Source organism: Lissotriton vulgaris, chromosome 6 (genome assembly GCF_964263255.1).
Source record: "Lissotriton vulgaris chromosome 6, aLisVul1.2, whole genome shotgun sequence".
Lineage (NCBI taxonomy): Eukaryota > Metazoa > Chordata > Amphibia > Caudata > Salamandridae > Lissotriton > Lissotriton vulgaris.
In genome coordinates this window covers 1464970920-1465043008 of record NC_141694.1, presented here as the reverse complement: position 1 = coordinate 1465043008, position 72089 = coordinate 1464970920, and positions in this window count along the sequence as shown.

Below are 72089 nucleotides of genomic sequence, written 5' to 3'. Positions count from 1 at the left end.
CGACAATCTGCACTGCCATACTTTCAATGATTTAGCCTCCTTCAAATAGCGGTAGGTCTTTTAAGCTTAGTGTCACTACATAGGGAGAATTTGTCCCTTCTTTAAGATACTCATATTTTGTCTTTTTTGATAAACTTCACAGACAGAATAACCATGCCCTGAAGAGAATCCGGATAGTAATTCCCAGGATTCGAAACGCGTCGGCTAATGTGAAAAAAGACAATTCATACACCAGCTACCACTGGTGTCATAAGATTCTCGAATTCACTTTTCGCGTCTCTTCTTTCAATTCCTTTCTTTTCTTCTTCATTTTTCTGCTTTGCTTCAATCAAATGTTAAAATATATTGACTATTTAGTGTGATGTATGTTTAAATGTCACTGTCTGTTTTTTCATACACTGTTTCTTTCATACATTGTTTTCATACATAGTGTGTTTGTTAAATTGTGCTTACACTGTCGTGTATTCAAAAGTTTCATATTGGTTTGAACTTATGTTTAACACAAGTCTTGTCTGCATTTAATATGTTTTTTTCGACAAATTAATTATAAATGTCTAATTGAATGGTATAAATAAAAGTACCTTGTTGGAAACGACAGTTTGCGTTTTCAATGGCCCATGAATAGGGGTGTTACTGAGTTGTGGAGAGGCATTCCTTTTTCCGAGTATAAATTAGATCATCTGGATTTTTTCAAATATCTCCAAATTCAGGATTTTATTTGTAAGAATGGGGGTGGGGGACAAACATTTCAAGCAGTTTATATAATGGAGAACCTGCCTAAAAAAACTAATATAAAAATTGGAGAAATCTATGAATTACTAAACGTAAGGTACCCAGACAATCTTGATAAATATACCATAAAATGGCAGGTTAAACTTGGGGTTTCAGCTGAAACGATCTAACATTCCTTTGAATTATATCAATCCTGCCTCATGTCCACAAAACTGCAAGCTCAATATTATAAAACATTTTTTTTATTATATTATACTCCATATAAGATTGCTAAATGGGGGACATGAAAAGGAACATTATGTCCTAGATGCGAGTTATTTGAAGCTGACAGCGTACATATCTTTGCCTCATGTGATGTATTAATGAAACTAGTGAAGGATATACCAGCTTTTTTATCAGAGGTATTAGACCGAAGAATAGAAATATCTTACGATGAAATAATGCTAGGCGTAGCTGATACTAATCAATCTAAATACATGCAAGGGCTGATATTTGTGGCCATGGCGGTTTTTAGCGTCAGCGTGGTTGGATCCAAATTCACCGGTGTTTCAACAATGGAGATCTCGATTGCTGGCTACTTGCAGTTTAGAAGTAGCCATATATAAAAGAAAGGGGCGTAATAAATGCAAAATGGGACTTGCAATATGAGACATTTGTTATTATACTAAAACTGTTATAAATGTCATTATTTGTACATGCAGGGCAGGTCTGAGATAGGGGTGGGGGATGGGTGTTATTGAGTGGGGGGGTGCATTTGTGCAAAAAACATAAAACCTAATAAAGATAGTTTTTTTAAAAAGAGAATTCTTATTGCAGAGATTCCGCCTGAAGTACGGAGGCTCCACGCTACTACGGGTCCTTCACCAAGAGTGGGAGACCCTTTATGAATTAGGACCTGCATGCAGTGGCATCCTCAATGTTCCAAAGATGATATTTGTGCATTTAGATTCATTGGAGAGCAACACCCACCAGTTATCATAACATAATCGTATCTCCATATTTTGTACCGCACATAGGCATTATATCACATATAGAAAAAGACAGTTTTATTAAGACCGAAATAAAATGTGACATATTTGCAGTGGAAACTACTGAAAGAAGGCAAAGGCAACATAGATAGAAACTGGTGATTGAGAGGATGGTGCATACTAATAAGACTAATATTTTCTTGTAGTTTTCATTTAAAAATTACGACAATCTTAAAAAAAATTGTATTTCCTATAATCCAGTAAAATGTGTCACTTTTTGTATGCTATGAAACATCATTACTCATGCCCTGTCATGGTCTGATCATGAACACACCCACAATATCATTGCTGACTGGGTAAATGTTATAATCTATGACATCACTGAAGACATTTCAAATTATATTATTGATGAAATCACTGATGAGAGAATGTAGGAAAACAGTAATGGCATCATTGATGGCATCACATGCAATTATTGATGACATAACTGTTGTTAAAAAATTCTTTGACTTTTATCCTTGCACACCATTCACACAGTCGGTCATTTCGCAAGGGGCATCTGAAAAAACTTAGGAGGGTTTGGGGATACTGCAACATTAAATGTCAGCAACAATCAGTGTATTTTACCCGTGATTCATAAAAATGCTTTAACCGTAATTTTGGATTTTATATCTCAGAATTTTCTCACAGAGGCTTTGGTTTACAAAAATCTCAAATACAACATTTATTTGCATTATTTTTCACTTAGTACTTCACATTAAAAATCCTGTTCCTAAAGAACCCCTGAATGAACTGTCTATGCCTCCCTATCATTAAAATGATTCATAAAAAGTTTTCATACATATATTCATAATCGCCATCTATTTACATTTGGGAACCATCTGTTTATATTAATTTAACTATACATTGTTCATGATGCTAATCAGAACCGACATCATTTCTTTTAATTAGCCTTCCTCATGACGTAGCTCAATTCATCTTTAGACTTACAATTTTTGAAGGCAATAATCCTAGAATGTATCAATAGAAACTGCAATTATACATTATACATCATGTTCTATAAATGTATTTAATTTTTCTTTTATCCAATCAATATATATTGTTCACTTCTAAAAATTACATTATTTACAGATTGTTTCAATCGTTCATAAGATAAATCAATCATTAAGAAATTCACAATTTTGTCTCTAAATCAGTTTAAAAATACACTTGGAATTTAGTTCCAATATTGTCAAAAGACAATGGAATTCTTATAACCAAGGGAGTTTTGGGCTGTAATTCAAAGTATTAATTGAGTAAATATCAATATATCATGTATTTCATTCGTTGCTATCAAATAGGGGGATGTTCTGCAATCTGAAAAGAGATTCAGGTACTTCATGTACGGATTTACCTCCCTTGCATGAGTTAAGAGGCTCTGGATTGGCTGCATGCAAACACGTGCACACATGTGCCCACATATGTGGGTAGAGTGAGTGGGACTACCGTTCAGCTTAACTCAGTATATGTGCACATGTAGTCTACTGAAAAATGAACCCTTCAAAGATTGATGCTGACCTGGTGTAGGCCTTACAAAGGAAGTGGGATTACATAGTGTAAGTTGGTAGTGCTTAACTTGAAAGGGTGTGTGCTTTACTGTGGTATACATTATGGACAAAATCTGCACAGTTTTGCCATGGTCACCCTTAGAAACTACCATGACACAGCAATCCTATGTTAAACGTGGATATTAAACATAGATTCAATGTCTTGACTGCACTCCTTCTGGCACTCAAGGGTTTGTAATATTTTTCTGACACAGCTTCTAATTAGATTCCTAGCTTTTGGTTCACCTGCTGGGACACGTTATTTACTCTGGCATACCAAAACAGTAGCACAAATTGCCAGGGATGCAGCCTCCTCTTAAGAAATAAAAGGATGGAGTGGAATCAGCATGTGATAATTACTTTTTACACGGTACTAGGTCTAAGAAGACTCATCTGAGGAGAACAAAGAGCAGAAGACCAGTGCTGAGGAGGCAAACATAGGAGGGACTTCCCTTTGACGTTTTGGAGGAAAGGACCAGGCAACTCTAGCAGTTAGAGGTATGGTTTCAGGCTCTGCTAGAGGTATTTCAGCATACAATTTTAATTTGCTATCTTTAAGAGGCCCAAAATACTGTACAGGAGAGTTGGGATGAGGTTGGAATGATTATGTGCTATTCCCGGATTCAACACAGGTGCTTTTGTTGTAGAAGACTGCCACTTATAAACCTATGCACAGGAGAGAAAGGGAGACCCCTAAAAAGTACTGGACTCCTGCCTGGTGATTGAATGGGACTCTGTGGATTTTCCTCTCCAGGGAGAGTGTTGTAGTTCATGGATTGTCTGCACTGGTCTGCAGAAGGGACATAAAGCTAATCCTATTCACTACCACAGAGAGACCATAATTTTTTCATTGTACTAGAAATCACAGCAGCCTATACAGAGGGGGGTCGGGAAATGGGAAGAGAGGGAAAACACTGAAATGAAGCTCATTACAATTCCTTTGGAATCTGCATATGGAAGTCTGCAATTAAATTATACCAGAAGATAATAAGGATCTTCTAACATTCAAATCATATACAATCCTTTTACCTCATTATTTCAAGTACCTAGCCCTATAACACAGCCCTTTCTTCTCTAAATGTTAATGCAGTTTTCACACTGAAAAAGTAAGAACAATGCTTTTTATTTATTCCCTTGAAAATCCTCATTGTGTGGTCTTCGCGTAAAACTCTTACGGACCTACTAGAGAGTACAATTCACATAAGTTCAAAATGAGTTCCAGTCTTGTGAATCCAACGAAAAAATATGACATGTACAATGTTGATGATGAAACAGGAGATATGCGAAGTGCAAAATAAGAATGTGCGAAAAAACTAAAATGTGATAGAAAGTGAGGCATGCACAGAATAGGTACAAAAATACAAAGCCTTGAAAAATGTAATTTAGCTGAGTAGCCAGATAGTGCAAAAGTAGGAAGTCAAAAGTTCTAATACAACACACCTCCCACAAGACACTGGTTCTACAATGATCTTCCGAATACTGCCAAACACAAACTCATTTTGGAAGCAATGAGACTCTGACTTCACTCTTCTTTTAAACAATCATGATCCAAGTTGGCCACCGTTTCCGAAATCCTGCTTCTTTTAAGAATGAAGTTGGTGTCATTTTGGGCGCAGTATTTACTGCAATGTACACCAGCTTTCCTCCGAACCCAAATATTCTTATAACTACATGTGATCATGACAGAGTGTGGATGGCATTATTATGCCCTCTAAGGAACAGTAGAGGTAATGGGACTGCTGAGGGACCCTAGATGAGAAATTATCCTGTGAGCCTTCTGAGGGCTTAACCTGTAGAGGGATAAACATCAACAGAAGGCAGCTCCTTAATTTCTGCTATCATACAGGCGCCCTTAAAGTGACTAAGGAGCTTAAGGGACTTAAAGAATGCAGACATGGAGGATATTCTTCCTTGAGAGTTGAATGGTGCTGCTGGATACAAATCTAGGCTGAGGAGAACACCAAACGTTGGATAGAGGACAGGTCAAAAATACAGAAATAAAGTGCAGAATGAGCAAGCTCCTACAGGAATATAATTCAGGAGCCAGTAGGCCAAAAAGCAGCAGCACTGATGACTGGAGCCTGCCACAAGGAGCAAAAGGAGAACACCCCATCACAACAGACCCAATGAGGCCCAAGGAAAACCAAGAAAGAAACCACATCCACCAAAGAAGGCAGGGCTGGCTGGGATGGACAAGTTTGGCATATATATTTCCTGTTCCCCTAAGGACCATCTAATAATACTAATACTTGGATTTGTATAGCACGGCTAAACATCTTTGACGGTCTTTAGGTGTTGTCCATAGGCACAGGGAGATTCCGTGATTTTCCCAGAATTACAGGATATTGAACAAAAGTCGAGACTCGAATCTGCATCCCTAGTTCTGAAGTCTGCATCTCTGGCTGTTACTCCACACCCTGTCCCAGAGCAGAACTAAGGACTGTTAGACCTGACATCATTGGCTTGAGTCTCTCCTCTATTTTTTCCTGTTTGCCTCCTCTGTTTACGATGTTTTTGCTGGTATATCGCTCTGGCCGCTGTGCCACTGCTAATCAGTGCCGCGGCGCAAGTGCTCCCTATGTTAAATTACTGTATTGATTGAATTCCATGTTTGGCTTATTTGGTTTACTGTCAGTCCCTAGTCTAGTGCACGAGGAGTGCCAGGGCTTGTAAATACAAATGCTGCTCATGGGCTTGCAAACAAATTGTTTTTTGTAATTTTCTCCCTGAGTGTACTGGGGTAGCTCAGACGTGGGTCCCAGAGCCTCCACACCACTGGAGTCAAGCTAGCCGGGCTGATGAGAGGTGTTACCTCGAAACCGGTCCGGTCCTCGGATGCTTGATTCCGGTCTGGGAAAGATATGGCTGTGTAGTTCGGACTGGACTGTTCCCATGGGGCACAGGGTCAGAGCTGATTTGCATAAAGCCATTATCTAACCCAGGGTGGTGTGGAGTGCAAAAAACAATGGATTTAGGCCCAGATCATTGTACTGGGGTGAATGTAAGAAATTGATCTACATTCTGTCCATCAAATTGTTTTTTGTAATTTTCTCCCTGAGTGTACTGGGGTAGCTCAGACGTGGGTCCCAGAGCCTCCACACCACTGGAGTCAAGCTAGCCGGGCTGATGAGAGGTGTTACCTCGAAACCGGTCCGGTCCTCGGATGCTTGATTCCGGTCTGGGAAAGATATGGCTGTGTAGTTCGGACTGGACTGTTCCCATGGGGCACAGGGTCAGAGCTGATTTGCATAAAGCCATTATCTAACCCAGGGTGGTGTGGAGTCCTAAAAACGATAGATTTAGGCCCAGATCATTGTACTGGGGTGAATGTAAGACATTGATCTACATTCTGTCCATCAAATTGTTTTTTGTAATTTTCTCCCTGAGTGTACTGGGGTAGCTCAGACGTGGGTCCCAGAGCCTCCACACCACTGGAGTCAAGCTAGCCGGGCTGATGAGAGGTGTTACCTCGAAACCGGTCCGGTCCTCGGATGCTTGATTCCGGTCTGGGAAAGATATGGCTGTGTAGTTCGGACTGGACTGTTCCCATTGGGCACAGGGTTAGAGCTGATTTGCATAAAGCCATTATCTAACCCAGGATGGTGTGGAGTGCAAAAAACGATGGATTTAGGCCCAGATCATTGTACTGGGGTGAATGTAAGACATTGATCTACATTCTGTCCATCAAATTGTTTTTTGTAATTTTCTCCCTGAGTGTACTGGGGTAGCTCAGACGTGGGTCCCAGAGCCTCCACACCTCTGGAGTCAAGCTAGCTGGGCTGATGAGAGGTGTTACCTCGAAACCGGTCCGGTCCTCGGATGCTTGATTCCGGTCTGGGAAAGATATGGCTGTGTAGTTCGGACTGGACTGTTCCCATGGGGCACAGGATCAGAGCTGATTTGCATAAAGCCATTATCTAACCCAGGGTGGTGTGGAGTGCAAAAAACGATGGATTTAGGCCCAGATCATTGTACTGGGGTGAATGTAAGACATTGATCTACATTCTGTCCATCAAATTGTTTTTTGTAATTTTCTCCCTGAGTGTATTGGGGTAGCTCAGACGTGGGTCCCAGAGCCTCCACACCACTGGAGTCAAGCTAGCCGGGCTGATGAGAGGTGTTACCTCGAAACCGGTCCGGTCCTCGGATGCTTGATTCCGGTCTGGGAAAGATATGGCTGTGTAGTTCGGACTGGACTGTTCCCATGGGGCACAGGGTCAGAGCTGATTTGCATAAAGCCATTATCTAACCCAGGGTGGTGTGGAGTGCAAAAAACAATGGATTTAGGCCCAGATCATTGTACTGGGGTGAATGTAAGACATTGATCTACATTCTGTCCATCAAATTGTTTTTTGTAATTTTCTCCCTGAGTGTACTGGGGTAGCTCAGACGTGGGTCCCAGAGCCTCCACACGACTGGAGTCAAGCTAGCCGGGCTGATGAGAGGTGTTACCTCGAAACCGGTCCGGTCCTCGGATGCTTGATTCCGGTCTGGGAAAGATATGGCTGTGTAGTTCGGACTGGACTGTTCCCATGGGGCACAGGGTCAGAGCTGATTTGCATAAAGCCATTATCTAACCCAGGGTGGTGTGGAGTCCAAAAACTGATGGATTTAGGCCCAGATCATTGTACTGGGGTGAATGTAAGACATTGATCTACATTCTGTCCATCAAATTGTTTTTTGTAATTTTCTCCCTGAGTGTACTGGGGTAGCTCAGACGTGGGTCCCAGAGCCTCCACACCACTGGAGTCAAGCTAGCCGGGCTGATGAGAGGTGTTACCTCGAAACCGGTCCGGTCCTCGGATGCTTGATTCCGGTCTGGGAAAGATATGGCTGTGTAGTTCTGACTGGACTGTTCCCATGGGGCACAGGGTCAGAGCTGATTTGCATAAAGCCATTATCTAACCCAGGGTGGTGTGGAGTGCAAAAAACGATGGATTTAGGCCCAGATCATTGTACTGGGGTGAATGTAAGACATTGATCTACATTCTGTCCATCAAATTGTTTTTTGTAGTTTTCTCCCTGAGTGTACTGGGGTAGCTCAGACGTGGGTCCCAGAGCCTCCACACCTCTGGAGTCAAGCTAGCTGGGCTGATGAGAGGTGTTATCTCGAAACCGGTCTGGTCCTCGGATGCTTGATTCCGGTCTGGGAAAGATATGGCTGTGTAGTTCGGACTGGACTGTTCCCATGGGGCACAGGGTCAGAGCTGATTTGCATAAAGCCATTATCTAACCCAGGGTGGTGTGGAGTGCAAAAAACGATGGATTTAGGCCCAGATCATTGTACTGGGGTGAATGTAAGACATTGATCTACATTCTGTCCATCAAATTGTTTTTTGTATTTTTCTCCCTGAGTGTATTCGGGTAGCTCAGACGTGGGTCCCAGAGCCTCCACACCACTGGAGTCAAGCTAGCCGGGCTGATGAGAGGTGTTACCTCGAAACCGGTCCGGTCCTCGGATGCTTGATTCCAGTCTGGGAAAGATATGGCTGTGTAGTGCGGACTGGACTGTTCCCATGGGGCACAGGGTCAGAGCTGATTTGCATAAAGCCATTATCTAACCCAGGGTGGTGTGGAGTGCAAAAAACGATGGATTTAGGCCCAGATCATTGTACTGGGGTGAATGTAAGACATTGATCTACATTCTGTCCATCAAATTGTTTTTTGTAATTTTCTCCCTGAGTGTACTGGGGTAGCTCAGACGTGGGTCCCAGAGCCTCCACACCACTGGAGTCAATCTAGCCGGGCTGATGAGAGGTGTTACCTCGAAACCGGTCCGGTCCTCGGATGCTTGATTCCGGTCTGGGAAAGATATGGCTGTGTAGTTCGGACTGGACTGTTCCCATGGGGCACAGGGTCAGAGCTGATTTGCATAAAGCCATTATCTAACCCAGGGTGGTGTGGAGTGCAAAAAACGATGGATTTAGGCCCAGATCATTGTACTGGGGTGAATGTAAGACATTGATCTACATTCTGTCCATCAAATAGTTTTTTGTAATTTTCTCCCTGAGTGTACTGGGGTAGCTCAGACGTGGGTCCCAGAGCCTCCACACCACTGGAGTCAAGCTAGCCGGGCTGATGAGAGGTGTTACCTCGAAACCGGTCCGATCCTCGGATGCTTGATTCCGGTCTGGGAAAGATATGGCTGTGTAGTTCGGACTGGACTGTTCCCATGGGGCACAGGGTCAGAGCTGATTTGCATAAAGCCATTATCTAACCCAGGGTGGTGTGGAGTGCAAAAAACGATGGATTTAGGCCCAGATCATTGTACTGGGGTGAATGTAAGACATTGATCTACATTCTGTCCATCAAATTGTTTTTTGTAATTTTCTCCCTGAGTGTACTGGGGTAGCTCAGACGTGGGTCCCAGAGCCTCCACACCACTGGAGTCAAGCTAGCCGGGCTGATGAGAGGTGTTACCTCGAAACCGGTCCGATCCTCGGATGCTTGATTCCGGTCTGGGAAAGATATGGCTGTGTAGTTCGGACTGGACTGTTCCCATGGGGCACAGGGTCAGAGCTGATTTGCATAAAGCCATTATCTAACCCAGGGTGGTGTGGAGTGCAAAAAACGATGGATTTAGGCCCAGATCATTGTACTGGGGTGAATGTAAGACATTGATCTACATTCTGTCCATCAAATTGTTTTTTGTAATTTTCTCCCTGAGTGTACTGGGGTAGCTCAGACGTGGGTCCCAGAGCCTCCACACCACTGGAGTCAAGCTAGCCGGGCTGATGAGAGGTGTTACCTCGAAACCGGTCCGGTCCTCGGATGCTTGATTCCGGTCTGGGAAAGATATGGCTGTGTAGTTCGGACTGGACTGTTCCCATGGGGCACAGGGTCAGAGCTGATTTGCATAAAGCCATTATCTAACCCAGGGTGGTGTGGAGTGCAAAAAACGATGGATTTAGGCCCAGATCATTGTACTGGGGTGAATGTAAGACATTGATCTACATTCTGTCCATCAATTTGTTTTTTGTAATTTTCTCCCTGAGTGTACTGGGGTAGCTCAGACGTGGGTCCCAGAGCCTCCACACCACTGGAGTCAAGCTAGCCGGGCTGATGAGAGGTGTTACCTCGAAACCGGTCCGGTCCTCGGATGCTTGATTCCGGTCTGGGAAAGATATGGCTGTGTAGTTCGGACTGGACTGTTCCCATGGGGCACAGGGTCAGAGCTGATTTGCATAAAGCCATTATCTAACCCAGGGTGGTGTGGAGTGCAAAAAACAATGGATTTAGGCCCAGATCATTGTACTGGGGTGAATGTAAGACATTGATCTACATTCTGTCTATCAAATTGTTTTTTGTAATTTTCTCCCTGAGTGTACTGGGGTAGCTCAGACGTCAAGTCAAGTCAAGTCAAGTCATAACATTTATATAGCGCACTACATACCCAGAGGGTTTCAAGGCGCTTAGGAAGGGGAGTAGGATTATTTGTCAAATATCCACGTTTTAAGCTGTTTTCTGAACGCTAGGTGATTCTGGGTGAGGCGAAGGTAAGCGGGGAGTGAGTTCCATGTTTTGGCAGCCAGGTAAGAGAAGGATCTGCCTCCCATGGAGGTCTTGTTGATGCGAGGTACAGTGGCGAAGGCTTGGCTGGAAGAGCGAAGTTGGCGGGAGGGGGAGTAAAAGGACAGTCGAGAGTTGAGGCACTCTGGTCCGATGTCGTAGAGTGATTTGTGTGCGTGGGTAAGCAGTCGGAAAGTAATCCTCTTATTGACGGGTAGCCAGTGGAGGTCTTTAAGGTGACCAGAGATGTGTTCGTTGCGTGGGATGTCTAATATGAGCCTGGCTGAGGCGTTTTGGATTCGTTGTAGTTTCTTCTGGAGTTTTGCGGTAGTACCTGCGTAGAGGGTGTTTCCGTAGTCCAGTCGGCTCGTGACCAGGGCGTGGGTGACTGTTTTCCTTGTTTCGGAGGGGATCCAGCGAAATGTTTTTCTGAGCATGCGAAGAATGTTAAAGCAGGAAGAGGATACGGCGCTGACTTGTCTGTTCATTGAGAGTGAAGAGTCCAGGATGACGCCTAGGTTCCGTGCGTGGTCTGTCGGGATGGGTGCTTTTCCGAGGGCTTCCGGCCACCAAGAGTCGTCCCATGCAGAGGGGGATTTACCTAGGATGAGGACTTCTGTTTTGTCTGAGTTCAGTTTCAGGCAGCTTTGTTTCATCCATTCGGCGACTTCTTTCATTCCCTCGTGTAGGTTAGTTTTGGCGGTGCTGGGGTCCTTGGTGAGAGATAGGATTAGTTGAGTGTCATCCGCGTAAGAGATGATGTTGAGGTTGTGTTGGCGGGCGATGGCCGCGAGGGGGCTCATGTATACGTTGAAGAGGGTGGGACTGAGTGAGGATCCTTGTGGTACGCCGCAGATGATTTCTGAGGCCTCGGACTTGAATGGTGGGAGGCGGACTCTCTGGGTTCTTCCGGTGAGGAACGAGGTGATCCATTCCAGGGCCTTTGCTTGGATTCCGATGTTTCTGAGGCGTTGTAACAGGGTGCTGTGGCAGACTGTGTCGAAGGCTGCAGAGAGGTCGAGGAGGATGAGGGCGACTGTGTCTCCATTGTCCAGTAGAGTTCGAATGTCGTCTGTTGCTGCGATGAGGGCGGTCTCAGTGCTGTGTTTGGCTCGGAAGCCAGATTGAGAGGGGTCGAGTGATTTGTTGGCTTCGAGGAAGGCGGCGAGCTGGTTGTTGACAGCTTTCTCGATGACTTTGGCCGGGAATGGAAGGAGCGAGATGGGGCGGTAGATTTTGAGTTCGGTGGGGTCTGCTGTTGGTTTTTTCAGAAGGGCGGTGAGTTCAGCGTGTTTCCAGTCTTCTGGGAAGGTAGCGGAGTTGAAGGAGCAGTTGATGACGTCTCGGAGGTGCGGAGCTATGACGGAGTCTGCTTTGTTGAAGATGTGGTGAGGGCATGGGTCTGTGGGGGATCCAGAGTGGATGGAGTTCATCAGGCGGATGGTGTCCTCAGTGGAGATTGGGTTCCAGGCGTTCAGGGTGTTAACGGGGGGAAGATGGTCAGCTGATGGTAGGGTGGGTTGGCTTCCGGGTTGGTTGTCAAAGCTGTTGTGGATGTCAGCAATCTTGTTGTGGAAAAAAGAGGCTAGGGAATCGCAGAGGGTTTGAGAGGGGGTGATGTCGTTGGAGTTGGCCGAGGGGTTGGAGAATTCCTTGACGATGTTGAAAAGTTCCTTGCTGTTGTGGGCGTTGTTGTCAAGTCGGTCTTTGAATGCTGTTTTCTTGGCTTTTCGGATCAGTTGGTGGTGAGTACGGATGGCGCTTTTGAAGGCGTCCTTGTTGCTGGTGGATGGGTCTTTTTTCCAGGCCTTTTCAAGGGAGCGGCACAGTTTCTTGGACTTCTTGAGGTCGTCGTTGAACCATGAAGCCTTCTTGGTGCCAAGTTTGTGTTGACGTTTTTTCAGTGGTGCTAAGTTGTCGGCGGTGTTGGATAACCAAAGGGTGAGGTTGGAGGCGGCTTCGTTGGCGTTAGAAGAGAGGGCTGGGGAGGTTTGAAGGAGCGATGTGGAGATCTGTTCTGTGGTGATTTTGTTCCAGTTTCTTTGTAGAGTTGGTTGGAGGTGGATGGTGGGTTTCGGCTTGTTGTAGGTGAAGTGAACGCAGCTGTGGTCAGTCCAGAGGAGATCCGTAGTGTGGCTGAAGGAGATATGGTTGCTGGAGGTGAAGATGGGGTCGAGAGTGTGACCTGCGATGTGGGTGGGGGAAGTGACCAGTTGTTTAAGTCCGAGGTTGGCGAGGTTGTCCAGGAGGGTGGCGGTGTTGCGGTCGTTGATCTTTTCAAGGTGGAAGTTGAGGTCTCCCAGAAGGATGTAGTCTTTGGAGGGGAGCGCGTGTGGAGTGATGAAGTCCGTGATGTCTTCACTGAATTTTGCGCGTGGTCCTGGTGGTCTGTAGAGGAGGGTGCCTCTGAGTGTGGTCTTGGGGTCGATGTGGATCTGGAAGTGAAGGTGTTCGGAGTTGGCGAGGTTGGCATCAGAGCTGGTTGAGATGCGAATAGTTTTCTTATGGACGATAGCGATTCCACCTCCTGTATGGTCGGTGCGGTCCTTGCGTGTGATCTTATAGTCATCAGGAATAGCGATGGCGATGTCAGGGGCGGAGGAAGCGTTCATTCATGTTTCCGTTAGGAAGGCGACGTCAGGAGAGATGGTGTCTAGTAGGTTCCAAAGGTCAATGGCGTGCCTGTGGACCGAGCGGGTGTTGAGAAGGATGCATTCTAGGTGGTTGGGGTCGGGAATCAGTGTTGTGGTCGTAGCGTAGAAGTTATCGGTGCCGCTAAATTTGCAGGAGTAGCAGGAGAAAGGTCCATGGGTGCGTCCAGGAGCGGCTTGGACGCAGTTGGGGGCGCGACCGGGGTTGAGGGCTAGGAGGGTGGCTGCATCGTAGGTAACGCGGGGGGGCTGGGCAGCGCGAGGGGCAGGGGGTATGGTGCTGGGCGCGGTCCAGGCGCGGACGGGCGTAGACGGGCTTACCTTTGGCGCACCTTCGGCGCGGATTGGGCGCGGTCGCTGCGCGTGAACGCTGCGCGCAGGAACAGCTGTCATATATGGATAGTGGAGGGGGAGGGGCGAGGGCGTCACAGCTGGGAGGCGGGGCAGGGCACACGAGGACAACAACAAACAAAATGGAGGCGGAGGGGGGGGCACAGCGTAGCGCTACAGACAAACGCGCTTACAGGACTAATCAGTGAGGAGACTCAATGTTAAAGCGCTAGCGAAGCAAAAGCGGCAATAAGCAACAAAGCGCTATTAAAACAGCAGGCGGAAAGTGACTAATCAGAGCAAACTAGGCAGCGCTAACAACAATCAATGCAAGCTAAGCAGCGCTGACAAATAATCAATGCAGCAGGCTAAACTAGATGACAGACGCTCTACAAGACAAAGTTTTGGAAATGCAGCGCGGTAAAAACCAGATGCCTGCAAGAGACACTGGGAGCGACCACTCAGCTGGTAGGCGGGCTGATGAGAGGTGTTACCTCGAAACCAGTCCGGTCCTCGGATACGTGATTCCGGTCTGGGAAAGATATGGCTGTGTAGTTCGGACTGGACTGTTCCCATGGGGCACAGGGTCAGAGCTGATTTGCATAAAGCCATTATCTAACCCAGGGTGGTGTGGGGTGCAAAAAACGATGGATTTAGGCCCAGATCATTGTACTGGGGTGAATGTAAGACATTGATCTACATTCTGTCCATCAAATTGTTTTTTGTAATTTGCTCATGGGCTTGCAGCACATGTTGTGCCACCCACAAGAGCGGCCTAGTAAAAGTATGTCTAAAGGTCTGCCATTGCTAGACCTACGTGCAGCCTGGTACTGTTGCCCTGACTGCGCAAGTACACCTACTTGCCAGTCCCTAAACCTTTCTCTAACTTCATGTTAGTCACCCCTATGGTAGGCCCGAGGGCAGGGTGCATTGTAAGTATAAGGTAGGACAGGCCTGACCAAGTTGGCATGTCCTAATAGTGAATTACAGCCATATTCGTTTTTCACTATTGTGAGGTAACCTGCTCTCCATTAGTTAGAATGGGCTGCCGGGGTTATTAATGCTATAATCCTAGCTGGCTCGGGGAGCATGCTGCAATGTCGAGTTTGATATCCCTGAACTCGGGGGTTTAATCACACATCCATTGGTGTGGATGGTTTTTGGACTCTGGGTTTGAAAATAGCACTTTTAGAAAGTGGCTATTTTCTTGTCTAACTATGTCTGGTTTCGGCTGGTTTGGTGTGTGTGTGACAGGAGCTGGGTGGCTCCAGAGTTCTGAATGAGTCAGTGGGGGATGAGTGTTGCATCTGCATTGAGAGTAGGGGAAGAGTAGCTCCTGATAGCCTTCCCTGCCTGATACAATGCTGGCTCCACCTCCTGCCGGGCGTCGGATAGCTCTGCTCCTGCCAGTGGCAATACTGGCTCCGCCTCCTGCTGGGCGTCTGAGGACCCAGCCTTGCACCGTAAATCGGCCAGGTGTCACCACCTGGCTACACCCACCACAGACCTGGAATGAGGGGGAGTTCCCCTGCATGGACAAAGGGATCAAAGCCGAAAAGGGGTATAAGAGAAGGACCCCTGAACCAAGACTTTAGATCAATTCTGAGAAGGAACCGGAACCAAGGACAAGAAGCCTGCTGATCCAAGGACTTGCCTACCCCTTCTGCCAGTGTGCTGTTTGTTGGGGGGAATCCTGCAGTTGCTTCTTTATTTTTGCCAAGGAACCAGGAGAGAGGAACTGAGTGTGTACTCTCAAACTTTGCTAAGGAAATCTCCAAGGGCTGGAAGAGTGCTAGCCTCCTGTTGAGGTCACAGGGCTAAAGGACTTCATCTGCTAAAAGTGCTTGTTGCTGGAACTTGAGAATCCAGCACCTCTGAAAGAATCCAGCAATCTCGACGCCGACGGACGCCGCCGAATCCAGCTCGACATCGTGAGTAACGGTTCCAGTGTCCCGCTTCCTCGATGCCGGCCGCCGGGCCTGATTAACGCCAGCAGCAACGGCAGTGAGTAGTGAGTTTGGCTCCAGCTCCAAGTGACCACCGCTGCTGATCGCATCGACTTCGAGCCCTCTCGATGCCGTGAGCACTGCTCACGCTTGCAACACCATCATCAACATCGACGACTACGGAGGCCTGATCGACACCGAAGACGCGACACCAGATTGCTCGACACCGCTGCTCATCGTGTGCTTCATTTTCCTAAGGTACTGTGTTGTTGGGGGTCCGTGTGACTCCAGGCTCGACGTAGCGCTCCTCGCGGTCGACGCCGAACCTTTGGATTAACTTTTGCCTCGATGTCGTGTGACTCCCGTGTGGGTTACATTGTTGCCAAGAACTGTGACTTAAAGAAGAAGAGTTGCTATTGATACTAAAGACTTTGTGCTAAGAAGAAACTACACTTGAACTATTATTTTTCCTCCCAAGAGTATTTATTAAGATTGTGGTATATTTTTATCGTTATTTGGTCTTGTGCTAAGCCTTATATAAAGCATTTGTATTTTTATAATACTACTGTGTCATGTCCATTTGTAGTGTCTTCACTTTATTACTGCATGTGGCCGTAAATGCTTAACGCACTGCCTCTGAGATAAGCCTATCTGCTTTGCCAAGCTACCGAGGGGGTGAGCAGGTGTTATCTAAGTGTGTGATCCCCTTGCCCTGACTAGAGGAGGTGAGTATTTGTCAGAAGTGTATACCTCTGCCAACTAGAGACAGCCAAGTCTAACAAGGACCAATGCTGAAGAATGAAGGCCCAGAGAAAAATTAGCTTATCCTCACTCATTTTCAAAAATAGCCCTGGGAGCAGCCATGGGTGTTTCCACCTTCACCCTTTGCATAGGTTGTTCCCCGCCACCCTGTATAGGGGGTGAGCACACCCGGGTCTGGATTCCACCTGCTGCAAATTAGATGAGCAGAGTTTGGGGAAGCAATTTTCACAGTAGGACTTAGTGGCTCCCCCATGATCCCCAATGAATGCCTTTGTGGGTACCCAACTGGGGCTGGGCACTTGCTGAAAATTAGAGCTACACCTAAAACTCATGTTCTTTTTCAAAATAAGCACACATGAAAGGAAAAGTAATTTATTGTGGTGTAAAGTCACCCATATAAAATTAATTTGTTTCTGGGATGCTAGAGAAATCTGCATGTTGTGTTATGTGGTGCCCCAGAGAAGGCAGGTTTTTTGAAACATAACCTAGGGGCTGCCGGGAGTGCAGCAGCCCCCAAAAGAGGCCCTACATTGATTTCAACAAATGTCACCCTAGGTATGGCATGGATTTACAGTATTGACCCAGGGATACATTTTCAATCTTTTCAAGCACTCCCGCAGCATGGACATATGCACCAAAGGCTCTAGAGTGCTGGGATTTCTTGATGTTGGATTCTATGGTTGCTCTGTTGCATGAATAAATGCAGAAACAAGGCTCGTACATACAGTATATACAAAATTGAAATGTGTTATTGAAGATGACAAGTTTAAAAGTTAATCATTATATGTTTTATTGAAGGCAATATAAATGCGTTAATAACAATGGTAAAGTTGATATGTTATAACGAATATTATTGTAAGACGGTACCATCACATTAGAGTTTAATGGTCTTATATCAGTTTATTATTTCTGAATTAATTAGTTTTGTGACAGTCTAATAAAGCCAACCTGCCTGCCTTCATCCCATTATATTGTGTCTAATACATGTGGGCGGTGTCTTGTGGTCTTAGGGTTAAGGTCTTGCTGGAGATGTGAACTGTTAGGACAGGTTCCCAAATACATAAATAATATTAAGTAATGTGTGTGTGTAATATAGTACTTTTCCTTTTGGTAAGTAAAAGCACAGGCTCTATAATGTATAAGTTCTTGGTCTGTTGCCTGCCTGTAGCCCACAACACTTCCCTTGCTTTGGATTGCTCTGCCCCGCTACCCTGACTGAGTCAAGTACTGAAATGGAGACTTGGTTCTGATTAGAAAAGACAGTTGCGCACTTATTACTTGGGGTCCCTCACCCTTCTCAACTAATAACTCTCCTTCTTACAGTCATGATCTCCTTTACTAATAGAGGATCTCAAAATAAACGACAGGGGGTGGCCAACTTAAATATACCTATTTGCCACTAAAAAATGTACATTGATGCTTTTTTTAAAAAGAGGAAACATCCACGTCAATTAATTTATAGTTCCTGGGTGGAATCCCATTTATACTTAGAACAAAGGAACGGGAGGTTTTAGCTTTCCCTAGTTCTCTCTATTTCATACATATACTCAGAAAAACAAGGGAAAGCATCTATGTGATGCCTATTATATTTATTGAGGTCTGGGGGTTGGAAATCCTAGGGGTTTCCTAATACTGCCCTCACCCACTAGTTAGTGGCATGCTTCATCATAGGGCCACTACTAAAACATATTTAAACTTTATAGAAACACAGTCACTGGATGATGTCATCAGTGATGTCATTTGAGATGTCATCAGTGATGTTACTGACAATGTCATGAATGATGTAATATGTAACGTCATCAGAAGCGCATTGCGGGGGCACGAGTAATAGTTTTTATGAGTTGTAAACACATGCGATGTAAAGGGCTATGTTCGGTGAGAACCCTTGCAGTAACATGCGGTTTCTTGGGCAGTTTAGAAAGCACAGTTTTTTAAATGTTATACCTGCTCTGCTCAACTCAAGAGCTCATGAAGAACAAAACACCTATCTTGTCTACCTGCTCCCTGGTGCACTCTGTTTTCTGTTCCATGACAGTTTCTTGGAGATTAAGGTAAAATAGTCCTTCGATGAGCTGCCACAGAAAGTGAGTGAGTGATTGCAATTTTATGAAGTGCTGTATGAACCAAAATCTGTTTGGGGGTTGCATCTTTTCTTTGGCTCTACTTTGCATAGAACTTTGCAAAGTTTGCAAAAAAACTTTCCAGCTTTGTATGTTCTTTCTTTGACTGCTTTCCATCAGGAAAAAAAATCAATGAATCTGTCTAAAGTCTGGAGAGCTCCGAACAACTGAAAAGGTTGTAAACTCTGAGCTTTTAGTTTTAGTGAGAAATATACTGGGAAGGTAAAGCCTTATTTACCATAGGCGGTGTTTTAGCCTGCGAATTTGCAGGTGCAGTTGAGATGCCCAACCCTAATAGTTACTGACAATGCCCTGCCAGGAAACATAAAGCAAAATTCCTCTGTAGACGCCTTTAGGTTAAAAAGCAGGCAGGCCTGCTTGACTGGTTTTATTTTTCACCGAAACCTGTGTTTAACAAGTGACAGATATTTTTGATACATGAGCATTTAGACTGTGCATGGTCAATTATGGATTGTGTGAATTCGTACTGCAAATGAGCAAGCACTCCATTGATGGTAAAGTATTGGAAATTCTGAAAGAAATCTGCAAGCAAGCTTTAATTCGACTGGTATCTCTAATAACAGTAGCAAATTATGCTACTATTCAAAATATGGTGAAGCTGCTAATATGTATCACATTTATAAAATAATCCGTTGCGAAAAAGGGTCAGTCATTACTTAACTTCCGGCACAAGTGGAGATGTGCTGTCGTCAGTGGGTCCTGTAATCTGTAGCTTTTTGCTTAGAATTATTTATGTCTATGACCGGTCTACCATCTGCCTTAAGAGAGGCCAATTTTACATGCAAACGACTTTCCAGTTTCCTGTGCACTCATTCTTGCAGGACTCTGCCTCATGCCACCCATCCTTTCATGTAAATGTAAAATGTAAATTGATACTTGTATAGCGCACTACTCACCCACAAGGGTCTCAAGGCGCTTGTACGAATACCGCTGTGGAACCCATCCTGGCTTTCCCTGTGAGGTATCCACTCCTGGACACCCCCAAGGTGGGGACCAGGCATCCTTAGCCTTGTGGGGGCCATTGTGGAGATTAAGCAAGCTATTGCCCAGAGTTGCACAGTGGGACTCCATGATTGGAATAGGCATTGAGGCGAGAGTTATCATGCCCGTGGAATTTTGAGCCCAAGACCCACTGAGGCGGGGAATTGAACCCTGGTCCCGGGCTAGACCTCTGCATCAGGGTCTGCCGCTCTAATCATTGAGCCACACTTCTCTACCCCTTCATAGACCCCTTTGTGTGCTGAAATGTCTCCTTCACTGAACAGGCCAACACATTGTATGGCTCAGCCATGGTCATTCAATGCTTTCCGATGCCCCAATGTGTCCTTCAATCTTCTCTTTCCCAACTCAGACCTCTCTGTGCCTGTCTCTAACTATGGTCTAATGACACTCGGAGACCATAATGTCAGTAATTTCTTAGACTGTACTTATCTGAGAGAAGTCATGGTAGTGTGCCGTTGACAGTCATTATGAGAATTAATATCTAGAATTGCGGGGTGTGATATGGTAGCATTATCTTTTCAGGCATGGGGAGTATAATTGTACATGTGATTGGTGTAATATAATCTGAAAACTTTTGTGGTACACTGTAACTCTGCAATGTAAAACATTTATCACTTTCAGTGCTTCTTGGCCAACGGAGACTCCCATCTGCAGGCGTGGCATGATGTTGTGTGTAGTATCTGTCATTGTGTGGTTGACACAACAATTGTATGTTGAGGCATAAGGTTCAACAATTGGATGTGGTGTGTTGTGTAGGTAGGCACAATGGTGTTTGAGGCATCACGCCCACAGTGGTGGTGGTGGGTGGAAATGTAGAAGTACATTTCGAGGTAATGGTATTGCATTTGTCGATGCATTCGAATGAGATGGGGCTGTGTCAGAGATGTGTTATGGTGCAGTAAAATAAGTTGAGTTTATGACACATGGTAGGATACAGTGAGTGTGTTATGGCATGAATGGCACTATGTTGTATTCATGTCTGCAGTGTTTTGTGATGTACTGTTAATGAAAACAGTTTGGAGTTGTAATTTTATCAATTTTTTTGTCAGTGGTAGTGTGTCATGGTATTTTGTGGTCTGATGGCATTACCTGTTGTGAAAGTGAGTGCTAGATGTGAATAGACTTTAGGGTATTGGTGTTTTTTTTTTAAACAACTTTATTTAAGTTTTTTTGCATCAGAAAACAGACATGGTCATTGATTTAAGACATATGAGAATGAGTATATATTTTGCATGTATGCAAGTATCTGGTATTTCTATAATGTAAAGCTAATCAAAAGGCAGTGGGGTGCTGTACATGGTCAAAGGCAAGCTGAAAATCAACAAGTCATAGGAGAGCAAATTATATTATGGACGGTTAATTCATTGTGATGTATTGTAGTTTAAAGGGGTGAGTCTTTAAGTCTTTCCTAAACTGAAGCAGTTGGGGCAGTGTTGATGGAAATTGGGAGGATGTTCCAGATCCCGGGTGCATAGAAGGAGAAGGCGTGTTGTCTTGGGTTTAATTGGCTTTCGAGTAGAGTTGTGTATCAGTGACAAATTGGTGAATCTTGCTGATGTTCTCTGTGAGTGGAGCACCAAGCTGCTCCATGTAAATGTTGAAGATGACAAGGACAGTATGGAAACATGAGGGACTACACACATAATAGGGATTTTGTGTCACCTGGTGGTGCCTATGTGAAGAAATTGGTTGTAATGGTAGGAAGAGTACCAGTGATGGATATTTCTGATGAATCTCATTAGCGACTCATGGGTGTGTTTGAGTGGTATTGTTGACTGTATTCAGTCTAGCTATGAGATCCTGCGAAATCAGGAGGCAGGGGTAACCTTCATCTGTGGTCAAGAGGGCATTGTGTACAAGGTGTAAGTTGGCAGTCTCAGTGCTGCAGCATGCTCTGAAGCTAGACTGGTAGTCATGCATCAGATTGATAGCATTAATGGGAAAAAAAGTCAGAACACCGCAGTCTGAACCACAAGTGTTCCAACTACGCAAGCTATACCATGCATGCCATAACCATGCAAATGCTTTAAACACACATATGAGTGGTTAAGGCAGTGTGCAGTCTAGCCGCAGGTAGATGGTAGCAGGAAGATGCAGCAGTGAGGTAAGTGGGGATTTTTTTAAGGCTGGGAGGGGGTCGAAACAGGTTTTAGGACAGTGGAAGGGTTTTTAGTAGTTGAAGGGACAGCGCAGGTGTGTGGGTTGGGGTAGTGTAAGTTAGGGTACAGGGTTTAAGGCCTTAGGGCAGTGGGAAGCGAATAGGCAGTTGGGTTCGTTTTTAGATCAGAGAGTTGGGTAGGTTTTAGGACAGTGGAAGGGGTTGGGGTAGTTAAAGGGACAGTGCAGGGGCTGCAGGGCCGGGTAGTGTAGGGTTTTAGGCCTTAGGACAGTGGGAGGGGAATGGGAAGTTAGGGTTGTTTTTAGGGCAAGAAGGAGATCAGGCCAGGTTTTAGGGCAATGGAATGGCTCGAGGTAGTTTGAGGGAAGGTAGTTTGAGGGAAAGAGCAGGGGGAGCAAGTGGGTCAGGGTAGTGTAAGTTAGGGTGCAGGGCTTTAGGCCTTAGGGCAGTGGGGAAGTAATGGATAGATGGGTTAGTTTTTAGGGCAGGGGTCAGAGTACATTTTAGTGGAAGAGGTTTAGGTGATAGTGGGGGCAAGGGGTTGGGGGGAGAGTAGGGTGTTTGGCCTTAGGGCAATGGGAGAATGGGAAGTTGGGGTAGTTTTTAGTGTTGGGGTCGGGTAAGTTTTAGGACAGTGGAAGGAGTTGTGGCAGTTAAAGAGACAGCGCATGTGGGGTTGTGGTGGGGGATGGTCAGTAGGAGGTGGGGTAGTGGTGAGCTTAGCCACACAGACTCATTTGTGGATGGGCTTCATGGTAGAGGTATGCATGGTAAAACCACCGATGCTTCCATCATACAGCTCTGTTGATGTGCTGTTGGACTTGAACATACGCTGTTTTTTCAATGATCTTGTAGGTGAGTGATAGGCGGATAGTTGGCAAAGTCATCCGGGTCTAGTGCAGCTTTCTTTAGGAGTGGGAGGATCTAGCCAGCCAGACTTGAGAGCTTCTGGAAGGATCCCTTGAGTGAGGGGGCATTGATAATTCTAAGAAAGGGTAAGACAGCATCCACAGACAGAGCATTGAGGAAGGACAATGGTAAGACATCATCTTCATAACAAGTAGCTTTGAGTGAGTTGAGCTTGTCATCCAGATTTGGGAGACAAAGGGCATTAAAGGCTGAGCATTCTGGAATTCTACGGGAAAGAGTGGATGTAGGAGTTGAAGCAGGCTTGTTGTCTTCAGATCATCTGTATTTTTTCACTGAAAAATAAACTGATGGAATTGCACATTTCTGTGGAGTGAGAAATTGGTAAATCTGGCAGGAGATGGATTCAGTGCTTAGCTGTTTTGAACAGCGTTCTATTCCTGGTGGTTGCTTAATTGATGGTGATGGTATTGTTCTTTGTTTTGGCTGGTTTGATGAGTTGTTTGTGTTGTGTGGGGGCATTTCCGGACAAAGAGGTCCTCAGGAGTTCTGATTTTCCTCCATTTTCTATCCTGTTTATGGATTGATTGTTTGTTTACAGCGAGGTCCTTAGACCAACATGGTGCTCAAGGCTTTGGCTTGCACCTGCTTGGTGTATTTGGGGTGTGGCTGTTCATATAGCTTTCTGAAGAATTGGTGAAGTTATTTAGAAGGGTATTGGCATTGGACATGGAGTTGATGTGAAGAGGGATAAGTTCAAGCATTAGTTTGTCTATAGGGAAGTCTTTAAGGGATCTGAAGGTTTGGTCTTCTCTTTTGTGTTGACCTTGGTTTGCTTGGAGTATTTTAAGTGGATTAGGAATGGCAAAGTCGTCCATCCAGTCCAAAGGTATTGTATTTTGCATTTGTTTGGTAATGGTGAGAAGAGAAGGTTGAGGATGCAGCCTTTGTGGTGCGTTGGTTGTGTGATATACTGGACCTATCAGGGGACTAGTAGGATGAGTTCCAGACAAGACTGGGTTACAGGGGTGTGTACTTTCTGTAAGGGCAACGGTTTTCCAAAGAAGGGGTAAAATACAAACAAGAGAGCACCTGAAAGCAGAGCAGGAAAGTTGGAACAGGCAGAGACTTTTGAAATTCATTAGTCTGCAGGGAAAACTATGAATATAACAAAAGTCAAAACATAAGGAAGGTAAAACAAGGGAAAGGATAAGGAAACTATTATGTCGCTTTCAACGTCAACAGCTCACACTTTAACAAATGTGAGACCTATTGCATTGGAAATGCAAGCAGTCTTGCATTTGTTGGAGCTGGAGTTATTGGCATTATAAATGGCAAGGTATTTTACCTAACCCTCGGCGTAGTTCGCGTCGACATGCTACGCAAAGCTATGCGAAGATGTTATTGTGCTACGCGTAGCTTCGTGAGCATGCATAGTTGCTTGTCCGCCTGTTCGCCATGCATTTTTCTTGTTCGAGAGCGTGTTGTCCGTGTTGGGGGCACTGTTTGCATGCTCAGAGGGTAGTATCTTGCGAACTTGCCCATGCGGTCGCCTAAGGGTGCGGCCATTTTGTTTTTCAATTGTTCCACCCGCTCACAATGCCTTATTTCCTGTTCCGGGTCATGTCTAGCGTGTTCGCGATGCGCATGTCATGTTCAGGAACGCAATTTACTTGTTTACGACGATCAGTACGTGCTCGCGGGTAAATATCACGCAAACTTACCCACGCGGTTGCGATGGGCGCGGCCATCTTGTTTTTCACTCTATACTATGGTTCTGGGCCTAGTTTTTTATCCTCCCTCAATCCTTGCAATCCTTAGTTTTTTACACCGTTTTTTTGACTTTTTTTTATTTATCATCTATCTCTCTCTGTCCCTAAGTTTATATTTGGCATTTTATTTCTACTTTTACTGTGTTTTTTAAAAATTTCTATTGTTTCATATTAGTTCTTTCTTTAAGCTCCTTCTTCTTCCACCTAACTTTATTTTTTCCTTCTAACTTTCTTTTCCGCCTCCTACACACCCCAGAACCATGGCGAAGGGTAGCAGCAGCACTAGCGGCGGCTCCAAGGGCAAGGCGCCTCCGCTCAATAGCCGCCGGCCTTGCGGCAGAATGCGCCCTGCAGGAGTGCAGCCCCGGCAGCTTTTTGGTGAAGCGGAAGTGGCCGCCCTTGTTTTTTTTATCCAGCACCACCTCCCCTTGACCTTGGCAGCTGGCGGCAGGCCAAGCTCCGGGTACCCTACCAAGGAGCATCACCGTAGGTGGGAGAAGGTGCGTTGGCAGTGTTTTGCTGCTCAGGGGTCCGACACACCCATAACCAGCTGGCCCACCGGTGGTCAGACATCCTGGACCGGGAACAGGACCTGTTGGACCTGCTAGGTGTTGAGGTCATGGGGCTTAGTGAGTAGCTAATATCTAGTAGTATAAGTATTGTGTATATTTTTTTGATGAATAACAAGATTACTGCTGCTTACATTGCAGGTAAATTTTGTTTCAAAATCTTCTGTGATTGTAGGATACAGGTGCTCGGCGCTACTCTTACTTGTTTGCAACTTTGCGCTAGCTTAGGATGATTAATGTAAGAGTTTACTTTAGAGAACTGAAGTTAGGTAATGCTATTGCTAGAGAGACTCTAGTCCTTCCATTGTCTTCCTGTGAAATAGTGGTGGAGGGATACTAGGTTTAGTTAGCATTAGTTCATAATTTTTTCACAGTCTGCATGAAGCCTCCTCTGTCACTAACAGCCTGATTCATCATTGTTAAATCCGGTCGCAAAGGGCCAGATTCTGAGAATCTGGCCCTTTGCGAGCAGTATTTTTGCATTTGGGATTCATCATCCCAAATGCAAAAATCGCTATTTAAGAATTCGCATATTTGCGAGGAATAGCATTTAAGGAATCTCTATTAGAGATTCCTTAAATGCTAATCTTGAAACATTTTTTAATTGCGAATTCGCAAAAATTTCCCGCTATTTACCGCGAGGTCAAACCTCGTGGTAAATAGCGGAAACTTAGAAAAATGCATTTAAATGCATTTTTCTAAGTTTCATGTTACACACACACATGTGTGTGCGCAACACCAGAGTAGCATACATTTCAGGGGTGCTACAGGGTGTCCTTTGGACACCCCTGCACCCTTGAAATCGCAATTTCAATATGCAAATCGCTAATTGCGATTCGCACATTATAATGTCTTCCCATTCATTCCTATGGGCCTTTGGGCCCATAGGAATGAATGGGGAGATATTCCTTAATTGCGATTAGCAATTTGCTAATCGCAATTAAGGAATAATTAGAAATCGCAATTTATTTAGCGATTTCTTGGTGAATAGCATTTTGCTATTCCTTAATAGCGATTCCTTAATAATCGCTATTAAGGAATAGCAAATACTCACCTTGATGAATCAGGCTGTAAGGGCTGCTTACCCCAATCCTCCATAGAACCTTTTGTAGTTTGTTAAGCAGTGTCAGTCAGTAGCAGAACAACATAAGACACAACCAACCAACAATTTGGTGTATGCACAAATTTATGCATGCGTTATCCATTTCATCTATGCATTTTTGATTTCTCTTTCATTTTCTTTATTATATTCTTTATTATATTTTACATGATCAGCACCACCCAGGGGCAAGAAGACGGGTTTCGAGTCGGCGGGACAACCACCAGAGGACCACTCCTCTAAGTCCTCCAGTGGTTAATATTAACAATTATATTTCCCTAACTTTTATTGTACCTTATTTTTTCTGAACTATTAATTATAGTTCCACTTCCTAATTCTATTTTTTACAAAAGCTTCTTTGACCTTGACTATCTGTTTCCAAATTGTTGTTATCCCTGCCTCTAAGTTCCTTCTAACTGCCTCTGCTATGACTCTCTGTACTACTACTATTAGTCTGTCTGTAGCTAAGCTTGCCCAGTTGGCCACTCTTTATTTAAGGTTTTCATTTGAATAAAACTCAGATCGATCAATAGCTCTAGCCACTGGGTCCTGTCCTTTGGGTTGTCCTCTTTAATCTTGAGGCTTTGACAATTCCCACCAACAGAATGCCCAATCAGATACTTGACTAGTATTTTTGTTAGGATAAGTACATACTACTACTGTTGTGGGGATTATGCAGAGCCACTTACAGAACTATGTACAAGAAAATAGGATGTTGGTGATGGGAGGTTGGACCTTACTCACACCTCAGTCAGAACCCACAATCCCCTGACCGACTAGCTGTAGTGTCTCATTAGGTCCCAAACCCCCACATGAAGATACCAATGATTACACAACCCAGAACATAACACCCTTTCGCTCACTCACTCGTGTAAGTCCACCCCACAACACCAAATACCACAGAGCCTATGTGTAAGTTCAAAAGGTTTATTTATTTTCAAATAACAAGCTTTGTACGTTGTTCTATGAAATTACTAAAGCCAGCTCCAATAGCAAAATGCATAAGATTAAAACAGTAAACATTTGTTACAAGTGCATGATAGAATACAAAAGATCTGTGTGAATTCTGCGAGACCCTCACTGCAGAACTTAGAAATACTGGTTACATGCATCATAAGCTCTGCAAATCTCAGGTTTGTAGAAGGGAATCTTCCGCCTATTAGGAGAAAAAAGGTGCGTGTTAGGCAGTATAATGCAATTATGCAAGCATTTTGCAGTCATGCCAAAAAGTGTAACATGTTATGACTAAGCAATCCAGACTAACCGAACTCAATAAAAAAGTGGCTTGTTTTTCAACCTCTTCACTTGTACGCACCACTCGTGTGGCCTCAAAGGCATCTTACTGCACAACAAGCTGCGAGGTAACATATGCAAAAGAGTAGACATGAATCTAAAATGGTTACATGATTTAGGCTAACTTTCCAAAGAGTAGAGTAGGACTAGAGATGACCCTAGGGACCATAACACTACTAATGTCTGTCTACTAACTCTACTCTAGTACCCGATTTGGACTAGTGATGATGTATGTTGTACTATTAACTGTTTTTTCAATCTTCCTAGTGAAAATGAATAAAATAGGGGAGGTGTACAGGCATCTAAAAATGTGTAATTTTTTTTCTAGGTGTACTACCAGTACCAACCACCAGTGCCGGCGGGCTCAGCGGCGATGGCGATGCTACCATTCCGGAGGGGGCAGGAGATGCGGCACCTGCAGGAGCTACAGGGGGGAGCCAACAGCAGTGGCGGGTGATGGTAAGTTATATTCATTACTTATTGGCATTACTACTAGCTGGAAAGGTGTTAACTTCACTCACTGTACTGTCAGACTTATTAAGTATGAATTGTAGTGAACATTATGCAATGGTTCAAGAAGACACCCTTTACTTAGCATTAGCAATGCATTAGCAATAGCATTACCAGCGTGAGTTGAGTAACCAATGGCCTCTTCTATATGACTCCAACTCAGCTGTGAAAGTTTTATGGAAAAGACTAAAAGTCAGATCAGATGACCTTGATGGATGTGTTGAACAAAAAGGGAAAGAAGGAATGAAGGATGAAGGATGGGCGAAATGTGATATGACTGGCAGAGAAGGATATATTGGAAGCATGCATAGATGGCTGATAGGAATCAGATAAGATGCATGTGCTGTTGAAGGATGGGTGGAAGGTGAAAAAAGATGCCTGCCTGGGTGGCCGATACAGTATGGGTGGATACTAGATAGCAAGAATCATCAGCTGGGTTTATGGGTCAAACTCAAAGCCAAGGCAAGCAAGGAAGGAGCGGACGCATGGGTGGTTGTTGGAGAAACCAACTAAGGGTTGTTAAGAGATATATAAAAAGAATGACAGACATTTACTTTTATTGGATGGATGCCTGGATGTATTCATCATAGACAGCATAGGTGGAGACTGTCACTGGATGCAGAGCCTTACTTTGAAGAGAATGTAAAAGAAACTGCGCCAGAGTAGCAAAGCGGAGGGGAATATATAAGTAGTATTTTCAGAATACAGTTGACTCAGTAGTTTTCAAGAACATCATATATATATTATTAAGCGCCTTCCTCTGACTCCGAGGACCACTCCCTACCTATGGTAATTTTTTTGATTGAGTTGGCCAGTCTGCAACAGGTGGCCTATCTGTTTGTTACACAATAAATAAAGTACCTTCTGCAGTAGCGGTCAGTGGTGGGAGTGTTGGCGGGCGGTGAAGTGGGGAGGGGGAGGGGCAGAGTGGGGGGTAGTAAACTATGGATTAAGGCCAAATACAGTTAAGTAAACATAAAAATAAATCAAACAAATTTCATTGTGCGCACTGCACCACCAAATGTGATGCAGTGCGCACAACAAAATGTGTTTTATTTGTTTACATGTTTTCTTACCTGTAATTGGCCATAATCCATAGTTTACTACCCCCCTCCTCCTCCCCATGTCATCGCCCGGCAGCAGTCCCACCACCGACCTCTACTGACCTTTTGTTGTGTTCCCATGTATAAGCAATGATCATTTGACCAGATAAATAATCTGCGTTTTTGTAGTACCCAGGGCAGGGTGAAAGTGAAATTGAGCAATTGCCCTCATGTAAGAGAGAGAGTATAGCCAGTGCCACCCGTAATAGAAAAATATGAGCTTACCCACCTGCAGACAGTAGTAGTAAATAAAACTAACATGAATCTGCGTCATGACTCATATGTTTGTCTTGGGTGCAAGCTTAACTGACTGAGCTGGCATGCCGGCTACAAGAAGGTTATGTAATTTCGCTAAACTAGAGATAAGAAGAAGACGACTGGGGTGTACTGGAGTCCATAGTGCTAGTATAATGCTTGAAACTCCCACAAATGTTAGAGGCCGAGGAAGTGGGACGATAGATACTTACCACAAATTTTATGTACTGTGCTTGCTAGTGCTACTGTGCCACTATGTGTTTAATTCATTTTGTGTTACTGTTTTGCTAAGAGTATTGGTTACAACAATATTCTTTTTCTTTCTTGATATAGATCCTCCTTCCCAAGAAACACCAATACGGAAGGAGTTGGCAGCCAGGGCCTGGTGCCGGAAACTGGAGGCCATCTGCGAAGAGTACCGCCATCTGATGGCTCAGGCGGAGGAGGCGGAATAGGTGGCTGCAGCTGCAGCCTCCTCCAATGCCCCGGGCCTCAGCCAGGCCCCGCCTCCAGTATTACGGTACCACGACCAGGCAGCCACCCGCCGCTGCGCTTCTCTAACATCTAGCACTGCTGCCTCCTACCCTGGATGCAACTGCAGGGCATTTCACCGCCAGATGCTCCTCTGGATGGCACGCTTGGAGGAGCACCTAGAGGAGCTGAACAAGATTCTCGTGGATAAACACCTCAAAGACCCCCGAATTTATGACCACGTTGGATTGCCCCTTTTTAATTCCCTTTGCCGGTGGGTGGGTATTGGGTGTTGGGGTTTATGGACATTGTTTGGACTTTTTGGTTTTGGACATTGGTTGGGGTTAGGGAGAGGGGTGGGTCAGGTCACAGTGGGATAGTTTATTTTTGTTAGGGTAATACATTATATATATACTTAAACATACGATCTTAATGTTTTGTGGGTGGGTTATTGTTTTACGAATTTATGTTACATGGTTTCCTTGCTGCTACAGGCCCACAGCCAGTGTTTGATTTAAAATATCTGCTGATTTGATAACATACAAACAGATGGATGCGGTATCCCTTACTGAGTTATTTGCCCTACTAGTACTGTCAGTCTCTCCTCCTAGTCCATTAAACCTCCCACCAAACTTATCTTACCTGTGCTTGATGATGATTATGTTTGGGACAGCAATGGCTGCATGATTTCCCAAGAGAATGGAGAAGATGCCATGGTTGTGGTGGTAGTAGTAGACACAGGCACTAGCATTTCCAAACAAAAAAAAGAGACAGTCACTTGCCTGAGAGAGACTGTGGGAGGAGTAGTGGCACAAAGTAAAGTACAGAAGAAGACTGCCAAACAAACAACATTGCAACTGCTAAAGTAAAGTAAAACATAATGGTAGTGGGGACAGCCTAGTACAAGAAGTTACAAGCTGTAGTTGTGTCGAGTGAGTCACTTAACACAATCGTAATTCGTAACCTTTACTGCTGTGTGGTAGGATGTTGATGATGAATCCAATCAATGCCGGCAATTAATAATGATGTATTAGGTGGGTCCCTTTGAAAATAAAATTGCCTTGTACATAGACTGGGCATGGGTGGGCAAGCAGAAGATCCTCACCCTGCCTTGAAATTGAACTAGTGTTGCTTTCACCACATCTGCCCCAGCAAGCGTGAGATCAATTGTTGGTGAACATTTAATGTAGTCAGATCATACCTCAATATAAATCACACAGCACGGGGGAAGAGGGTTAGGGTTTGATGAATGGATTGGAAGGGGGGTTTGGGGACAGGTTTGACAAAGAAAAACAGCACGCATGGACACAACAAAAGCAAAACACAATCTTGCAAGACGGCCATGATCCATTATCCAATAATTATTTGAAGAGAGAAAAAGGAAATGCATGCATGATGATGAAGATAACTTGATGGTTAATGAGTAGTACTTACTAACTACTACTACACAATTAGACAATACAGGGCAGCAGTATAATATTAATATGAAATTTGCCTTGCCTGTATGCCCTCAGAGAGACACAAATTACATTCTGTACCGGGCTTACTTTTAAAGCTTGCAAAGAAAATTATAAAATAGTTGTAGTGATCAATTAGCAAACAAACAACAACACAACACACAGTTGTAATGATTGAAGAGAAAAAAAGGAATCAAATTAATTAAAAGACAAATGATACATGATACTAAAGTTACTGTATTATCCTGGTCCAATGGTGGAGTTGCATCTCGTCATTCATCTTGGTCGTCCCTTCCATGGACACTCCGCACATCAATCTTGGGTGCCACTGCCTGCCTGATGCGGATTGGTAAGGTAACTGTGACTTGTTTCTCTCAGTATAACACAGGATAATGGTCAGCCTGTAAGTGTAGATGTAAAAGCAAAAGGGGTATTGAAAAATAAATGAATAAAAAAAAGTAGCAGTTACGGTGGAGTGCAAGAAGACAAGACTCTTGAAGAACACTTTCAGACTGAGGCGGCTTGGATACATTGCGTCTACTCTATTTACAGCATTAAGCTACAACAACAACAGGAAAGGAACCAGCACAGAACAGGCCCATGCCACCGGGCCATGACCCAACCTCCATTTACCTTAAAGTTTGACAGAGCCAGACAAAAGGCATATACAGCAACCTAGCATTTTCCAAATCAAGTGACTAAATCAATGCACCACTGTCAGTCATACCAATACACTCGACTCCACCACTACACGTACATGTAACCTAGGTCTGCTGTATTTCTTGTTGAATTGTTGTGTTTACCTTTTATGCCAGTTCATGAAATGCAGTTATTCCATCAATCTTTTCCGATCCAACTTACTGACTGCGTGCAAGATAGTATGATCATCATCATGGTGTGGTACGTGTAGTCCAACACCAACTCAGTCTATAGTGACTCTGATTAAGTCCATATTCCATATTAAAAAATTGCAACTGATATTGGCTAACCTGCAGCTGCAGTAGTAGTAGAATAATGTGGTTATTAAACAGCAAGAAAACATTGACTGTCACTTGAGTCACTTTTACTTTGCAGATTAACTAGTAGAGTTCGACTTCATGGACATTCGCTCCGAGTCAGCAAGCATCCAATGCAATGCATGCCATCATTCATTAATCATTACCTGTCTTACTCTTCTCTTTGGCTGTCAGATCAGATGCCTAGCCTTCTGACAGTGATGAGTTTACTTTTGGATGCCTGCTCAAGTTCTGACAGTGAAGAGTTGTGAATGCCTGCAGACTAGGTATGGGCGGAAAATCCGTTCCGCTCGCGGATTTTGCGGATTTTCGGGAAATCCGCAATCCGCGAGATTCGCGAATCTCCCGCAAAATCCGCAAATCCGCGAGCAGCGGATTTTGCTCGCACTGCTCGCACTGTTCGCGTGAGTTCGCGGCTTCCCAGTACAATTTCGCGCCCCGCGAATAAGTGCTAAATTGCAGAAATACGATCTTAGCAAAACTGAAACTACTTGCCAGGTTCAAAAGTTCAGGCTCATCATTAGTAGCCATTTCCTGTAGTGCTTCCTGAGGGGCCCCTCCAGAGTTCAGTTGCCAGTTGCAACTATTATGTGACCCTGCTCTGAACCTCAGAATAGTTACACATATGCCACAAAGGTCCTGAATTACAGCTAAGGGAGACAAGCAGGAGCCAGGCTGGAAGTTAAAATCCATTAATCAGCCCCTAATTCATTATTGTCAGTTGGGGCAGGGCAGGTGTTGTAACTAATTTTGCAACAATGAAAGCACTTAGAAAGTGCAAAAGATCACTAATCAGGGCGCACTAAGGAAGCAGGTGCCAGCTAAAAAAATATTCTGTGACACATTAATCAGCCCCAAATTAATTCAGGTCACTTGAGGCAGGGAAGGTGTGCTTTGCTTTGCCGAAAATAATGTACACTGGACAACCAGAGGGTGTGGTGATGAAACAGAGGGTGGCATGGGTGGGCCAGAGGGTGGCATGAGTAGTCAGAGAGTGGCAGTGGTGACAGAGAGTGGCAGTGATGAAGAAGAGTGTCCCAAACAGGCTGGACACGTAGAAACAACAAGTTCGCAAAACTTGCGACCCGACAGGTAAGTTCGCAAATTGCGAAATTGTAAAAACCCTCGCGAACTGGCAGAAACACGGGCGAACACAAAAAAAAAATCTGCAAATTCGCGGGAATTCGCGGATTTTGCGGATTGCGAATTCGCAAATCCGCAAAATTCGCGAACGCGAGATCCGCAAAATTCGCCCATGCTTACTGCAGACAGAGGCCGTAGCCTTAGGACCCTGATGAGTTTCGCCTCGGAAACAAAACAGAAGATAGCTATCGTCTAACCCTGGACGAAGCACTACGCTACGCTCGCGGAGTAGTGCGAAGTTTGCGCAAGTTCGCACCACGCGAGCTGCACGTAGCACAGTGCGAACACGCGTAGTGCAGCGTAGCGTAGTGCAGGGCTCATTTTTTGCTTGCTCGCGGTCCTGAACGTCATGTTCGCGATCGCGAGCAAGCAAAAAGACATCCCGGCGAGATTCTCAACGCGGGGAGGTCAAGTTTCTCATTGTGAGTGTCTGCGCATGCTCGTGACCGCTCTCAATGAGAAACTACCAGTTCGCGTTGAGAAAGCTGCCGCTCGAGTAATAATCTACTCGAGCAGCAGAAAACTACAGCTCGCACTGTGCAAGATGCCGTTTTCAATGATTGCACAGTGCCGGATGCTTGTCCGCACTGTGCAATAATTGAAAACGCATCTTGCACAGTGCGAACATGCTACTACGCAGCTCGCGTAGTGCTACGTGAAGTTCGCGTAGCTTCGCATACAGCTACTTCGCGAACTACGCCCACCCTTACTATCGTCATGTTTCACTTCTTATGGAGGGACTGTTAGAGGCAGCATTTATTGTACTATTCTCCATCTCTATCCAATGTCTGGCTTGATGGAAATGTAGCAGTTAGGAAGATGGAGCAGGACTCTGAGGAATGGTTGGACAGTTAAATGCACAGATGTGCAACTCCAATAAGGAAATAAAAATTAAGCATGGGCGGAAAATCCGTTCCGCTAGCGGATTTTGTGGATTTTCGGTAAATTCGCAATCCGCGATATTAGCGAATTTCCCGCAAAATCCGCGAGTGGAACTGATTGGGTCAAAAGTTCAAGCTGACTTTTGTAACTCTTTTAGAATGGTGCCGGCAAGCTGCCAGAGCCATTCTAAAATAGTTACAAAAGTCAGCTTCAACAGGAAGCTCTAATAGATAAAGTAAAGCAGGTGCTGCTCAAATTCAGTTACACAATCATTAATCACCCCAAACTTGGGGTGCTTAATGATTGTGTAACTTAATTTGACCTTCAACTCGAGCACCTGCTTTACTTTATCTATTAGTGCTTCCTGTTGAAGCTATTTGTAGCTATTTTAGAATGGCGCTGGCAGCTTGCCGGCGCCATTCTAAGTGGGGCTGACGGCAGAAGGGCACAAAAGTGGGACAGAGGACAGAAGGGGATAAAAAATGGGTGGGGCAGAGGGCAGAAGGGCACAGAAACGAGTGGTACAGAGGGCAGATGGGCATAAAAAACGAGAGGGTAGCAGTGATTAACAAGGCAAAAAAATAACCCGCGAACGCGCAAAGCACCCCGCGAACATGCAAAGTGCCCCGCAAACACGCAAAAATTAAAAAATCCGCAAATTTGCACGAATTCGCGAATTTTGCAGATTGCAAATTCGCAAATCCACAAATTTGCGGATTTTGAATTCGCAAAATTCGCCCATGCTTAATAAAAATAGTAGATGGTAGTGATGGATTTGTTGTGATTTGGTTTGAACTAGAAAGACAGATACACACACAAATAAAGGAAGGAAGAAAGTAATATTTTAAAAGCCTAGTTGTCAGGGAAGAGGAGCTCGTCAAACTCTGGTGGTTCGGACAGAAGTAGGTCATTTAACCCACTACTTTTGTCTTCAAAGTCGCTATCCCCTTACTGCTGTGATTCACGGATTTTGTGGTATGTAGTGCTGATTCATTTTGATCATGGTTAACCTCTCTACGATTTTGGGCGAAAGACTGGTCCTTTTCACAGTTACAATGGCACCAGCAGCACAGAAAACATGCTCAGAAGAGACACTTGCAACAGGGCAAGCCAGATACTTTATCGCCAGCCTGCTGAGCACTGGCCATTGGCTTCTTTTCCCATACCAATACACCTATGGGCTTTGCTCCATGAAGACCTCTGTTGTATCATCCAGATAGGCCTGGACCATCCGCTCAATGTTCAGGGTTGCTCCAATTTGCTTGGCCTCTTTTGACTTTGCATCAGCATTGGACTTACCAAACCCTTTCGTAGAAAGCAATCAGTTACCATTTTTTTTCATGTGGCTGATGATCCTGTTGGTGCTGTTGTTGATGTTATTGGTAGTGTTGGTGACTGCTGGGAGGCAAACGCGCTGCTCTTAGGCTCTGAAGTAGAACTTAACTCTGGATGTCCTGTCCTAACCGTAAAGAAGTCCCACACAGGGCGCTTAACTTTTTTCTCCTCCTGGAGGTACCACTTCCAATGCAAGATGAGAGGGTATGTGTTGAATTTGACTCAGTGGCTGTGCAGTACCACTACCTACTTCTGCTGAGGTGGTGCTTGTGCTGGATGTAGGCCAGCTGCTGGCCAATTGCTAATGTAAATATAGAAGCTGGAGGTCGTGTTGGTGTTACCTGTGTTGGAGGTATGCATGCTACATCCCTAGTCACAGCCATTCTACATAAGGCAAAAAAGTTGGTCTCCATGTCCTTGGGCCGGGAGTGATGTTCGTGATGACTGGCTCATCATCATTATCCTGCTGTTCTACATCGACCTCCATAAGTATAAAGCCTTCTGGAACCTACCTTTTCCCTAGCTTGGTCTTGGGATGTGTCTCCCTCTCCTGCTCAGGTTGTTGAGCTCCGAAGTGACATCTAGATCATCAGAAGGGATGCTTGCAGAAGAACTGGATGGACTAACTCTCCTTTTCCTTGCTGGGGATTTGGAAGACAATGGATCTCCTGAATGAGTGGCTTCCTCCTCTTCTTCCTCTGCATGAGGCTCAATTTCCTGAACTGCCCTTACTTCGGGAGGAACAACAACTACTATTGCAAGCGGTGGTTGCGGCTGTTGTTGTTGACCACTTATCTGCTGCTTTCCCTCCTGTGTTGATTGTGTACTACTTTGCGATAGCGATAAGTTAGGTCAGGCTCAGCACCACTGCTTTCCACCATTAGGCTGGCTATCTCTTCCACACTCATCTGCCTGGGCCTGGGTTGGTGGGTTGGGCCCACTGATGTGGAGGTGCTGCCCCCAGCTTGCCCACTGGACACTGCTGCTGCAGGCATAATTTTTAGTTTCCCAAAAAAGATGTTGGGGGGACACCAGACTTAAGTGTCACTTTCTTTTTCTGTTCCTTCTTCTCAGCAACTTTCTTGGTCTTGGAGGACCTGGTACCTGCTTTCTTTGTGCCCACCTTCATCAGATGTCAGCAGCACTCAGTTGCACAAGTTGCAGAGATGTCTGGTCAGGTCACACCACATGTCATGTTGCGTACAACAGCAGGACATCTGTCTGGCCGTACAATGGGTGATGATGACAGACACCTCCTACTCAGTCTTTTGTGCACCTAAAAGCAAAAAAGCCAGAAGAACATCAGTCAAACGTGGAATTTGTTGTGCTTTAATATTAATTACTACTAGTGTACCGTGTACACTCAGGAAGTGTAAGAATAGCAAAGAACAACAATACAAATGTAGTGGGACCTGTTTGGCCTTAATTTGTGCATCAGGTGGAATGGATGCAGCATCAGGGACCTGCAGCTGGCAATGGGGATGGAATCAGTAAGCCAAGAGGAACAATGGAAAACACACAGGCCTATGTTGCAAAAAAAGCACACTACTACTACCACCACAAAATGTCCCCCAGCCACATGGTCACTCATCACAGGCACAAGGGCACAGCCCGGAAAACAATGAACTCAAGCAGGCCTATATCACTATATGGTAAGACAAAGGATGCCTGTTACACAACACAGCTTTAATGCAAAAAAGAAAATCTGCATGGCTAAAAAGGTTGGAAAGTTACACAACAACACATACACATGCAACAAAGGCATTTATTTAACACACACCCAAAAAGTTAACTACACCCCACAAACCACATTTTGGAATTCAATCCAATGCCATCCATGCCCTAAAGGCTGTTTAAATTCAATAGACAATATAGAAACAGTTGCTCTAAGCACCCCTGATGAGTACCTCTGGGAGTCTTGGCCTACTGGCACACTAGGCCACAATTTTGGAGGCCTATGGCTAAAAAACAGTGGATGGTCCCACAAAATGTCCGCCACCACATGGCCTGGCCACCCACAACAACATGAAAAGAAAGAGAAGACAGACAATGCAGGCCTATGGCAAAAGCACAATGCTCGGCTTTACAAAATGGCCGCCACCCACATGGTCAGCCAACCTACAATAACAGGAAAGTACATACAAAGGACAGGAACAGGAAATTGGAGTATCTGGGGAAATTCTTCCTCTTTTAAAAAGAAAAAAGAAAAATGACTCCTTGCTCCAAAAACTACAACCAAACCTGAGGAGTTTTTTTACCAAAAGAACAAAATCATCATTTTCGAGAAGGTTTTATGCAGCTCGAGATATATTGTTTGCCAGATTGCAAATTCGGCATGTTCGGCATCGCAATCTGTACAAAAAGTTGTTATCGCGTGAGCGAACACGCAGATTTAGCGTGCAAAGAAGACAAAAACTGTAAGTCCGCGTTGTTGCTCTGTGCAGAGCTGCCAAAACTACGCGAGCTGAACTCCTAGGGTTACCTACTGGCTGAAAAGCCCTATTTATTTAACACACATCCAAAAACTGAAATTCCACCCCAAAAACCACATTTTGCAATTCAATCCAAAGCCATCTATGCCATACATCATGTAAATGCAACAGACAACACAAAAACAGTTGTTTAACTTTTGTGCACCCATGATGACTGATGATGAGTAGTACCTCTGGGCCTACTGGAAAAGTAGGCCACAAGCTTGGGGGCCTATGGCAAAAGAACAGTGGCTGATCCCACAAAATGGCTGCCACCACATGGCCAGGCCACTCACAACAAACGTACATACAATGAACTCAAGCAGGCCTACTTCACTATATGGCCAGACAAAGGATGCCCGTTACACAACACAGCTTTGATGCAAAAAAGAAAATCTGCATGGCTAAAAAGGTTGGAAAGTTACACAACAACACATACACATGCAACAACGGCATTTATTTAACACACACCCAAAAAGTTAACTACACCCCAAAAACCGCATTTTGGAATTTAATCCAATGCCATCCATGCCCTAAAGGATGTTTAAATTCAACAGAAATGGTTGCTTCAAGCACCCCTGATGAGTACCTCTGGGAGTCTGGGCCTACTGGCACACTAGGCAACAAGTAAGCACCCCTGATGAGTACCTCTGGGAGTCTTGGCCTACTGGCACACTAGGCCACAATTTTGGAGGCCTATGGCTAAAAAACAGTGGATGGTCCCACAAAATGTCCGCCACCACATGGCCTGGCCACCCACAACAACATGAAAAGAAAGAGAAGACAGACAATGCAGGCCTATGGCAAAAGCACAATGTTCGGCTTTACAAAATGGCCGCCACCCACATGGTCAGCCAACCTACAATAACAGGAAAGTACATACAAAGGACAGGAACAGGAAATTGGAGTATCTGGGGAAATTCTTCCTCTTTTAAAAAGAAAAAAGAAAAATGACTCCTTGCTCCAAAAACTAGAACCAAACCTGAGGAGTTTTTTTACCAAAAGAACAAAATCATCATTTTCGAGAAGGTTTTATGCAGCTCGAGATATATTGTTTGCCAGAATGCAAATTCGGCATGTTCGGCATCGCAATCTGTACAAAAAGTTGTTATCGCGTGAGCGAACACGCAGATTTAGCGTGCAAAGAAGACAAAAACTGTAAGTCTGCGTTGTCGCTCTGTGCAGAGCTGCCAAAACTACGCGAGCTGAACTCCTAGGGTTACCTACTGGCTGAAAAGCCCTATTTATTTAACACACATCCAAAAACTGAAATTCCACCCCAAAAACCACATTTTGCAATTCAATCCAAAGCCATCTATGCCATACATCATGTAAATGCAACAGACAACACAAAAACAGTTGTTTAACTTTTGTGCACCCATGATGACTGATGATGAGTAGTACCTCTGGGCCTACTGGAAAAGTAGGCCACAAGCTTGGGGGCCTATGGCAAAAGAACAGTGGCTGATCCCACAAAATGGCTGCCACCACATGGCCAGGCCACTCACAACAAACGTACATACAATGAACTCAAGCAGGCCTACTTCACTATATGGCCAGACAAAGGATGCCCGTTACACAACACAGCTTTGATGCAAAAAAGAAAATCTGCATGGCTAAAAAGGTTGGAAAGTTACACAACAACACATACACATGCAACAACGGCATTTATTTAACACACACCCAAAAAGTTAACTACACCCCAAAAACCGCATTTTGGAATTCAATCCAATGCCATCCATGCCCTAAAGGATGTTTAAATTCAACAGAAATGGTTGCTTCAAGCACCCCTGATGAGTACCTCTGGGAGTCTGGGCCTACTGGCACACTAGGCAACAAGTAAGCACCCCTGATGAGTACCTCTGGGAGTCTTGGCCTACTGGCACACTAGGCCACAATTTTGGAGGCCTATGGCTAAAAAACAGTGGATGGTCCCACAAAATGTCCGCCACCACATGGCCTGGCCACCCACAACAACATGAAAAGAAAGAGAAGACAGACAATGCAGGCCTATGGCAAAAGCACAATGCTTGGCTTTACAAAATGGCCGCCACCCACATGGTCAGCCAACCTACAATAACAGGAAAGTACATACAAAGGACAGGAACAGGAAATTGGAGTATCTGGGGAAATTCTTCCTCTTTTAAAAAGAAAAAAGAAAAATGACTCCTTGCTCCAAAAACTACAACCAAACCTGAGGAGTTTTTTTACCAAAAGAACAAAATCATCATTTTCGAGAAGGTTTTATGCAGCTCGAGATATATTGTTTGCCAGATTGCAAATTCGGCATGTTCGGCATCGCAATCTGTACAAAAAGTTGTTATCGCGTGAGCGAACACGCAGATTTAGCGTGCAAAGAAGACAAAAACTGTAAGTCCGCGTTGTCGCTCTGTGCAGAGCTGCCAAAACTACGCGAGCTGAACTCCTAGGGTTACCTACTGGCTGAAAAGCCCTATTTATTTAACACACATCCAAAAACTGAAATTCCACCTCAAAAGCCACATTTTGCAATTCAATCCAAAGCCATCTATGCCATACATCATGTAAATGCAACAGACAACACAAAAACAGTTGTTTAACTTTTGTGCACCCATGATGACTGATGATGAGTAGTACCTCTGGGCCTACTGGAAAAGTAGCCCACAAGCTTGGGGGCCTATGGCAAAAGAACAGTGGCTGATCCCACAAAATGGCTGCCACCACATGGCCAGGCCACTCACAACAAACGTACATACAATGAACTCAAGCAGGCCTACTTCACTATATGGCCAGACAAAGGATGCCCGTTACACAACACAGCTTTGATGCAAAAAAGAAAATCTGCATGGCTAAAAAGGTTGGAAAGTTACACAACAACACATACACATGCAACAACGGCATTTATTTAACACACACCCAAAAAGTTAACTACACCCCAAAAACCGCATTTTGGAATTCGATCCAATGCCATCCATGCCCTAAAGGATGTTTAAATTCAACAGAAATGGTTGCTTCAAGCACCCCTGATGAGTACCTCTGGGAGTCTGGGCCTACTGGCACACTAGGCAACAAGTTTTGAGGCCTATGGCAAAAGCACAGTGGATGGTCCCACAAAATCGCCGCCGCCACATGGCCTGGCCACCCACAACAACATGAAAAGAAAGAGAAGACAGACAATGCAGGCCTATGGCAAAAGCACAATGCTTGGCTTCATAAAATGGCCGCCACCCACATGGTCAGCCCACCCATTATAACAAGAAAGTACATACAAAGGACATTAACAGGAAGTTGGAGTCTCTGTGGAACTTCCTTCCTTTTTTTAAACATTTTTTTTTTTAAATAATGACTCCATGCTCTTAAAACTACAGCCAAATGACAACCTGAGGAGAATTTTAGCAAAATGGACAAAATCAGCATTTTCGAGAAGGTTTTATGCATCTCGAGAGATATTGTTCGCCAGATTCCAAATTCGGAGTGTTCGTCATCTCGATCTGTACAAAAAGTCGTTATCGCCTGAGAGAATACGCAGATTGAGCGCGCAAAGAAGACAAAAACTGTAAGTGCGCATTGTCGAGCTGTGCAGAGTTGCCAAAACTACGCGAGCTGAATTCCTAGGGTTACCTATTGGCTGAAAAACCCTATTTATTTAACACACATCCAAAAACTGAAATTTCACCCCAAAAAACACATTTTGCAATTCAATTCAAAGCTATCCATGCCGTACATGATGTTAAAATTCAACAGACTCAAGAGGGGCGTGGCTTGGACGGCAGAGCTGATGGCTGCCTGATCTGGCCGATGCGTCGAAACAGAGACCAGCGAGACATATTACCAAACCTATAACCAGCTGACATGAGGATAGGAGGGAAGCTCTAAGCATTGGAAGCCTTGCTCCATTCAATGAGCCCTGAGACGAGAGGCGAACGCCATGAGTGCGAAGAAAACAAACACTGTGGAGAGGAGCCCTGGATCCAAGATGGCGACCATGGCAGTAAGAACCTATTGAAGCGAAACGGCGAAGGGAACAATATAATAATTGCTACAAGCAGACCCAGCCCAACACCATAGGCAGCGCAACACCCGGGATTCCTCAGGCACACGGTTGGGTGGCTGCCCACCGCAAGGGGCAACGAGTAAAGGGAGGAAGTACCGCTCCAGACATTACCAAAATGGCACCCGCACCACAGATTTAAGGTCCATACCCAGAGACGGCGACAATCAAGTAGGGTCTGCACAGACACATCAGCGAAGAGGAAGCCTTGTGGTAGAGCATGCAAGATGCGCTGAATGAGAGAAAAAGGGGTGGCGACGCAGATAGCGCTAATATCATTGCGGTTTAGAATTAATGAACAGCTACGGTGAGGAAACAAAAGTGAAAGCCGCTCTCCCTGAGGGCAGGGGCCAGAGGCCATGAGGGGGAAAACAAACGGCAGAGTAAGGCCATAGCCTGCAAAACCACAAGAGAACAACAAGACGCTCCGAATGCAAGAGGGAGGAGAAAGTTCGACGTGAGGCTCGAAGGCAGCATCAGCGCATCACCTGCTAGCAGGAGTCTAAATACGACCCACCTAGCCCTAAAAGACCCACTTGGAAGTGCCCACTTTCGTGACTATCTGTACCCCGCCACGCCCCGCCGTGCCAATCTGGCTAGCCAGACAACATATGCCCACTAGGTGAGCCCAGCAGGGACAAAAGGGGGTACCAAGCGGATGACGGAGCCATCACAACCGCTGAGCTAGCGGAGGCCACCCCAGTCGAGCGCAAGGTATATGGCTCATGACGGGAAGCATCAGACAACGGAAGTGTGAGAGCCAAATCATCATAAAGGCGGTGGCCGAGGGGAAGGCCTAATCCAAGGGGAAACCAAAGAGCTGCGGCGCGGATCACAAGTGGCAAGGAAACCGCAAGAGACTATGTTGAGAGGAACATAAACCAGAGGCTCAAAGGGTATCGCAGGGCATCAAGGGAAAATGAGGGCAGAAGGGGGGCTCCAGGTCACACGAGAGGGGGGCCAAACTGGCCTCTCCCCGGAGCGGCAGTGCCTCATAGGTGAGGTGAGAAGCAGGCAGACGTTACACAAACATCGTGGTGGTAGGCTTACAGACATCCAGATCGTTCAAGGAGTTCACCCTACCACCACCAGAGCCCTAGAGCCACCAGGCCCTAGTTGGAGGAGAACTGAAACACGTAACATGAAAACCAATCAAAGCTAACTAAAGAGCACCACCTATCTGGGCGCATGGGAACCTGACCCCACCCAAGCAGTAACTCTCCAGAGCTGCACACACCAGGTCTCCGGGGGTCACAGGAGAGGCCACAGGAGGGTCACAGCAGCCCAGCCCCCCCAACCAAACCGGCTTGCTCGCAAGAAAACCATAATGTCAGAAAGGGAAACACGGCTCCAACAGCAGCAATTGAAAAAGAGCAAAAATAAACCCAGCCCAGCGGACTCATCGATCAAACAAAAGCAAGACATAAGCAGCATGCTTGAAATGATTCTAAAGAAACTGGCAGAAGTACATGATCTGCCGAAGGCCACGAAACTCACCACAGACACAATAAAGCTCGAAATCGCGGCGTAACAGCGGACCTAAACGCAGTAGAAATTAGGTTGACTACGGCAGAGGATCAGTGAAGTGGAAGATAACTCAAATAAGGTGGGCAGAGAGGTGATTATGATAAAAAAAGCTACTGGTGGCCTACTAAGGCAGTCAGCTGAGTTGGAGGACCGAAGCCGCAGGGGGAATGTCCACATCTTGGAGATCCCTGAGGGTGCCGAGGAATCTGCAGAATAATACGCTGCCTTCCTAGAGGACCTAATCCCTAAGATCACAACCTAAAATTCCACCACCAATTTGAAATCGACAAGGCTTTCGAGGCCCTGGCCTTCAAGACCCCAGAGTACAAGTTTGCCCGTCCCATCATATGCAAACCACTGAGGTCTCAGCATACAGAGGACACTTTCAACTATGCCATAAAAAACCATCAGATAACCTGGAAAGGCCACAAAATTATCCTGCCCCAGGACTATTCTAAACCAAAGGTGGCGCCTGGGAAGGCTTACTGGCCATCCGTCAAAGGCTCAAAGACAACAACATGAAGTTCTCCTTCGTATGCCCTGCAAAAATCAAAATAACTGACAAAGGCAGAAGCTACTTATTTATGGAACTGAAGGAACTGATGCGATTTCTAAGCGATACAAAGGCCCAGAGCATGGATGTCTCTCAACAAGCATCGGCAAAGAGAGGCCCTTCTCCAGACCCGCCAAGCAGGGAGGACAATGGTAACAGCGGCCAGAGATTCCTGCATGACCTAGACACACTACCTCACAGTTACCATCTACCTCAAAGAAGACAACACACCTACCTCATGATGCCCAGAAAGCCTGGGTAACAGAAGATTTGTTAAAATGGGTATTTGGACCGCAGGCGTCAAGAGTACAATCTTCTGACTAATGGAACTTTTGACCTTTTTTCTGAACTTCAGAACTTCCAGAGAACAGTAACATAGATGACCTGGTCTCCGGGAGGCAGAATGGCGATCCTGTCATCGCACCTCCTACAAGCAAGAGAGGGGGGAGGAGGGAGGGGAAGGGGAAGGCGGTGGGAGGGGGGTACTCTAGTAGTTTCTTTCTATCTTGCTCTTTTCCTACTGTTGCCATCTTTCGAGACTTCTTTGTCTCACCCCAAGCACGAATGGACTACACTCCAGAGTATGCATACAATCCAAACAAACTTCAGAGCACAGGGTAGACCAAGACCAAACAGTAGGACACTCCGTACTCGGAGGCGCACACAAGCCCGAGAGTGGGGGAGGCCCACCCAGAGAAACAGCATGAAACTTACCGTACAATGACAGGTAACAAGACACTCAATCTAGCCACCGGGCTTAACGTTGTTTCCCGAAATGTCAAAGGTCTGAACCACCCCATCAAGTGTAGGAAGATAATAAGATACCTAGAAAGAACAAAAAGTGACATAGTCCTTTTACAAGAAACTAAACTTGACGCAGAGGACATAAAGCTCATCATAGTCAACTGGATAGCCAACACAGTCTGCTCGCCAGCAGTCAAAAAGTAACGCAGGATGGCCACGCTAGTCTCCAAAAAATCTAAGATCAGGATATAATCACATTCCCCGGACAAAGAGAGCAGACTCTTAATCACCAACATGTCGAGTGGGGGAGAAAGGTTTTACATAGTGAATATATACGGCCCCCACACTGACGACTCAAGCTTCTGGGAGGCTGTATTGGAGGCGCTAGACAAGCTACCTCAAAACGAGCTCCTAATCGTTGCGGGAGACCTAAACATCCCCTTAGACCACACCCTGGACAGACAGTCAACATTCCCATCTCATAGCACACTCTCACACACAACACTCCAAAACATCTGCTTTAGATTCAACCTCAAAGATGCATGGAGATTACAACACCCCGACACAAGAGTCTATACCTTCTATTCCTGCCCTCACACCTCCTACACTAGAATTGACTACATCTTGATTTCAGGGACCTACTCACACCTAATAGAACACTCAGAAATAGCTCCCAGACTTGTTTCAGACCACTCAGCCATTAGTCTAAAACTATGCGGGCACCATGAAGAAGACCACCCTAGAAGGTGGCGTTTTAACAAGGGAACCACCCTCAACCCAGAGCACAGAAAGTAAATAGAGGTGGCGATAGAAGAATACTTAAGCCACAACGAGATCCCGGAGACCAGCACAGAGGCCCTATGGGAGGCCTTGAAGGCGACAATCATGGGCAAACTAATAGGTATCAAGGCGAGAATAAATAAGGTGACGAATATACGTATAGACCAACTAGAAGCGGAGATAAAAAACTACAATTAGAACACTCACAAGACCCAAAGAATGGAACTCTCCTCAACACTCTCACTAAACATAAATATGAGTACAATAAAATCCTGAGTGAAAGGGCGGGGCTCTGGTTCAACAAATGCAAAGCACACAGTCTGTGTGAGGCTAACAAAGCAGGGAAACTACTTGCATCGTACCTGAAGCACAAATGCAATCAGGGATCAATAACAGACGCCAGGAATAAAACTCACACGAGTCACAAAGACATACTCAACACTTTCCAAGAGTTCTACACCGACTTATACAACTCAGATCAAAACCTTAACCAGGTAGAATGCGACAGCTACCTTGCAAGCTTAAATCTCCCCAAACTCGACCCCTCTGATGTAGCAACGCTAAGGGAGAATATCACTCACCCCGAAATTGAGAGAGCCATCTTCTCCCTTAAAAAGAACAAGGCCCCAGGTCTGGATGGCTACTCAGCAGACTTCTACAAGACTTTCCAGTGACAACTAATACCTACTATGAAGAGGGGTTATAATCAAACTGCGAAGTCAGGGAAGGTCCCCCCCTAAATGGCGGAGGCAAACATTATAGTCATCCCCAAAGAGGGCAAGGACCAAACTCTTCCAAAAAATTACAGACCGATTTCCCTAATTAATGTGGATTGTAAAATCTATGCCAAGATCCTAGCGGTTGGGTTGAACTATCTCCTCCCCAAACTTGTCAGCAAAGCCCAAGTTGGTTTCATACCCAAACGTTTGGCCAGTGACAATAAGCGCCTCTTTTGCCACATCCTAGAGCAAACCTCCACTAAAACAGAGCCAGCAGTGGCAATTGCCTTTGACGCAGAGAAGGCTTTTGACAAGGTCTTGTGGGCATTCATGGAAGAGTGTTTGCGGGCCTTCAACCTTGGTGAGGCCTACATAAAAATTACAAATGCCCTCTACCAATCACCCTCAACGAGCATAGCGATCAATGGCTCATTATTGGGCTCTTTAAAACTAATGCAGGGGACCAGACAAGGCGGCCCTCTGTCACCCTCTCTATTCCTTTTGGCCTTGTAACACCTTATCCAAGGGATTAAACTAAACAAAGACATTACGGGGGTACGAATCAAGGACACAGTGGTAAAACTAGCTGCCGCCACAGACGACATACTAATAGTAGCCAAACAACCTAAAAAGTCAATCAAGGCCCTCATGAATACAATTACTCAGTACTCCAGCCTATCAGGCTACAAATTGAACAATGACAATCTGAATGTAAACCTTTAAACATTCACTGCACCCGAGATGTACTAGGGGAGTCCGGGTTGACCTGGCAGACAGGCAGCAATAAGTACCTAGGCATACTGTTCTGTTCGGACCTATACAATTCCATCCGCCACAATGAAAAAGCACTACTGGAGAAGGTTAAAAAACTCCTAGTGACATGGAGCCCTAAATTTATCACGTGGTGGGGAGAATAGAAACTATAAAAATGATGATCACCCCAATGGTCAACTATCTGTCAAGCATGCTCCCGCTCCTACTAACAGACGATTTCCACTGGAAAATCGATAACATGATCTCAAAATTCATATGACAGGGCAAGAGCACTATGATCAGCATCAAGAAGTTGAGACTACCTAAACAACAGGGGGGCCTTAAACTTGTAGACTTCCAAACCAACTAGCAATCCTAGCAAAAGAGGGCTCACAGTGGGTGTCCTCTTCACAGGGATACTCCCCAGTTTGGCTTCAGGTAGAGAGAGCCATACTAAATAATAGACACCCACTGACCCTGCTCACAACAGAACACCTACCCCTCCGCGTCAAAACAGATATTAAAAAACACCAAGATAGCAATGCAAAAAGTAGACAAAAAATTGGGGACCAGTATCAGGGGTTCCAAATCTGAGTCCAGGGGTGTGGAATTGTTTAAAAAATGTACTTGTCCAGTGGACAAAATTGTGCAAAAAACTACTTGTCCTGCAAAGAAATCTACTTGTCTTACCTATTCCCTAAATCAATTAAACTGACCGCCAAAAGCGTAAGTTTGGTCTTAGAGAGTACATTTTAGACATCCTAGTGCTTGAAGCATTGAAGCTGCCTCTTGGGAGAACAATGTCAACAAAGAGGAAGAATACAGGAACCAGAAATTACACTTTACCCGGTGTACGCTATACTGGTAAATCAATATTACATATTTACATGATGTACGTTTTGGTACAAGATATTTACAATGAATATAAAAGACGGTCACAAATCAGATAGAACCAAACCGGTATCTGATACCCAGGCAGGAGTCAGAGGTGGATATAAATATGATCTGTAACAATGTCTATATATGAGTGCCCTACACAGTGAACCATGGCTGTCCTAGCTCTCATGAGAAGTGCATAAGACAACTTCCTTTTTTAGGGGATGGTTCTTAAGATTTCAGCCCACAAAGATCAAAGAATCATCTACCAAAATATGTGAGCTTTTCACTTGTACAATTCTGTGACATTGTTATGACAACTCTTGCAGCCAATTTGGGGTGAAGGTTCATTTAGGCCTGTGATGTAGAAATCTCAACATCCCCAAAGGGAACACAGATAGTTCTAGAAGTATTACTGAGGTGTGCATGAGAGTCGATTGCAATACTGGTTGGCTCGTCAATAATATCTTAAACAAGCCCAAGACAGTAATATTAGAGTATCAGGCAGTCTTGAAAGAGATTGCATACTGGAAATCCAAGAGGTCTTAAGTAGAGGCCAGGTGCTAACTGGCCTGCATCTGCTAGTTTAATAGAACTGGCACAAGGGAAGTTCATGTTCTGTATTGCCTATCTAAAATAACTTATGTAGTGGATGATATTGAGCCCAAGGAAGTATCATTGCTTCTCTTATATATATATATATTGTTAGTTTCAGCACCCACAGGTTCAAGCTGCAGAAATGTGTGCCTGTGAAAGTAAGCTGGTACGTGTATACTGTGACAGTGATTGACCGCAGTAATTGAAACCTTAATGTTCCCTTTGGATGGTGGTATGCTTCTGTAGCACTTAGGACAGAAATGTAACAACTAGAAAAGCTGTGCTGTTAGGCTTCATGGCAACTCAGAGCTGCTTTCAGTAGGCCAGGAACAAAAGTGGTTAGCACTTGCTGAAACAGTAATTTTCAAGTCAGGACCGTCTGTCCACAAATAATTATTGTATGACGGAGTATTGTTGACAAACATATTGTTTTCTAAAGATATTTCACAAAAATATTGCTCCTTTGGGTCCACAATATGCAGATCACTCTCTGTGGGGGCAGAGAGTGGAAGGTTGCTTACTTTTTGCTTCCAAGTCTTGAACTTCACACTTCAGAGAAATGCTAATTACATTTGTCCCTCAATAAAGTGGATTCTGGCTTGATCTACTAGTAAAGGTTATGTATGCAGTGTTATTGGGCCTCAGACGTGTTGTTAATCTAGACAGGTCCGCTTTCAAGATCTGAGATCCCAAAGACTTGCATTTTTAAATAAATAACACTGTGTTATAAGCAGACACCCAGGAAGAAACGTGAATAAGGTGATTGGCAGGGCAAATCTAGCCAAAAGAACTCAGTGGCCTGATGACAAAAGCCAGTATAATCAACTTGTTTGTTTTCAAAATGTTCCCCATCTTTTCAAATGGAGGCTTGAAAGTACTCTAGCAAATTGTGGGGGGGGATGTTGAAAGGGCTTGGATGCAGACACAGAGAATTTTGACCCGAAACAACAACTTATGAATCGTTTTTACTTTGTGCTATCCAGATATGCTCAACCATCATTTTGTCCCAGAAATCCATCTCACAAGTCTGCAGATAGACAGAAAGGAATGATAGGTTATAGAATACGGTCGAAAATCAATGGCAACTTAAAGAAAGAGCGACATAGTTGGCTGTTAAAAAGACAACATAAGAAGTCAGAGATGGGAAGAGTGGAGATTTAGGGACATTTGCAAAAGAAGAAAGAGGAATGGAAAAATAGGATGAAAATTAACTTACAGTAAATGTGACAGTCACCTTGGTGGTCATTAGGTTAATTTGGAGGTGGCTGCACCAGTATTCAGCCTCCAAAAATGTATAATGTCCCCAGTATTTATTAATACTTCACAAATCTATAAGTGTCTCCCTCAGGACAGCAGTCTGAGAACAAGTCAATAAAGACCACAGAGGCAAGTGTTGCACCCGTGCTCTATACACAAGAAGCTTTAAAGGAAGCACTTGTATGACAGAGGTGACAACGCTTACAAACATTCACATCAACATTACTTGGGCTCTTGAGATGGAAAAGGTGTTACAATTGGAGTCAGGGATGACCAAGAGGTTACATGGAGAGCCAGTGATCTATTGGGGGTGTGCAGGGTGAGCTACAGAGGGAAGCAGTGATGTCCTGAGGGAGGAGTTACACAGGGGGTAGTGATGTAACGGGTGGGCAGGCAGGAGGAGTTGCAGAGGAAGACAGTTACATTGGGAACCACTGATGGCTCATTAGTTCACAGCTAAAGATAAGATGTGTAAAAGAAGGAACCACTTTTGGCTTCAGGGGAGGAAATACAACAAAGCTAGGGTTATGCTGATTTGTAAAGAAGAGAGATGATATGGGGTTTAACAGAAAAGGGAGATGAGAAACACAATTAACTAGATGGATGGTAGAGGGCAGAAAGAGAAAGGAGGGCAGTAGGGCAGGGAAATGGAGTGATGGTGGTTTCACCCTGGTAGTTTGAGAGCAAAGGAAGGGAGCTTAAGTTGGCTAGCGATGTAGAAAGATTTAGATAAAAAAGCAAGAAAAGAAAGGGGACTTTGATGGGGTAAGAAATACAGCATGCAGGGTAGACTGGGTCCCAATGGGAAACTGGACAAATGGCAGAGACTGCAGACGCAACAAGAGAAAGGAGATGAGTTGGGCAGGCAATTTTAAAAATTACAGAGTTTTGAAACTGCAAACAGGAGAAAGAAAGGGTTGAAGACATAGCGCGAGATGTTTGGGGTGTTACGTAGCAAGTAGAGGAGGTTCTATGGTTGGTACTTTTGGCATTTATGCTGGCTGACACACATCATAAGAACACATTCAATTGCTCCTAATGCCTTTCCTGAGAGGTATGCAAAGTTAGCTGTTTCTGCTTAAAGCAACTGGAACTTTCCCATCTAGTGTATTCACTTATTTTGCATGTGATTACCTTCCAGTAGTAAAAACACGTCCTTCCTTACTGCCTGGGAGTAAAAGCCTTGGATCTGTGGTGGCATTTCATGTTCAGCTCCATTGCAAGATGTGGCTGATAAAGAAAATCTGGGGCACTAGAGGCAGATTTCTTTGGACACACATTACCTTCTCAACCCAGTTTACTTTCCTATTTTTAAGAAGCGCTTTTCTGTGCAGTTCATAAACACACTGTCCTGCTATACATGTTGCTTTAACTATTTAGCCCCACCCCCAGTACATTTGAAGTATATTTGAAGTACATTTGTGCCTTATGTAGGCAAGCAATGCACCAGGCTCTTATTGAAATGTGGCTTAATTATCAACTGCTATACGAGGGTGCGGAGCCTCTAACTTTTAATCACAACCACTTAACCACATGTGTGATCCTGGACAAGAGTTACATTTTCATGGTTCATCTGTCCACATCTTCCAGGATTGGTTGTGCTTGGATTATCGTTAACCCTCTGTACTAAGCGCTACCTAAAACCACTATATATTTCTAAACAGCACAGGAGCAAGTAGTTTGACCAGAACGTTGATAGTGTTTGCAGGGGCAGGGAGGTCAAAAAGAGATTTCAGAGACATGCTTGCCATAAATTAGATAAAATATATGTTAATGGGAAGCCTGGGGGCATGCAAGTCTTTAGTGAGACTAGAGCTCTAGTCCCTGTGAGGGCCTGAGGTCACCTATCCCGTAGTAGACATTGTAAATGGATAACTTTTGTCCTTGCTATGGAAGAGATCACCCTTAGTCTAGCGCCCCAGTGCTTCCCTAAAGTCATGCTTGCTGCACAGAAAAGCTTGTAAAGTCCCTGACCATTTTAGGTACAAGATTTTGGTAACTTTATTTAACCACATGCGCGCTCCTCTTATTCTGCTGGAATGCTGACTTTTTAAAAAACCCATTGTTCATGACGAGCTGGGCTCGTCATCAGTGTTTGAGGAGGCTACACCATGACGAGCCCAGCTCGTCATCAGCCTCGAAGGGGTTAATTGAATTTAAGGCGCAGGGCTTTTAGTATGTGGTAAATATATTACTTGCAAACCTGTCTGCAAAGGCAAACTAGGTTTTGCACCTTTTTAATTTCTTATTTCGGCCTTTCATTCCCGGATGACGAAGGGATAAGTCGAGAACACCTAGTTTTCTAGGTAGAAGGCACTGGCAGAACGCAAGACCAGATAAGGCCCAGGGTAAGACGTGAGAGGCTCATGAAAATAGAAGTAACGGCCAGCGGGACAGGAAGCTTCATGACAGCCCGTAGGGAAAGTAGGGAGCTTTAATGTAGACCCTGGTTGAAACATGAGAGGCCCAGGGGCTCGGAGCAGGGGCTGCAGGTAAGGCCAGTGGGGAGCACAGGCACTAGATAAGTGCAGAGGGAAGCAATGTGCTGAAGCAGTGGCCCGTGAATTATTTCACTGCAGGCCTCAAATGCGAGTGAGTGGGGCCCGAACTGGAGGCTGTATCTGAGAGGTCAAAGGGCAGCACATTAGAAGTGTGAACAAAGAGCCCAGGTGAGAGCAGGGTCTGCCGGCCTCTTAGCCGCCCATGCTGTGGCTGTTCTCGGATTGCAGACGCTGCGTCATGTTTCCCTCTTGCTCTAAGGAATGAAAGGGGCCAGAAGAGCCCGGAAACTACAAGAAAGCTTTGTGGATAAAGACATAAATCTGTTAGCTGACAGCGCTGTGCAATTTCTGTATGCAACCTTCCAGTGTCTGTTCATCATCCTGTGAGTTCGGACAAATCTTTTAATCTCCTCGTGCCTACAGCAATAAATTATGAATGCGTCCTTGTGTAATGTGACTGGCTCTTCTAGAAGGCACTTTGTTTCCGTCAGGCATCTCTCGATTTACTGTGGAACATGGTCACCTTGTCCTTAGGACAAACCAGACATTAAAACTTCTTGCCCTTGCAAGGAATCTAGATGTCTCGGGCGTCGGGCGATACGAATTCCCCTCCCCTGTGAGTCGCTATGGGCAAACAGTAGAATAAAATATAGGAAAAAGAGCCTCAACTTCGATACATGGATAGAGAAGGGCATATCCTAACCGCATCAGTTAGACAAAGGCCAGGGCCCATCATGTTCTCCGACCTGAAAATAGCCAGCTAGAGGACATGGACCTATACAGATTTCTAAAAATCAAGACAGCCCTATCAGAGGCCAAACTACACAACACACCACCCTCGATCTTCCAATATGCAGAGAGCATAAACAAACTAGGCCACCAAGTTTCACACATATATAAGCTACTGCACCCAAACAACACCAAACTCAATGCCAGACTGACCGAGTACTGGGAAGAACAGCTAAGGGGCCAGCTAAGTGAGCTGGAGTGGGGAATATATGGTCCTCAGCCACACAAAATAAGATCACCCCAGTCCTAACACAAACTAAGTTTTGGCTCCTTTATAAGGCATACTTGACCCCGGACCGCTACACACACTGGGCATCAGAAAGTCCAACCTCTGCTGGAACTGCAATACGTACAAAGGGGACTTAGCACACCTAATCTTCCACTGCCCTACACTTAAGATCTTCTGAGGAAGGGTGTTTGACTTTATAGACAAGATCTTTAATCGCAAGGCGAACAGGGACTTCATCTCCATCATCACAGCGGGTATAAGATCTGACCTGACCTCGGAACTCGACAAGGATCATATGGACCTCCTACTGACCTCGGCGGTCAAAACAGTCCTGAATAACTGGAAAGATTCAAGCAAAGCAACCTTCCAATCCTGGCTAAACTGGATTACTTTCCTGAGAGGCGCGGACAATCTAGCACTTCAGTACTCCCCGTGGAAGGCCTCTACCAGAGGAATGTGGGAGACACTGGACAGGTTCCTTACCCCCCACAAACCCCCAGGATTGGCCAATCCAGTAGGCCTACTGGTATCCTTCTCACCGCTCGCACAGACCGGGCCAAGGTAGCAACAACGGGTTTTGGACCGCTCCTGCGCCGCCCAGCTTTGGCTGTGATTTTTGCTTTGTATTGTGCTGTTGTCTAGGTTGAATCTGCAGTACTTTGTATCCTGGGACACACTATCCTCTCTCTCTTTGTTCTCCCCTTTCTCCTTTCTTCCCACTGGTCTGTTTTCTGTCTTTTCTCCCTTATATCACTCGCCTAAGAGTATACCAGTCCTCTGCAAATGTTTTATACAACTGTTTTGTACCACCTGTAAAATCCCAATAAAAATTGTATTTAAAAAAAAAAATTCAACAGACAACACAAAAACAGTTGTTTAACTTCCATGTACCCATGATGACTGATGATGAGATGAGTAGTACCTCAGGGCCTACTGGCAGAGTAGGCCACAAGCTTGGAGGCCTATGACAAAAGCACAGTGGCTGGTCCCACAAAATTGCCGCCACCACATGGTCAGCCCACCCACAATAACAAGAAAGTACTTACAATGAACTCAAGCAGGCCTATATCACTATATGAACTCCTAGGGTTACCTACTGGCTGAAAACCCCTTATTTAATTAACACACAACCAAAAACGGAAATTCCACACCAAAAAATACATTTTGCAATTCAATCCAATGCCATCCGTGATGTTAAACTTGAAATTCAACAGACACCACAGACACATGGTTGGACCCATGGGTACCTCTGGGACTACTGGCTGAAATTTCAAAGAAAAACAAGAGGCCCCTACTGAAAGTACAGGCCACCCACAACAATAATTTTTTTAAACGATGAAAAGCCCAGAAAACTGTAGGTAAAAAAAGCCCCAATCAAACAAACATGTACACAAATTCTCCTCCAACTTACTTGCAAAATAAAATCTCAAAATCAAAAGTCCTCAATAAATCCAATCCAATGAAATGATGCAGCAGACATACACAAAAAGTGATCCTTCCAGCTCTAAATCCAAATGAAAGTGAACTGCACATGGATAAAGCACTGGGAGGGGCCTGCTGGACAGGAATAGGAAGTTGGAGACTAATGGGCACTTCCCTCCTCTTGAAAAAAAAGTGTAGAAAAAAGGACTCCTTGCACAAAAGACTACAGCCAAATCACAATCTGAGGAGTTTTTCTGAGCAAAATGATAATTTTGGAAAAGATTTTATCGTGCTCAAGAGATATTCTTTGCCAGATTGTAGTTTCTGCATGATCGGGAACGCGATCTTATCAACACTGCCGCCAGAAGGAAGATAGTGCGTCCGAATGACGTGATCGCGTTCACATAGTCCCGCGGGATTATGTGGCCGGATTCCAAACCTCGTGGCGCACGCGAACGGATAGAAAATCGAGTTGCGAACGCAGAATCACGGTAAGTCATTACTGCGCCCGCGAGAACGCATATTGAGCACGCGAGGAAAAAAAACAACTATGCTACGCTGTAGATTGCGTAGTATTCGGCAACTTCGCGCTCTACGCGAACCGCGAAGTTACCGAAACTTCGCAAACTCTGCGAGCAGAGTGTAGTTCACCGCCCAGGGCTAATTTTACCTAGCCATTTTGCAGGGTGCAGTACCATATGTGGCCAAAAGAGATCCCATGGGACCTATTTTGGTCACATATGGTACTGCACCCTGCAGAAGATTTGGTAAATCCACCCTACCCATAATGCATTCCATGCAAGACAGTACCACAAATACATTAAAATAGCTATGTCCATATATACAATTATTAGCTTTGAAATGTACCAAAAGAATTATTATATTAAAAAGGTGGGCAGAAATTGAGTTGAGCTTTATGACCATATCTTGAGTACAGCATGTCTCGAAGCGACAGCACAAGCACACCCTAGGCAAAACCTAAAAAATAAGCATTCCAAATACTCTTAGAAGCTATCTGCCTTTTCCGTGGAAGAGATCTTATGTTGACAGTGAATGGAGCTTAAACAGTTTGAACAGCTTTATTAAAAGTATCGTAAATGCGTGCAGCCAGGGGAAGTTAACGAAAACAAAAAATTCAAACAAAAAGTGAATGAACACAGTAATTTGGCAAGGGAACCAATAAGAACCCCCTTTTAAGATAAATTAAATAGAAGAGATTTAATAAGCACAGTGCAAGCATTGTGCAGGTAAAACCTAAAAAGACAAAATTGATAATCAAGATTATAATATTGCAAATAGGAAAAGGCAAGAGAGACAGAAAAAAGAACACCAAAACAGTACTGAGCTCAAGGAAATGTAGGACTGGAATCAGAGTCAGGAACAGGAGTAGAATATTCAGGACTGTGAATACTGAAAACACGACTAGGTAAAATCTACACTCTAACAAGGCAAGATAGAAATATACTGAAAAAACACAATAAAAGGCAAGATTTCAGTATATTAGAGGGCAGATCAAGAGGAGTGCAGACACAATACTTGGAACAATGGCTAACAGTAACAGAGATGCAGTAAACAAGAGACAGAAACAGATACTATAAAAAACCTAAACATACACGAAAAATGGGCTCAAGAAATAATGGAAACAGAATTAAAGAACATGACTCAAAGGACAGTTGCAATTAAGAATCCCACGAGGAGGCTCACCAGAAGACAGTTGCTTGCCTCTGCCCTCTGGGCTCATCATTTTTTACTGTTGATTTACCTGATATTATCACTTTTTAGCTATCCACTTCTCTAATGGGAGCCACTTTTATTTTGATACTAGGGCCGACTTGTTGTCCCAATTTATTCCAAGTGAAGACACAGGTGCACCAAGAGAGCCAGGTGCAATGAATAACACAGGTGCAAGGAATCAGGGAACTACCAATGAAGTGAAGGCTTGCAGAGCTTGTAAAAGGGATGACAAGGGAAACCAGAAGACAGAAGATAGGGTACTGGAAAGCTAGGAACGCAGTGTGGATCAGAGCCAAGAGAGAGAGAAGTTCCGACTGCAGATATAAATGGGCTTGAATAACCAACCATAGCATCAAGGAAACAAGCTAGTGAATAGGAAACCACCACCATGACATGATCTAGGATGGGTCTGAGAACAGAGGGAACTAGAAGGAGCATAATGTATCAGGGAAGTGGGGCAGAAACCTGGACTGGAAAATGAAGAGAAAACTAATTTTGCTAAATGAAGATGTCCATATTGTCCTATACTGATGTAAAGGCGGGCTATCAAAAGGACCTCATGAACAACACCTAGTGCACACTTGAGTGGCAAATTAGTGATGTGTTTCTGAGCTTTAAATCTTTTTCCTGCTGATGAACATTACTTGGACCAGTTATTTAAAAAAATAAAAAGGGCTAAATTATGCAACAATGATGACTAAATTATGAAGCAAGAAAAGGAAAATTATGCGGCTTAATGACACACACTTGATAATATTCCTTCATTATTTTGTCATTTTTGCACTTGTTAATGTCTGGACATAGCTTTTACCTCGTTAGTACCGGTTTAACACACAAATATAGCAACACGCATTACAAAGGTAACCAGTCAATATTTGAAAAGGGCATCCCAATGTGCAGCAACACACGTTGCCTTGCTTTTAGTAACAGTTGTAACATTTGAACCATTTGGGCTAGAAATGCTTTTTTTGAGCTAATATCATGCAGTCATGATCCTGCAGTCGATGATGTATTATGTGGCAAATCCACAAGTATGTGAAAAAGGCTGCAGTCATCTAATCACGTATTTCCAGTCACCCTGTACAGAAAATTCAGCTTAGATACATTGCCAATAAGGTCATGTATCTGTGAGCTGTGGGCGAAGAATCCATAACACATTTTATGCTACTGTCTCGCTGCTCGCAAGAAGGCGCTATGTTCACCCCATTTTTAACATTAATGTTATTGGGCATTATAAGAATTCAATTACATTTTTCATGCCTACTGCACCGAATACATTGTTAGCCACGTATCCATGGTGCATGGAAGGTCACTTAACCTCTTCTCTCTAACAAACATACTCGTTTCTATAAATTATTCTATAGGCAGCATTTTATATCTGATAAGGCTGGCAACGGTCCTTTTACTACAATGGTTTGTTGTCATTTTTTTAAATGTAGTGCAAAATGCCGTGCCCAGCGCTATTAACTGTGGAAAATGGAGTTGGATGCTGTTAGTCATTTATCTAATTCCACTTTTTTAGACTTAGGAGGTACTGTGTTTATAGCCCTTGTTTAAAGAGTATCTACCTCAAGCACTTTACGAGTCATCTACATATTTCCACATGCAGTCCTTGGATCAAGAAGCTATGTCTGGCATCAGCCTAATGGAATTATCTAGTCTAGTTGGAGCCTACAGCTCACTTTAATATGTCCTAGCTTTATCACTTTATGAGCCATTAACTAAAGCTGTAGATATCAAGTCTTGCATTTTTTACATTACATTTTAATGAGTATGTTCCTTTTTGAGAGGTATCCCTGAAAGCAGAATTTTTCATAGCTTTCCTAATTATTCTTGAAGCTTAGTGTTTTTGGTGCTAGGCGTTCATACCATGAGCACTTTATTGGACTTTTTGCACTATTACAAGCACTGGAAAGCATTTATTGTTAAACTTATTTTGCACAATTAAATTGTTACTTAAATTAGGGAAGTGTACAGCTGGTCTCGCAATTGGTATTGAAGAAAAATGTCCTCGTGGTATTGCACTACTTTGTATATGCTTTCATGTATGTGTTTTTAAACACTGAATTTATGTTGTATATTGTTTACCTTACATTTGTAAGCTGGGGAAACAACCATTACAACACAGTCATTACAACGCACTACCTTTACAAAGTCGGTGTTACAACGCAACTGCATTTACATCGCAGGTATTACAACGCATGTCGCTACAACGCATGCCATTACAATGCATACCATTACAACGCATTATTAGGTAAGTAATGGATTTGTTTTTGGTTTAGGGTGGGTATGGGTTTGGAGGTACATGGGAATAGTAATTTTTCGCCTACACTATCCAACACTTATTATTCAAAGGGAGGACAAAGTAGAAAAGGGAGAGAAAGACGGAAGAACAAGTTCATCTATTTACAAACTGGCAAATCCATTAAACAAATCTTGTGAGACACATACCTCGCAAAGTTAATACAAAGTATTCAGCTTGGTATTCTTTAGTATGTTCGCAACAAGTAAATCTGTAAGATGTTGAAAAGATATATATGCAGCCAATTAATTTAAGTTGAGACTTTATTGATGATATTTAAACCTGTACATCTAGGTTAAGGGTTACTTACTTTAAATCTTATTTTATGCACTTCCTCATGTGCTGAACATAGGTAGGTAGAGAATCTTTTTTAGAAAGGGGCAGTGTCCTGGAATAAAGTAAAGTTTGATGTATATTAATATGGTGAACAGAACTATATCAGTAAGGTGATATTATAAGCATTGCTCATGGGCATCGTCAATTTTATTTAGACGGTTAAGCTAGAAAATACAATATTAGTTTTGAACTTATTTGATTCTCAGGTGTATATTGTATTTATGTTAATTAAAACAAGATTGCCTATCATATAGCAATGAGAAACCTGAAATTTAAATTGCTGAACAGCATGTTCCAGAAAAGGGCAACATCGATTCCAAAGAGTGAATCAAGTCATTGGAGACCAACCTTACCAAACAAATGTTATCTAATCATTAGTAGATAGCACCTAAATTATTAATAATGAGCACCCTAATAGTCACAAGTATAAATTGACAAGCAATAACATCTGTTTCAATTATAAACAAACAACCTAATATAACGGAAGTCCTTATTCGCGACTTTATCAGTTGTCAACATCCAAATTGTCAACAATAGACACTCTATTAGTCACCAGTTTTTCCTTGAGTTTCTTGTTGCTTCTTTTCAACATCTTGACTACTTTGACAATATTTTCTTTTGTAGAGGACATAGAACGAGGGTAAGTCACCAGATCATCGCCATAAATTTGTAGTGATTGACTCCAGGTAGCCGTGATGAGTTTCAGGAGGATTTATTGAAGAAGGTTACAGGATACATAGATGAGTAGTACAAAACCCACCAGGAGCAGCCAGCATGCTGCTCAGCCCACTCAACTGTGACTTCTCTGACAGATTCCCAACATTCTGAACAGCATCAACACAGCAACATTCTACTGGTGGTAAACTAGCATTGCATTTACAAGAGCAAGATACAACATACAAGTTTCCAATCAGGTAGTGACCGGTATTCAGGATGAGGGTACACCAGGGAGAAAAAATAGGGAGTGAATCTGAGGGGAAATTTTCAATGATGTTAAAAAAGTCACTGGTAACCCTGGGTTGAAACTCGTAAATTTGAGTTGTCTTCACAGGGTATACGTTATTGCATAAAATGAATCCATATGTGGTGAGAATGTCCAGGAACACTAAGGTTTTTGACAGAGGTGGATGAAACCTCAATAAATTTTCAGTGTGGCATTGTAAACAACAGTATATATATCTCCTCGGATAGTAGCTGGGACTAGACGGGCTAAATATATGTCCAAATTGATTGAAATGGACTTGGTTGTGGCAACATTTTTTACTGCTAATGAAGTCTCAGCAGGAAAATGAACTGCTCAGATGGGTATCGACTGATTGAATGTAGTGTGAGACAAAAGTTGAAGTAGACAGATAGAATCAAGAGGGCAATGAATGTGGATTGGTGGAGACAGAATTCATGCATGAAAATACTGAGGACGTAGATGATGAGTGTCAACTAGACGCATCGGGGTGAAATAAGTAGGAATACAATATTAATGTAATTGATGGATGATAGTTATTAGACATGACTGCATTAAATGTGAGACATACCATATAATATCTGTGACTTACAAAATCGAAGGTGTGGGTTCCTCTGGGGATACAGATGAGGTGCGGGATCTGCTGACTACTACTGTTATATGGAAAAAGATTACAGAAATTAAAAAAAATGGTGTGTCATTATGACAATTTATTTATGTCAATCGCTTTCTCTTTTCTTATGCTGCTATTGTATAGAAACAATGACATCGAATTCTCAACACAAAATGTGCAGTGCAATAGGTTTACACAATGGCCACTATTCTGCATTTCTATCTGAGTATAACAGCTCAGGTTGAGGCAGTCATTATATGTTGTATTGTCATAAAGCACTACTGGATCGCAGGGTGCGAGCCGGGAAGTAAGGGCATGTTAGTTTTTGCATGTACAGAGTTCCTGAGCAGGAGCGTATCTTATGCATATAGCAAAGTTGTTGGAAATCGATATGCTTGGTCACTGGGAGCCAGTGAAGTTGCTGGAGAAGCATCCATGTAGAAGATTTTTTGGCAGGACAAAACAGGAGCCTGGCTGTGGAATTCTGAATTACCTGTAGGCGTCTTAAGGATGCCTTTTCAGCCCCTAGGTATAGAATGTTGCCGTAGTCAAGCCTGGAAAGCATCAAGGCCTGAACAACAGTTCTTTAAGCTGAAATTGGAAGAAACCACAGTATCTTCTTTAGCCATTTCAGGGTTGCAAAGCACATGGAGGTCACTTTAGTAACTTGAGGCTTCATAGATAGGGTGGAGTCCAGCAAGAAACCAAGGTTTTTTACTGTATTGGTGGGGATTGGTGAAATTCCCAGCCAATGATGAGAGCCCCAGAGTCTGTGGTTCTTGCCCAGAATCATCACCTCAGTCTTGTTGCCATTTAGCTTCAAAGAGTTGGTGTTCATCCAGGTGATGACCGTGCTGAGGCACAAGTTGAGATGTTCTGAGTTGACTGCTTGTCCTGATGACAGGAAGAAAATAATCTGTCTGTTGTCTACTTAATACAACAGAGTAAACCCACAGCTATCCACCAGGTCCACCAGCGTGGATTTCCCTTTTGTGTATTTAATATAAAAAAATGGGCCCTTTGTTTAAAAATCAAAAGGACAAAGGCTAGAAGATGGAAAAACAAGTAACAAACATATATCTTTAAGTCAGGTCCTTACTAATGCAATTGCATGCACAATAAATAGGTGTATGTTATTTTTTTACTTTTACAGTAATTCTTGTCCATGTAAAAACACATGTCTATAAAAAAAGAGGAAAAGAGGAACTAATAATTGTCCCCATCCTCTAATGCTTTGTCAATTCCTGAAAAATATTCATTATGTAATACACAAAATTACAAAGCAAAAATTCATTACTCTTGTTAAATACAATATAAACATTTCAGCTAACCATAACCTTACTTTAACCTTTGTTTTTTCAATGAAAACAAAACATATACATATCATCAAATAACTATTTAAGTCCATTTGAACCATAAAAGGACACAGTGCAAATTCTAAAAACACATACGCCATGATAAAAGTTGGAATTAAAAAACATTACAATTTGAATAAGTTAGTTTAAAGCCTGGATTCCTTATTTGACACCATTGGTGCCATTCCTGCTAAGCCTAATCCAAACAAAACCCCTAGAAAAGACCTTAAGTAGGATCAAAAGCGTCCACTGTGTCATCTGGGGATCACTGATACAACATTGAATCCTATAACATCGAACTACTAAAATATTGAGTCAATAATATCGTATACAAAAATATCGACACCCAATACACAAAACTGAAATGACACAAACATCGATAAAAATTATTGTTAACATGTAGGATCAAAAGGGTCCACTATGTCATCTGGTGATCACTGATACACTGATACAACACTGACTCCTATAACATCGAACATTTGTGCATTTAATATAAAAAAGGGACCTTTTTTTAAAAATCAAAGGTACAAAGGCTAGAAGATGGAAAAACAAGTAACAAACACATATCTTTATGTTAGGTCCTTACAAATGCAATAGCATGCACAATAAATGACACAAACACCGATAAAAAATATTGTTATCATTTTTGTTTGATAATAAAAATATCAACAACATAAAAAGAACACAAAAATATCAATAACATTAAAATAACATATAAAACACAAAAACATTGATTTAAATAAAACCGACAACACAAGCATAAAAAAATATAAAATTAATAAAACTAATAAACAAACAAATATACTGAAAAAACCCCATAAATTAGCAAACAATACAATACACAAAAAATATCACAACTATGAAAAATAAACAAACATATAAATATATAAAATATAAAAAAATAACATTAATTTGCACATACATTTTAATTGCACTAATAAACAAAATAAAAACAAACATTAAGTAAACATAATTAATAATAAACAAATTAAATTATAACTGCCAAAAAAGTAAAAAAACCTATCGCGATTACTAAATTTAAAGTACATTTAAAATACAGCAACAAAAACAAGTAGAAAACTCAAACTAATCAAATAAACACTACAAAGCAATCGATTAATTAACACACAATGTACCGTGGAACAGACAAACACTCGAGAAGCACGAAACTTTGCAAGACAGAAAGCAGAACGAAAATTAACTACTCAATCAACTATTCCGAAAAACTCTCAATAAAGGTAGCTTTTTAACTAAATAAATAAAATAAGCTTAAAACAAATATAAACAAATTAACTAAAACTATAACATGTTTTCCTTTATATGTCACAGATTATACTTCACTAAAACTCCACATAGAAAATTCAATACAATCATTTACTTTCAAAACAAACAAAATCAATATTAACAAAAAATATAAAACCTGGGGGATATTATAAAGAAGAGCGTTAAAATGATCGCCCCTTTAGCGGCAGGAAGCTGCTGCTAAAGCGGCGATAATGGGCTTGTTAATATGCCCTTGAGAATTCCAATAGAAGCCCATGTTCACACCAGAACATGGGCTTCTATGGGGATTCAGAACAGCATATTATCAAGCCCATTATCGCCGCTTTCGCGATAATTTTAATGCCGTTTCTTGATAATATGCCCCAAAGTAAGTATAGGACTGAACCAACAAATAGTGTAAACTAATCAAAACTAATGAATCTGATAAAAAAACTAACAAATACTTTTCTTTTAAAAGCTTCCAGTCAAACTGGAATGGCATGGGGAGCAAAAAGACGATGGATTTACACCCAGATCTCTTTACTGGGGTGAATGTATGACATTGTTCTGCATTCTGTCCATCTATTGTCCTTTCTGCATCTGTCACCCCAAGTGCGACGGGTATACCCAGAAATGGGTCCCGTGCTCTCCATGTCACTGGAGTCAAGCTAGCCTGGCAGATGAGGGGTGAAAACCCAAATCCTATCCTAGGATGCTTGTTTCTAGTCTAGGGACGACCTTGTCTAGCAGTTCAGGCTGGACTGTTCCCATAGAGAGCAGGGTCAAGACTGATATGCATATAGCTGGGTTCAAGCTGGAATGGCATGGGTAGCAAAAAAACGATGGATTTAGGCCAGATCTCTGTACTGGGGTGAATATATGACATTGTTCTGCATTCTGTTCATCAATTGTTCTTTTTACATATATACACACACACATATATATATATATATATATATATATATATATATATATATATATATATATATATATATATATATATATATATATATATATATATATGCAATATATATGCATACACGCACACGCATATTACCTACTGCCAGTCGCCAGTAGGTAGTTAACGTTAGGACCTTGTTTCTAGTCAAAAATTATTTATTCTTTTCCCAATAACTTTGGCGCCGGTTGGTGAATCGTCGTGAAATTTTCAAAACTTATGGCCTGCCCCAGTCCGCTCCTGTCTTGAAAGTTTTAGGGTGATTCAGCAAGAGGGTGCCGAGAAAAAAGGGGGGTCCCAAAACATGTTTTCTCCTTGTTAATTCCCATAGGAAACTTTAGACACAGCTACAGCTTGAACTGCTGAACGGAATTACACCAAATTTGGCATAAACGTAGCCCTTGTTTCAGAAAGAACTCTTTTTCTTAAATGGTGTAAATCCATTCAGTAGTTGCTGAGAAAATAAAAAACTAAATGTTTCCATATTTAGAGGCATGGAGGATCCGCGGACCCTCCCAACCACGAGCTTTATTCCAATTGGCTGTCAACACTCTAAACCAGAAAGCGTTGGCAGCCATATAACCGAGGCACAAAAAAACAGGGAAACAAAGGTGTAAAACAAGAAAAGGGGGCAGGGTAGAAACACCCTGACCCCCTAGGCCTGCTCAGGAGGTCTCCAAGGATCCCCAGGGCCAAAAAAAGCATTTAAATAAAAAAAGAAATCAGCAAAATCTGCGGAGTTACCTCGGATCATGCAACGAAAATAAATAAATAGAAGCGTGGGCTTCGGAGCTTCGTTAATATTTAGCCCCCGGGTGGGCCAAGTCCTGGGGGTAGTGAAAAATTGAAATTGCGGGGGTCCAGGCACGCCCCTGCAGTCCCGGTGACCGCCACCCCCGGAACTTTAATTAAATATTTGTGGGGGGCTCACAGCCCTGGGGCTTTGCTTTTTTATAATCTGTGGGCGGCCTTTGGAGGCCCCCCCAAGCCCCGGGGACTGCCATCCCCTGTGCTTTTATTTATTATTTAGCGGGCACACACGGCCCCTCGCTGCTCTGGGGACCGCCACCCCCGGGGCACTAATATTTAAAAGCGGGGTCCGTAACAGACCCCTAGCCTTGGGGACCACCACCTTCCTGGGGCTTTGCAATTGTTGGGAGGGGGCCCACCCACCCTGTTATTGCAAACTCTCGCTTCAATGAGGCAAAGCAGGATTACTTTTCCATAAGGGGAGCTGCATGTCAGCAGCTCCACTTGCGGAAAAGCAATGCCGGCTCCCGCAGGAGGCGGGGAGCGGTGGGACTGATAGAGCGCGCAAGTCACCCGACTATAAATTTTACCAATACTCACCTGGGCCCATAATTAAAATATACATTTTATTCAATCAGGTAACCTTCGCTCTACTACCAGTGTATTTTATTCCACTAGATCCTATACCATTGACTTACCAATCCTTGTCACTGGTACCTGTAACCTCTTGGATCAGGGAGTTAGATAAAATTAGATAACCAATAACATTCACACTCATATAATAACCACAGACTCTGGAAAGTTTTAAACTCTTTATCTAATCATCATCAAAGGTCATGATCCACAGATTAAAAGCAATAAGACTATCAATCATCACAATCAGAAATAAAGTATAACTATGCAAAAGATATATTATGCCAATCATTTAGTAAAAGAATAACGGGAAGGTAAGAACAAGGAACAAGCTATTATTTTTAAAACCAACTTGCACAATTTTCTAAGGGTGGGTAAAGAATAAGGAACATACTAATTATAAACACAGCTTTCGCAATTATCAACGGTTGAAAATAAGGAACACGATATGTAACAACGAAACCAAATTTTACCACATAACTGTAGGGAAGGTAAAAATTGGAACACGCTATAAAATCAGATGATCAAATTTAACTACTTAAAGGGAGGGTGAAGAGAAGGAACATTTATGCAATCATGGAAACATGTTTAGCATTCAACTTAAAGGTGGGTAAGAAAGTGGAACACGCTAATAGACAGAAAAATACGAATTTATCTTTACCAAGGGAAGAGTAAGAAAAAGAACATATGCAAATAAAGCTTTAGCAAAATTAGGGAGGGTAGAGAAAAAGGACGCAAATTATACTGAAGATTACCCACTGTTGGACCTAGATTACCCAAGCCTACATATGGTAGCCTGGCACAGTAGTGGTCTACAGCTAACTCAAGGCGTTGGCTAAGTACTTACAAGTCTTACCCACAGTAACACAGTGATGAACCACTAAAATAAAGACACAACACCTCTGTTTGGAAAAATACCGTTACCTTTTATAAAAATAATATGGCTCTTTGGATTTGAAATCATACAGGTTATAACATCAATTGCTTTTAGGAATAAACATTACACTTTTACTAGGGAAATTACTTTTCACTCTTTCAGCTGTGGAAAAAGGGCAGTAAAATACATTCACTTGATAAGAGTTCAGTAATGAGGAAGTGACACTCTTTTGAAATTAGAAGAAACCTGTTAGATTTATACTATGTAGGGTTACACACTTGCATCACCTAACTGGCATGTACATTTCCTAACAGTTTCAAAGTGCTATTCAGGGTTATTGGCCTGCTTCAGTAGTAATTCAAGACCCTAGTATCACTACCCTGTAATCAATTCTATAATTACTCTGGGGTATCAAGCTAACTCCCAGTTCAGATCAGCCCTGGGCTCCACAATGAACTACTATTTCTTCTATTCACAGCTTAGGATTTTCACTAGCAGTTCCCAGTTATTAGATTCTTTAAGGGCCCCTCTTCCCTGCTCCTTACTTTAGCGTGGGGACGATGATGTCCCAGTCCCCACGCGTCACTGTTGCCTCTGGGCGCCTGCCGGCGTCTTTGCCTCTGTTCCGCCGAACCGGTGCTTTGTTGGGGGGTCTGGCGGTGAATCGATTGGGGGCCCCGCTCACCCTTCCCTGCTTGTGTCTACTTCACACACAAGCGGAAAGGCAAACCGGAGCAACACGCCTGAGCTTTCTTTTCCCTCGCTCGCGCTGTCTCCTTCAGCCAGCGCTCGAGCGTGGGGGGAATCGGTGTTACTGACACGGCGCTCCAGGAAGCCTTCCGGCGCCTCCTCAGTCACGCCGACAGTCGCGCTGCTCCTCCGGTCATGCGCGGAAGCGCTCCACGCCGGCTCCGCCTCCTCAGCGACGCGCACTGCTCCGGCCTGCTCACCTTGTTGCCCCTCCTTCCGGGGACCTTCACCGCTCACGGGGCATGCGCGGGCCCGACGCTGGAAGCGTCTCCTCAGGGCCGGCTCACTTCGCCTCACAAAGGCTGATTAAGGCAGCGCGGGTGCGAGGGACCAGTGTTCCCGCTTGGCGCCGCGCTGCCACCACACTTTTGGCCACTGATCCTCCCCTCACTTGACTCCAGGAAAAACGCTGCACAGAGCGGGGCGCTCTATCGTCAGGGTCCCAACAGGCTCTGCTGCCGCCTACCTCCTTCACCAAGCCTCAGGAGCACCACAGAGTCCACACCTGGATGAAATCCACTCTTCTACTCAGCGCTGGTAGGTGGAAGTCTTATCCAGGGAAATTAAGTCTCCTAGTCAGGCGTTCCGCTAGGGATCAATGGGGGCAAGACTTAGAAGGGTCTTCCTCCTCAAGTAGCTCGATTTCTGCCTCAGCAGTTGTTGTCTTGAGAGAGGGATCGGTCAAAGGCTGAAGGGGGAACAATCCTCTGAAGTAACTGTCAGCCTCAGTGACAAACTAGCTGCTCTCAGTGTGTCCACCTCCTCTCACCACTGCCTCACTACTCTACTCTGGGGTCAGCACAAAATGGCTGCTGGTCACTGGCCTTATATAGGGTGGCCTGAGACCTGCAGAAGTCTCTAGTTGATTCCAGAAAGTTCCCTAATGTTACCCTATGGACCTGTCCTCCAGTAGTGTCCGTTATGGCAGTTGGTGGACACCATTTTAGGTCTCTGGAGATCCCTAAGGTTTCAAGGGGGTGACTAGGCCTCACAAGTGATGAGGGAAAAATGGCGTCATCGCCAAGGAACACCTAGCCCCCTGACAGCATTAAAAAACTCCTGATGGACACATGTAAAAATAAAAAAATAAAACTCTGGGAGGCTAAGGGGGACAAAAATAAATCATGGTGGTTAGAGTCTTCCCAGAAGCAGACAGGTCTAACACGCGTCCCCCCCAGCTGAAAGTGGGGAGAACTATCCAACCCCTTGGGAGTCCTCATCACTAAGGCGGAAATACCTGGATAGACCGTCTGCGTTGGCATGGTCTGCCCCAGGTCGATGTTCCACCCTAAAGTCCATTCCCTGTAGGGAGATGGACCACCTTAGCAACTTGGGATTCTCCCCCTTCATTTGCTTCAGCCAACGAAGGGGGCGATGGTCAGTCTGAACTAGGAAGTGCGAACCAAACAGGTATGGTCGCAGCTTCTTCAGAGCCCAGACCACCGCAAAGGCTTCTCTCTCAATTGTACTCCACCTCCTTTCCCTGGGGAGTAGTCTCCTGGACAGGAAGACCACGGGTTGATCCAAGCCCTCATCATTTAGCTGCGATAACACTGCCCCAATGCCATGTTCTGACGCATCTGTTTGGACAATGAATTCTCTAGCAAAATCAGGGGCTTTGAGAATGGGAGCGGAACACAATGCTTGTTTCAAGGTCATGAAGGCTCGCTGGCAAGCCTCCGTCCAGACTACCCGTCGGGGTTGCTTCTTGGAAGTAAGCTCCGTGAGGGGGGCCACGATAGTGCCATACCCCTTCACGAAGCGACGGTAGTATCCAGTGAGGCCCAGGAAGGCTCGGACCTCTGTTTGAGTCTTGGGGGGCTCCCAGGCGATGATAGCCTCAATCTTTGCCTGGAGGGGCTGCACCGTCCCTCTGCCCACCAAGTGACCTAGGTACACCACCGACCCCTGTCCGATCTGACACTTGCTGGCCTTGATTGTCAATCCAGCTTGTTGCAGGGCATGAAGAACAGCTTGCAGATGCTGCAAATGGTCCTCCCAGCTGCTACTGAAGACAGCAATGTCGTCCAGGTATGCAGCAGAAAAAGCTTTCATTCCAGAAAGGACCCTGTTCACCAGCCGCTGAAAAGTGGCAGGGGCATTCTTGAGCCCAAAGGGCATCACACGAAATTGGTAGTGTCCCTCAGGTGTAGAGAAGGCTGACCTTTCCTTCGCCTCCTCGGTAAGGGAAATCTGCCAGTACCCTGAAGTTAGGTCAAAGGTACTTAAGTATTGAGCAGCTCCCAGCCGGTCAATAAGCTCATCCGCCCGTGGGATAGGATGTGCATCAGTTTTGGTCACTGAGTTCAAGCCTCGGTAGTCCACACAGAACCTCAATTCCGGTGTGGTGCCGGGTGGGGCAGCCTTTGGTACCAAAACCACCGGGCTAGACCAAGGGCTTCCAGAAGGTTCAATCACTCCCAGCTCCAGCATCTTGGCGACTTCACTCTTGATGCTAGCCTTCACCTTGTCCGACAGCCGGTAGATTTTAGACTTCACAGGTGGGCTGTCTCCTGTGTCCACGTCATGGGTACACAGGTGGGTCCTACCCGGGACAAGGGAGAACAGAGAAGAAAATTGCTCCAGGATCTGGCGGCAATCACTCTGCTGTTCCGGAGTTAGGGATGGCGAGAGAATTACTCCCTCCACCGACCCATCCTTTTCTTGGGACGAGAGAAGATCAGGGAGAGGTTCGCTTTCTTCTTCCTCTGCTCCATCGGTTACCATCATCAAGACAACCGCGGGCCTCTCATGATGTGGCTTGAGGCGGTTGGCATGCAGCACCCTGTGGGGCTGCCTCGGGGCCTTAAGATCCACCAAGTAGGTGGACTTCCCCTTCTTCTCCAACACCTCAAAGGGGCCTGTCCAACGGTCCTGTAGGGCATTTAGCTCTCCAGGTTCCATCACCCACACCTTCTGTCCAGGCTCCAGTTCCACTGGGTGAGCGTTGTGGTCATACCACTCTTTCATCACTGCTTGGCTGGCCTCCAAGTTGTCTGAAGCTTGCTTCCACAACTTAGCCATTTGGCTCCGGAAGGCCAGCATGTAGCTCACCACGTCCTGGGGAAGCTTTCTGGGAGTCCGTTCCCATCCGTCTTTCACCAGGCTGAGAGGTCCCCGTACAGGGTGCCCGTACAAAAGTTCGAAGGGGCTGAAGCCCACTCCCTTTTGTGGCACTTCCCTGTAAGAAAACAAGAGACAGGGTAGGAGGATGTCCCATTTCCTCCGCAGGCTCTCAGGTAGACTCCGTATCATACCTTTCAAGGTTTTGTTAAACCTTTCCACAAGACCATTGGTTTGTGGGCGATAAGGAGTGGTAAACCGATAGGTAACTCCGCACTCCTTCCACATAGCCCGCATGTACGCTGAAAGGAAGTTAGTCCCCCTGTCGGACACAACCTCCTTGGGGAAACCCACTCGGGTAAAGATCCCCATCAGGGCCCTTGCCACCACAGGTGCAGTGATGGTCCTCAGAGGTATGGCCTCTGGGTACCGTGTGGCATGATCCACCAAAACCAGTTTGAACCGGTGACCAGCTGAAGTTGGTGGATCCAATGGCCCCACCATGTCGATGCCCACCCTCTCAAAGGGGGTGCTAACGACCGGTAGTGGTTCCAGGGGAGCTTTAAGCTTCACTCCTGTTTTCCCACTAGCTTGGCAGGACACACACGTCCGACAGTATGTGTCAGACGCCACTTTCATTCGAGGCCAATAGAAGTGGGGGACAAGCCGGGCAAAGGTCTTGTCCTGTCCTAGATGCCCTGCCAATGGTATCTCATGAGCCAGTTCCAGTAGAAAGGCTCTAAAGCATTGAGGGACCACCAAGGCTCTGGCTGAACCATGGCCAGGTGCCTTGGGCTCACTGTAGAGGAGTCCATCCTCCCAGTAAATCCAGTAACTCCCTTCAATGTTTCCTGCTGCCTGGGCGTTGGCCTGTTGCCGCAGCCCCTCGAGAGTAGGACACTCTTTCTGAGCTTCACAGAATTCTTCCCTGGAAGGACCTCCCTCCACATGCCATTCAGTAGGGATGGGTAGGTTCTCCAAGGAAGCAACATTCTCCCCTGTGGACTCCAGATCCACCTCCGCAGGTGGTCCAGCTGTCTCACGAGGTGGAGATGTCGAGGCAGGGTCCTCCGGCCTCTTGTCCTTCTCCTCTCTGGCAGCCGGCTGGGCCATTGTTCCAGGCTCCAGCGTAAGCAAACTTCCCCTTCGGGCAGTCGCTGACCTTGTGCTGACACAAGTCCAGTCAGGGGGTCCCAGCATCGCAGAGTGAGTCTGGTACTCCACCCTCCTCCAAGCATTGTGCTCCATATCATTCCCCAACAGGCAGTCAACAGGCACGGCAGGGCTTACGGCAACTCGAAGTGGACCTGCAACCCCTCCCCACTCAAAGGGAACCTCAGCCACAGGGTAGTGGCCCAATCTGCCGTCAGCCATTACGGCGGGATGGAGTACATCTGGGATGACCTGCTCTGGAGACACCAGCTGACTCCTTACCATAGTCATGCTGGCTCCTGTGTCTCTCAGAGCCTCCCCTCTACGGCCATTGATGGTGACCCACTGCTCATACTTAGTAGTATTAGAGGGCAGCTGGGTCTTGGGAACCATCTCCTTATCTCCCAGGGACACTAAGGTGACACCCGCCCGCTCCCCTCCATTAACCAAAGGCATCTCCTCCCCGAGCACTACACTAGTGATTCCCGGGGTTTTTCCTCCAGTGGGAGGGGGTGGTCTTTTTGGGCATCTCACATCTCCTTTATAGTGTCCCACACCACCACACTCAAAACAATG